We start from the raw sequence: 71,042 nt of genomic DNA on the forward strand, positions 1-71,042 counted from the left end.
GTCACATCCACCACACAGACAAGAATGTTACCTTTTTTTTGGTTTTGTTAGATTATAGTTGGATTGACACGTTAATTTCAAGATATGATTCACAGAATTTTTTATTTTTTTTGACAGTATATAACATTTTTGAATGAAACTCTTCCAATACAGATAGAGTACAGCAAGCAGAATTTTGGCCAGTTGCATGGTGACCAGATTTAGTTAAAGGGACTAAAAACTGAATTACTGTAGACTTAAAAAGTTCCAGACCCTTCAACATTACAGCTTTTAGAGGTTGAGGTTAGCAGCTAGAACACAAGTGGCAGCATCAATGAAACCTCATTAGAATTATATTCTAATGAATTTCAACATGCTCGTTTCTCAGGATAGCGTACCTGGGCCTCACTCTGAGCCTGCGGACTATCTCGTTTCTCCTGTGCGTCCCGGGCTTCATTCTCCTCAGGAGACAGCTGAGGAGGGAGGAGAGGAACGCCGTTCATGGAGCTCTGGCCAACGGAGGAACAGAACTGGAGGCGCTCAGGAAGGAAGAGTTCGTAATCTCTAATTCTGACCAATCACAGCGAACGTCGGACAACAGCACAGAGAGGGAGACACGGCTGTGACACGGCTGTGACACCAAATCTCCTTCACACACACACACACACACACACACACACTACAGATGAACAAATTCAATCACACACATGAATACATACAGACATATATATACACACAGACACAGACACACACACACACACACACACAAATGAGATGTGCAGGGAATCACATGTTGTGTCTGATCATCTCTTATAAAGCATAGATTCTATATTTGTACTACTGGACCTGTGTAGGTTTTGTGAATTTGACAGAAAAAAAAAAAAAGTTTTTTGATATGACTGAAATATTTCTTGAATGTACATGCTGTTTTTTTTTTCTTTACAAAGAAAATGTATCGATATTTTAAATTTTTGATGGTGGCACAAGAGATCAGATGGGAAATGTGACTTGTACATTTTACTGCAGAAACGAGTATAATTCTGAACACCAGCACTTATTAAACTGCCTTTTGGGATTTTTCTTTCAACTGGAGTTTTTGAACAGAAGAAGAAAAGTGGCCTTTATATACTACAGAGGCACAACGCTAAAAAAAAATAAACATGATGAGATGGTCCGATGTTCACCAGACAAAAGCAGGGCCTTCAGAAAGAAAATAAATAAATAGTGATAGAATGTTTAAGGAAAATAATCAAGCAGGTTATTGTTGCGATATGTGTGGGTGAACATGTCTTTCGATAGCTTTTAGAGGGCTTGTCAGGTGTTGATTTGAACAATTGTGCCTCAATCACTAAACAGTTACCTCTAAATCATGTGTGCTGTCTGCCATGCTGCTAGTACAGAGCAGTTTTCTCACAACTGAAACCCATGGATATTTTATTAAATACCATTTCACCTGACATTTTACACGTTTAGATTCCAGCGGGAACATGACTAGACTGAACTAACTCAGAAGCATCTCGATGAGCCTCAGCAGGCTCCGGTATTGAACGACCATTAATGTTAGAAACAAATGGTTATTGGTTGAGTTGGATTCTTGCTCTTGTGTCCGGTGGTTGTCATGTGTTGTGCCTTGTATGAGGAGGACACTTTAAATGGTTTGATTTGTTCGTTTGTACTGTTGCAACACTGATTAACGATATACTGTATGTTGTCCCACAGTCTTAGTGGGGAATTTAAGGCATACAAGCCCAAAAACCAGTGTGCATTCATGTGCTGATGTGTATAAGCTCTGCTCCCACACTAGTCATGTCTCCAGCCATTGCTATACATTTTACTGGTCAGTCTGTTTCCATGTTGTGCTTGATGTATTAGTGTATTTGTGTGTGTGTGTGTGTGTGTGTGTGTGTGTGTGTGTACTCCTGTGCCAAAATCCACGAACAAAAATATCATGGTCTATTCTCAGGTTTTCCAATCACTTTTGTTCTCATGAAGGGCTTCATTTCAAAATCACAACCCATTTCCCTGAACATTGCTGAAAGTAAAGATGGACCAAATAGGATTGACCAGTTATCTCAAGACTAGACTGATTAGCTCTATTTGTAAATATAATGCATTACTTCATCTTAAAAGGCTATTTTTCTCGAAATAGATATGCATCATTTTGGAATGAAACCCTTCTTATGTTGTGGCTGATCTGTCCTCTGGATACTGGTTCAGTTTTAGACACAGATGGCCAAATACAGATTTTTTTTTTAGCAAGCCAGTCGCACCAGGTATCAAGGAAGCATTAAGGAAGTCATTATCTCAATAATGTAAGGCATTTCTTACTTGCATAAAAAAAAAAATCAGAATGTACATAATTTTCTTGGATTATTTTTGTAAATTTTCAAAGAATACCTTAAATGTAATATAAAAATAAAACTTTTAATATCCAATCAAATGACCTGTGGGTGCCATTGTTTAATTGCAGTGCTTAAAAAATACAAATGTACATACTCAAAACCTAAATATTTTTATAATGATAGGCACAGCATAAAGAAATGTATCTTTATTACATAAACGGTGGTACAGTCATTTGAAAGGCACTTCAATCTGTGCTTTCTGTCTTTCATGGTATTGTAAGAGCACTACTAACGGAAGCTGAATGTAAGACAGTCTCTCTGAAAAGCCATGCTATAATCCAACATTTATCAGAAAGAAACTTTGAAGCCTGATGATCACAGTCACATCTCCTCTTTCACAGACAAGGCTCTGGATCACGGCAATGCGACGACAACCTAATGCCCCCCTTTCATGACAGCATACGCTTCCCAGTCTAGCTGCCAGACTGGCACTTCAACAACGCTGAAAGCTCCTAACAAACATTGCAGCAGATAAACAAGAATCGGAACCATCTCTGGCTCAGGAATTTACACAAGAACATCTGTATTGTAATCTGCCTATGTAACCCAGAGTTAATCTTTTTTTTTATTTCAGGCCAAAGACAGGAAAAAAACATCAGATCTTAAAATCACACGGGGTTCCATCTGATTTTCTGATTCTGCACAAATCCTGTCTTATTCATGTCCACAGACATCATATGGCATATTTTCCTTGACATTCATATGTTTCAACTAAGGGGAAAAAACAAACGTAAGTGCCAGATGTTGGGAACCTCACCACCACCACTACTACGGATTCATCAAAAGAAATACAATTATAATAAAGTACAGTATATAAGCTGGAATGGAACAAAAGCTCTCAAGTTGATTTGTCTAACAATGACTTTACTCTCCCCATGGAAAAACATGCTCAAGTGAAATACTATACATACATACACAGTTCATTTGCATAGCCATGCAAGCACACACAAAATTTACATTAGATCAAAGTGATTGCAACGGGTATCTTTGCTACATACAGAAATAAAGTAGCAAACCTTTTGCATCAAAATACATTCACAGCTGTTTACCACAGTACTTGAGTGCTTTAGCTTCCATTTAAAATATTCTATGGCCAATGCTGCACTCTGAAATGTGCAACTGCCTAAAAAAGTGATAACAAAACAATAATACAACATCCATCCTTGTCACATATATCTTTGACTTAGCAGGTGCTCTGTGATCAGACATGGGTCAATTACTGGCTGAAATCCTCCCAATTACTTTCAGCAATTCATCTGCACTAGAGAGATGATCCTTTTAGTCATGTTGTACCACGCAGAACCAGGAAAGGAATAAATATTTCTATTGAAAATACAAATTCCATCCAGGCCACTCCGGTGCCCTTATAAAATTCAACTCCATGCTGCTTTAAAGCGAGTATTGATTTCAGTCAAATTCTGCACTTTGGAGGAGCAAGTCCTGTTTTTGTGATATGCGCTGTGGCCCAAGGTGTCAGACAGGTTAAGCGTGTGATGCAGCGGTTCTCTCGTGTTTGTGTTGCAGAGTAAACATTTTAACCTTAATGGACTTCACAATAACTAGTCCTCCTTTTTGTCTCCACTGTCTTGAAGATTCTGGAAAGAGAGAATGAGAACAAAACGTCAGAGAGATTATGTTGACATGTGAGCCTACATACCATACCTACATACCGTGGGAGGTGCAAACACTAAAAACTTTACTATGCTTAAAAAGATGATCACAATGCACTGGTAGCCCATTCCAATCATCTAAATCCACTTGCCGTGTTTTGATAGTTGAGATTCTGGAAGCAGATGTTAATCATTTGTTGGGATTCAATGACTTTCACTAGCGTTGCCAACAGCTTCTGTTATCAGTGTCTCAACAACCAAAACACATGTCTGAGTGCTTTTTGGATAGACTCCCAGTTGATGATAAATTGGACAGGCTTCTTAAACCCTGAATTACCCCTTTAAGATTCTGATCTAACTCTTGCCAAACAAACAAGTAAGAATAATACTGCAAATTTAATGTTATCCTAATTATCTAGTACGGCTCTCAGTGACATGTGGACCACTAATCAAGCCTCCAACTTGGGGATGCCTGCCTGATCTTGACTAGTTTGATCTCGATGAAATTTGAAATGACTATATCTGGGTACAGCCTGGCATCACACAAATAGCTGTGAGCAGGGTGCCAAAGTGCTAGACAAAGTGCTAGACAATCTTTACTGAGGCTGGTAAATTGTTCTACTGTACCAGCTACTTAGGTAACCAGCCATTGATTTGAGGCTCTAAATATGTAATTTGGCTAGCATTTGTAGCTGGTCGGTTTTTGGAATGAACCGAAAAGTCATTAAGTCCTGTGTCATTATATCCCAGCATGTCTTGCTCTGCCTGTGACTAATCATCACCTGAAGCTCCTGGTGTTCTTTCAGCAGTCTGTCGTACTCCTTGGCCAGGCCATCCGTCTGCTTCTTCATTGCCTCTGCCTCTGACTGGGACTTGTTCAGGTCTGGAGAGGAAACAAACATCAACACAAACGCATTTCAAACCACCTTATCACCTTTGTCCACACCATCATTAGCTTTCAAGTCCCCAGTTATTTTATCAACATGCTAGATCAGAGCACAAAAATAACGTCTGTCACATGTGTGAGAGCCACAAAAGCACATTAGAGCACGTGCAATCTCGGAACCCATCGTCTATCGGTCTGATGACGATTAGACTCTGGGGGTGACGGTGTAGCCTGCGGACATCCGGGCCAAGACTTTCTCTTCCGTGCGCCGGTCATTGTTTACAGTCCGATTAGCAACTTGAAACGCGAGAATGAAGTTGGAGTTGAGAGGGTTTAGGGTTAGGGTTAGGGTTAGGTTACGTCTCATATGCAGATATCTGTTTATAGAGATTAGCCGAAATGTCGTCTGGACCTAAAACACCTACAAAAAGTATCGATGTTTGTGTATTGTGTGGAGAAATGTTCGACTCTCGCGTCTCAAGTTGCTAATCGGACTGTAAACAATGACCGGCGCACGGAAGAGGAAGTCTTGGCCCGGATGTCCGCTGGCTACACAACGGAAACCCCGAAATATTGGCCGTCGCCCCTAGAGTCTAATCGTCGTCAGACCGATATTGGGGCACGTGTACATGCATACTAACCGTCCTGCGAGGACTTTAGTTCTATTTTCAGCTTCTCCACCTCCTTCCTCAGCAGCTCCATGCCCTCTGCAGTGGCCTTATCGCCCTTCCCTTCCATCAGAGTCTGAAATACATCAAGTGACATGAATATGGAATACATCAATTGTTTCAAGTCCTTATGCTCTGTATCATACATCTTCATTATGTTGTAGGCTATTATTTGTTGTATTCTGATCTACATTCTAGCCTTTGCTGCTGAAAAAATGCAATGTTCACATATTATCTCCCCTTCTTTATCCTTCATCTTATCTTAAGTATACAATGTTAACATCATGATCAATAACAAGTTTACGGTTATATCACTGATGATGTCTGATGTCTAAATGCACCAAAAGATGTATCTGGAAATCATTTGGACGTGGCTAGAGCACTGACATTCAGGACTAGTCTGGATGAATAGAGTGGTGATAGAGAGAAAGTGGACAGCTTGGAGAGACAGCAACCGGTGCAGTACAGGTTACTCTTTACCATGAAACACCCAGATTAGGAAGCAACTCCGTAGTCTGTACTGTATTTAGAACACTACAGTCAAGAGTAATTGGCATGATTGTAGATAGTAAACTCTATAAAACAATAAATATTTATTGCCTGATGGTATCTTATTTGTGGCTAGGAGCACCCTTAAAGATTTGAAGAGATCTAAGCAAACGAGTACAGCATGTTTTCTCTGTCTTAAACCCTATATAAGTTGAGCTTGTTCGATCCTTATTATCTCCATCTCTTTTCTAACTTGATGGAGATTCACATGTGTCCTGACTAAATTAAACTCACTTTATACCACTGGGTTTACCTGACAAGTCTGTTGAAGTTCCACCCTTGAATGAATCTACATTTACTTTCTACAATACCCCAAGAGGAAACCACAAGGCGGGACGGATGAGCACCTCAACAGGATCAACAGGAACTAACCCATGCAAATGAGACACCAATGATGAGTACGGAATGTGTGCGGCATAACAGGTGAGGTGACTATCCTGACAGGATTGAATGGAGGAGGCTAATGAGAGGATTGGATGAAGGAGGCTAATGAGAGGATTGGATGGAGGAGGCTAATGAGAGGAACACAATGAGGGCTCACAGCCCAGTCTCTCTGGGGCCTACAGTCTACTGGGCATCCCAGGCAAACACAAGAGGGCCATTAGACAAACCACAGAGGCTGCACAGACGGCCTCAAGACCGCTGTGGATCAAGAGAAGCACTCCACGGACTGATCACCTCTGGCTCTGTCACCTTACCGAGGGTGTTTGATGTTGAAAAACCCCAAAACACCCAGTAATCCCAGGTTACATCACCAAAGTTGTGTCCAAATGCCTCAGAAAGTGCATCCGTAACCCTAGATGGAGTCTATCTCTGCTTTATAATCCATGTCACAGAGAAATAACTGGACTTTAGAGAAAGAACTGAGGCGAGCAATATTCAAATCTCCAGTTACAGTCCAAACCAAATGAGTTATTTGGAGATCCATGCAAATGATCCTTTACTGTGCTCTGTATAAATTAATAGCACAGTCTGACTCTATTAGCACATATAACATCACTTTCAAACTCCTCGTCTGATTTGGATTTTGCACTTTAGGTTTGGGAGTGGATTATCTATCAAACAGAGATATCTTTGAGTGTTCACCCAACCAGTATGAAGCCTACCTGCTTTAGCAGCTCATTGTCCTCAATGTATTTCTTGGCAGCCTGGTTAGCGCTCTCAGCCTGCGTCTGAAGGGCAGCAGTAGTGCCAGACACTGTTGCCAGCTGGTTAATCAGGGTGATAACTCGCCTCATGACCCTGCAGGAAGGGAGTGACATAAAACAGGGCTTAAAGGCAAACCTGGTTCAAGAGTTAGATCACTAGAATGACAGATCATGTTTACTTATTTAAAATGGCTCATATGAATGGGAAACCTGCGCGTGATCAGCTGTAATGACAGTCAACTCCAACAACAAGAATAGGACTACTATACAGAACTACTTTTTGAAGCTGTGGCATGTGACAAGCCTAAGACTATAGACAGTCCTCTATGTGTTAGTATAATCACAGGCGAGAGCAAAGACTCACAGCCAGAGGAAGAGAGAAAAGCCAGAGATATAGAGGTTCCTCTGCGATCTGAACAGCTTCATGTGCAGGTGGTCAAACATGTTGGGGTGCAGCTTGGCATCTTTGCTGTGTTGTGAACCCGAATATTTCCTCACCTCACGCACAGCATCTGGAGGAAAAAGGAGCAAGTGATGTGTTGCAAACAAAAAATTTGTCTTTCATGTGTTGTACAAATTTTTGCATCAGCATGTAGCCAACTACTGTAAAAATGTCTACTGAAGATGGAACCTAGCACTGCAAATTTATGATGATGGATCAGAGTTACTTGTCCATATTCATGTGGTTTCTAGTGACCAAGTTAAAATGGGGCTTCCACATCTGGCTTTGAGCAGAGCTTTAACCAGATATATTTACACACTTGTACAGCCAGACAGTATGTTGCCAAGGCCAAAGTAAGTAAGTACTGCCTGTTTACATAATAAAAGAGATTTCTCTGTGGCTAGAGCTGTCAAAGGTCAGATCTTGTTCCCATCTAAAGTGGTCCTACAGCGAATCACAACTCCCACTAGGAGTTATGATGACCTACCTGCAAGGTTGCAACAAAGACACCGCTGATGTTTCACTTACCAAGAAAGAGAATAATAAGGATTATGATCATGGTGAGAAACATTTTGTTCCAGAACCTTGCCACACTGTTCCAGATGCTCAGCTGGAAAATACGCTGCCATCTGCAACCACACACACAAACATCCACACACAGGCAGGAACACAGATATAAACCCACTGAACAATCACAATCTTAGATTCAAAATCACTCTGCTAAAGCAAAGCTGACGAGAAACATATCCACACAAAGCATGTTGAGTGTCTGTTGCCTACCTCCTAGCTGAGATGAATGGTATACAGAAGATGACAAGGATGCCAATCTCCACATAGAGAAAGAGGGCCACAGCAGTCCACTGCAATGTCATCTCCAGGAAGAGCTTCTGAAGAAAATTACACGTCAAGTTAACTTAACACTGACTGAAATAAAACTTCAGGAATTAACTGGTTAGTTATTCGATCAGATTTACCTGGTCCTGGACCGAAGATACAAAAGCTATAAAACAAAACAAGAAAGCTACAGCTGGATGTGAGGTGTAGCTCACTAGGCTAGGCATCAAGCTCAAGCATCCGGCTACCATTACATGTGGATATTACCAATATGGTTTACTTCTACTTGGTCAACAATCCAGCCTTTGTTTAGAAAAGGTGATAACTTAAGCTCCTTAGCCACTCTGTCCGAAGTTCACATAACCTAAACGTTAAGTTAGCTATCTCATAAGCTTAAGTTGCTTGTCAAACACGTTACGTTGACGTGCGTAACTGCCATCACAAGTAGCTAATATGTGACATCGAGAAGCACCAGCGTTCAAATACTCACTAAAACTGAAACTTTTTTAATTTACTTATGCAAATTCAGTGATGCAGGCCTTTCTTACTGAAGAGGTTTTCTTTACATCTTCCCAACTTGTCCAAAATCATGCCAAAAGCTAACGCTAGCTTATAACACCTGCTTAGAAATACACATTTAAAAGGGTTTATGAGGTGTATAATTCAGTTCAAACACAAAAATGTGCAACTTACCAGTAAACCACCAAATAATTAACTAAGACAATACGAATTAACTTTAGAAATGCACCGAAGTAAAAGTTACTAGGTTACTTCACTCTTCCTGTTTGGTCAGTGCGTGCCGTACAAAGCTAGCGCGGATGGATAGAGTATGGCTTCCGTTCGCAAACCTTCAAAATAAAAACTTTATCGACAAATACGAGCTCCACCGTTTTTTAAATTAGTTTCTTTGTTTTTTTTATTTTCCTGCTTAAAACTGTTTATGGTCACAGGCGGTTGGAGGTTGGTCTATCTGTGCCTGTGAATCAGGACAGAGACGATTAAATGGCTATAATGTGCTGAGGGTGCTGGAGACAAAACTTCTTGGGCAAGCACAGCAAAACATCTATTTAACATCTATTATTTCACTTGGTATTTATTGTTATGATTCCACCGACTATATTGCTACAATTGTGTTATTCCATACTTCATTATTACTGTATTCCAGGAGTTCCTAATTTTGTGGCTTTATTTTGAAGGCAAAATCGTCTTACTTCTGGTCTTATTGTAGCACGCTTTCTGCTTCGTATTTGACGCAATTTCCTGTTTAGGGTCTAAAATAACTATCTTTGCTAGGGTCCAAATAGGGTTTGGTTTAGACAATAAGAAAAAAATCTAGTTGGACTGGATTGGAGCCAAAAAAAAGTGGGCAGGGAGACTGATCCTTTGGTTGCTCAGGGATTTAAGGTCTTCTTTCCTTTAGTTTAGGCACATTGCAAACCTATATCGCCACCTGCTGTGTATGTGACGGTAAAATCAGGACATCCACCACAAAATATATCGAACAGAGTAATCTTAAAGACAGACACCAGTAATCCAACACCCTTACATTTTTATTTGGCACAAAAAATGAATAAAACAAACCCCTGCTAAAATTTAAAAAAAAAAAAAATTTCACTTTTTTTATGTTCATGTCCCCAGATCCTGTGCTGATCCATACGTGTTGTGGAGGTAATCTATTACAGCCGAGGTACTGGACAGAGAGTTGAATACTTTTCTTTCAGGCTGGGAGCTAACCCTCTCCAGCATGTAGATAAGATGGTGGTGGAAGCAGGTGAACGGAGTGCCCTGCTCTACTGCAATGTCCACCCAGTCCCATACACACTCCAAAGGGGTGTCTTCATACCCGGCAAACATGGCAGGGTTAGCAAGCATCCCCCGTGCAGCCATCACACCTTAACAGCAAACCAGGAGAAATATAGGAGAAGACAAATTAGAAAGGAATACTTTTATTCACACATCTGTCATTTGAATACTTCCCACTCTGACTGCTAGTGACATAATTTAGGGTTACTTTAAGTTTAAAAAAACACAACATAATTGAATACACTAGCATCATTCTGCTAAAAACAAACCTACCATCAACACCAGTGAGCTGGTTAATGGACTCCACATCGCGGAGGTACTTTATGTCCCCATTGGCGATGACGGGGACCGATAAGCTGTCTTTGATTGTCTTTATGGCATCGTAGTGGACCGGCTGGTGGCGTTCGTCCGCTGTGCGGCCGTGGACTGTGATCCACGACACGCCGGCTGCCTCGGCCTTCTGGCACAGATCCACTGTCCGCCTCAGGTCCTTGTGAATTCTGCGGGTGAGACAGATATATTTCAAGTGTTTGCAATTGCAAGCCATATCGACAGACAAGTGTATTCGTCCCTTGAATGTGTGTCTTTTAAGATATATTCTGATGGAGCTGACAGACTTTTATTGATGGATAATAAATTCAAATGACCAGGTATAACCTAAAACGGTTTCCCACTCTTTACCTTATTTTGATGGAAGCCGTATAGTTGGGATTGTCCACTTGGTTTCGGACCTGTCTGACCATGTCTTTCACCAGTTCAGGCTTGTTGATAAGGCACGCACCATACCCCTCTGACATGGCCCATCTGAAAACACAAACAACAAACCTGATCAAACAATCTAGCAAGAAACACACAGGCAAAGTAAACTCATACAGATTAGGACAGGTGTTGAGGGGGCTAGGGCTTGACCCATCCCAATGCCACATATTCAGGACTGGTTTTTTTTTTTCTAAACAAAAAAAGGAACTAATGGGGATAAAAATAGTTGTGTCCTAAAACTAACAAATACTGAGTGTTGGATAAAGAAATAAAATCACATCATTGATGACATCGTATTAAAATCTACTGCATGAGTAATGCAACATCAAACAATCCGTCTGTGAGTTTTTGATCCATTCTAAAAGCTAAAATGGTAAAACAACCAAGTAATAAGTAACTGGAGGCCAAAATGGATCAGGGCCTACTGTCACTAGCTGCACCTCTGGGGACAGCCACAGTTGAGGTCAACTCCATCTGAGAAAGGTGCCACCACACAGGCTGCGTCAGCCAGAGTTTGGGCATCACTGGCAGCAAACTGCACTATCAGGGGCCGGTCAGCTGATGAAGAGACAGAAAAACAAACGGCGGGGTTCAACACTTACACTCATCATTTCAAAATAAAAAAGGGTGGCAGTAAGTTGAAAGCCTCACAGTGAATAACACCCTCATTATACGACAATATCCACATTCTGGTGTGAAGGAATTAATATAATCTGCTGGTACAGCTACTTATAGGAAATGCTAGTGCACTATAGCGACTCATATTGCAGTGTTTCTACTCACATTCATTGGTAGTGAATTCACTGTCTCTGGCTTTGACAGACCGCATGAAGTCAGCAGCGACTATCATCGGGGTGAAGCAAATATCACAGTCGTATTTCCTCACCAGGGATCTGAACGCCAGCCTGAGGAGAAATAATTATTATTAATTATAATAACCGCACTTTGTGAAACTCATTTGAAAGAAGACCAACCAATATACATGGTAAAATGCTTATAGATGTTCAAAAAAGTATATTCACGCCTTGGCATTTTACATGTTTTTTAGTGCTACAAAGACAGTCAGAAATGTTTTGTTGTCTGTGTGTGTCTATTCAATCTACTCTCCTCATGTACTGTGTCATTTCCTCAAAGTGGAGCATTTTTTCCACTTTATATTTATTCACTGCATCAGGAAAGCAGTTTGCTCCCAGCAGTCAGACCCATCTCATATAGAGGAAGGGGCTGCCATCAACAACGATGAATATCCAGTGACACCTGCTACGTTACCATGTTATGATTCCGACTTCAAGAGTACTTACAGATTCGTTTGAGGTTTTTTTGGTAAGTGGCAGCCAAAATGCACCTTCCTTAGTGCAAAAGAGCTTTTATTTGCTACCAAAGCAAAAAAAACTTAATAAGAGCTGGAAACAAGACAACCTATATAATGTAAAGCCTGCTCTGTTGTCAGTAAATGGGAGAATCATTTTCACTGTCACCTGCAAGAAAACATGACTTTATTCAGTCTTTTTGTCAGCTGACAATGGGAGACGCAACCAACACAACGGCAAAAAAAAGAAGTTACATTTTCACCTGATTCTGACAATTTAAACGAAAGCAGATGACCCTTAGGTTTTTCAAATTCGTTAATTTTCACATACACACTAATGATAAAACACTTAAAATAGTTAAGAAAACGAAATACAAAAACTGTGCGAGCGAGACAAAGAGAGGATGGATGACAACTTAAACAAAGACACTAGTAGTAAATACCAGAAACCAAATGAACTCAACAATAACAAGATAACGTTATGCAAGGAGATTACAAAAACAAAACCGCCCTGATGCGGATGGTATGGTGAAATGTGTAACTCTTCTTCCTCCTTAAACTCAAGCTGTTGCTGTAAAGAAGAATTTGTAGGTTTGATAAAGTGATGCTGTGAGATTCAGCTTACTTTGAATATCGGACCATCGGGGCACATATTTTCAGGACTTTTCCTTTCTCGAACATGTCCATGATACTGGGATCGGATGTCTTCATTTCTCTCAACCAGCAACGTTAGCCAGCTAGCACGGCTAGCTAGCTCAATGTCCAAGAATGGAGAACCGTTTAGTTCATGCTGTGCAGTCTGAGTCTACCTTCTGTTTCATTACTATTGACGGGCAAGACCACTAGTCACCATCCAAAGTACATAAAACAAATTAAGACAAAACTGACTATCTAGGTAAGGACCCTGCGTTGAACCAAACATAAACCACGCGGTTGTTGTGGGCGTGTGCTTACGCCGATTTTCACATGAACTTTGAACCATATTGCGTAATACAATGTGTGGCAATTTTTAAGATTTCTTTTTTTTTCAGGGTACACACGCTATATAGGGAAATATACATCGTGAAATAAAAATATTTTAGTTTTTACAATTCGGTGTAATGTTTTGAAGGCCGTTGATTATATCGCATACGTCACAGCACCGGGCAGCAGTCCAATGCTGCATTCAAGCCCCATGGGAAAACAGTAAATACGAGCTTTACAGTCATAGATACCGTTCACATCAGCCTTCAGATGGTAATGCCAAGGAGGTTCTATACTTGAGATCTCAGGGTTTCAAATAAATGAAGAAAATTCATCTTCGTTTTTGGATGCCATTGCATTGTTTCGTTTGTGAAGTAGGGCTCCGCTGAAAAAAACCATGCATGCTCCCAAATCAAATGAATGTATAAATGAAAACCACAAAAATCTTGAGTAGCTGATATGAAATAGCCTATGCTGATTTGAATTACGATGAACAAGTGTTTTTTGTTTTCACTTCTTGTTCCCTCCCTTAGGAAATGTTCCTAAACTACAAAAAGAAAAAGAAAACCATTGAAATTTAAGGCCATTCATGGATTTAATATTTCTGAACTTCCACTCCTTATGAATAGTGTAGGCTTTAGCTCTATTGATTGTTCTGAAATTTAGGTTAAGTTAAAGGATTTTCATAGTCCCCGTCTGGCACAGTTCCCTGACTACAGACCAGGCTAAAAGGCTGGAAAGCACGCAGAAACGGGCTTGTAAAATCATACTTGGCCAGAGGTACTCAGGGTACACAGAGGCTCTCTGCACTCTTGCATTGTGCACTCTATCAGAGACGCACTCAACTGTGTCTTGGTCCAACTTCAGAGACTGGCTTCCCCCCCTCAGGGAGGAGCTCACAGGTCATCAGACAAGGAACTCAAACAAACTGCCCATCCCAAGATGTCGAACTGAGAGATACAGGAGATCACCAATCCCCTATATGTGCAGACTCCTAAATGACAGCGGATTTTAGATTTGAGATATTAGATTTTAGCTTAGATAATTGCAATATTTTGAATTTTTTAGTCTACTTAGTGTTGATGTTTTATTGTAACAGCAAAATAATTCAGTGTTTTTAATGACAATTGTCTTTATGAACCTGTAATAATGCTGAAAGGTCAATAAACAATAAACATAGTCTACTGTTTTATCATAAACCAAGACTGCTGGTCACCCAAAGAGTTTTCATACCACTGTTTTGGTTTTTGAGAAACTGGATACAACTTCCTGGGAGCAGTGCTGATGCTATCAATGCACACATTTCTCTCAAAATTGCATGTGTCCTTCTAAACAGTTACTCTAGTTACAGAACTGAGGGTGTTGGTTTCTAACAGTAGCCTAACTATTCATTGTTAACTATAACTCCATACTTTACATTATGTAGTCAGATTACAAGATCAAAAGTAAGAAGGTAAGAATTCTTTTTGAAATGTACAGACAATTATACTTGCTTTTCAGGGTTTACAGCTATGTTTGAGATGATTTTTGTGAATTATTAATATCCAGCTGTTAAATTATAAGGCATATGAAAATACTGGCTCAGCCTCCCTTGACTTTCTCTTTTCAAACTGAAGAACACATGTAACTAACAGCCCTCTCTTATACCTTTCTAGTACAAAGAAGACTACTAGGCATTACTTTATCAACTTTTTATAGATAGGGGAATGTATGAAAAGAGGAATATATTGAGTATAGTAGAGCAGTTAACCTCTTTTGGTTTCTCTGACCTTATTACTATATCATGGAGCTACCTACAGTTATCATAAATAAATGAGAATGGCGCAGCACTTCTATTTTTGCAATGTGTGCTGAAACATTCCACATTTTTACAAGCTGTCTGAAATGTTTTGCCGATCAGTTGGGGCATATGGAATCAGTAAAAAGACATTAGACAAAATAATTTTCATCCAATACAAATTGAGCAAAAATTAGACTTTATACTCTGTCAGTAATCACTGTCTCGTTATTGACATTAACAATTAGCAAAATCATCCCAGATTGTTAGTAAACAGTTGATGTACTCATCATGTATAACATGAATTTGAAGTTGGACCATAACTTCAGTTGCATCCCATGTCACCTCTCCCAGGTTTCCAGTCTATTTCCACTCAAGTCAGCAAAAAATCTCAAAAAACATCCCAATAAAGATCTGTAATGTTGAATATTCGGTTTGAAAAACAAAATCTATTTTTGCTCCTAAACAAAATCAAGCTTTATTGTAAGCATTCCCCTCTCTGACCACTAGAGAGCATCGAAGCAGCACTATCTTGAAAATATCCCTCCTCATTATGATAGACGCTTAATAAACACCACTCATTTTGAGAACTCATACATGTTATTCCTATGGTCAATATTTGCTAATGTAAAGAATTTTCCAAAACCAGACAACCAAGAACCAACCCTCTCTGCCTTCATCCTTTATAAAAAAGGACGAGGGACTACCTGCTCAAAAAAGAAAAAAAAACAAAAAACACACTTGTTCTATTGAATTAAAACACTTTTATTTCAAACGGGCACTAAACGAGTAGCTAAAATCAAAAAGAAGCATCAATAGATACATCAATAAAAGCACACAGAAATATGTCCCTCGACAAGTCTGCAGAGACCCGTTAGTCGGCTGATGAAATCCCAGATCACAGAAGTCCAGAATAAATACATAATTTTCAACAGAATCAAGCCAAAAGGAAATGATAGGAGTGGAATGCAGCCTGTTATTTCCCACCAGTAAGCCAGTGGGAGCTAGAGTGTAGACACCAAAACACCATCCACTTCTCAGTTAAAACCCACACTCTCACATTCTATCTACACTACCTACCTATTCAGTTTGTAGCAACTTGTGCACCCAAATGAGCAGAAAAGTTTCCTCAATCTGCCCACATTTACATAATACATGAATTGGAGCCATCAAAGAAGGTTTGGGAAGGGCTTCACTTGTGTTGGTGTTGTGCAGAAACACCCAATAATACCCTGTGATTTAGGAAGAGACCGATATGTGTAGCATCTTCACCACCACACCCTCTGTATGGATACAAACCTAACTCTCACTTGGTGATTCCTTAGTCTGCATCAAACATCCAACACCACATTTAACTTCATTGCCCTTCCACCCCCTACTAACATACTAGTTGCCTTGAACCATAGGTTAGCAGTTTTAAAAGTGCTCCTCTCTTCCATAACAGCTTTACAGGCAGTTTGCCTGTGTGTATGTGTGTGTGTGTGTGTGTGTGTGACTGAAGGGCAGCTCCCAATCCTCTAGAATTTGAGCCTCGCCATTCAATTTTAAAATGAATCATTCTGCCCACTTGATGAAATGTGACAAGAGTGATTTTGCAGAGGGCAGATAGGAGAGTCTCCATCCTCCCCATCCCCACCTCCTCCTCCTCCTCCTCTTCTCAATCCATATGAGTCCAATCTACAAATCAACAGCCAATTAAAACAAATCCAATATTGAGTGTACCTTTGGAAACCTTGGACTAGCTACAAACTGAAGCAAAATGACACATTCATGTCAATTTTTGAAATCTCTGCCATTTGCAACACTCACACAGCACAAAGGCTTCCTGTCCGCCTCTAGGGATGGACACTCAAAAAAGGAGAGCAGGCTACACGGCTGTAAAAAGACAACACGGCAGGTCCATGGCAGTCAGCCTGGGGACCGACAGGGGCAGTGGGAACGACCGCCCCGTCCTGTCCCCAACCACCTGCCTCCCCTCACTGAGGTAGCTTTCTGCGGTTGTCCAGCTCCACGCTGGAGAGGAAGCGTCTGGCTAGTCGGCGGCAGTCGTAGCTCAGCTCTGTGGTGTAGACGGCCCGGGTGTGCTTGGGGTAGATGATGGTGGTGCTCTGAAAGCGCTGGACCCGCTGGCGAGGCTGGAAGTCCAGCTGTGTCTTGTAGCGGCGCCAGGTGCTGTGGGGCAGGGCCACCACTGTCTGGCTGTAGTGCTCCAGGCCCTGGCCCCGCGGCTGCAGGGACACGTCCTGGATGAAGTGACGCGCTGAGTCGTAGTGCACCGACGAGGTGTATCTGTGAGGAGATTTATGTTTATTTAGTGGAGCACAACGGAGAGAGCCTAGTCCATATCCTCACTGCAACCTATTACCCCTTACCCCCAGGGCCTGTATCCCACCCCAGCCTTACTGGCCATTTCTTCACTTTTGTCACTGTCCTCTTCTTTGCTTGTGCTTGTTTCTGTGTCTTTCGTATGCTTTGATTGTGGAAGCTTTTGATTGTGTAAACTTTACTTTAGAAAAGTCTCACAAAGTTAAACTAGTTGTTGGCTGTCGTGATGCATATTAAAGCAAAAACACCATAGCCTACTTAATATCCTCATTGTGTGCCACTACAGTCATTTTTGAATGGTATGCATATTCTCACTGAAAATGCAGACCAGTAATGCAAAACGGCCATATAGCCTCCCCACCTTATTTCCTTCGGTGGTAATGGATCAAGTGCTATTCCCTCCCCGAAGGACAACGGGTGCAGCTGGGGGAAAGATCCAATAGGTAAAACTGGAACCTGCAATGTAAAGTCAGCCGACAGTCAAAACATAAGGAGCCAATACTACTAAGTGCTCATTGGCCCCATTTAGTATTGACGTGACCCACTTTCCCCAATTGGCCGGGACACGTAGCAAGCCCTGTGTAGAGATGCCGACAGTGTTATTGGCCCTCATGGACTAATTATTTGGCTCGTGATGAGTCAGCAAAACAACGGGCACTACCGTATGACTTGAAATTAATAACATTAAAATGTGCTGAGAGGCAGCAACAATTTCAACGACAACTTCCTATACGTAGGTTATCTGTTCTGATGCAATGTAACCAGGGATGTATTGGAGGTACACACCTAAACTCAGTTTACCCACCTTTTTATTTGCAGAATAGAGTTTACCCATCTTTTCAGGCAGACATTAATCTCAATTAGATAAATCCCTAGTAGATACATAATATCAAACTAATATAGGACAGTTTTACACATTATATGGGGTGAAAAAGAAAACATTAGTTGATTTTGGTTCATTTGTGGTTGTTTGCCTCATGGTGATCACATACTGGATGTCATAATTTACCATTTTTGTTTCAATGTACCTACAGTGAAAGTATCAGGGAAGCAGTACCTACCAGGCAGCCCCTTCCCTCGTCCTCGGACACCGGGCTCATGCCCCCGGCTTTCTCCGCGCACACAGGCAGCAGCCAGGCGCTGGGGCTCGGGCTGGGGGGCAGCCCGGAATCCGGGCTGTCCAGTCCTCGTTCAGCCCTGCAGCTCATGTCCAGCGGATCTCCTTCACATACATTTGGCAAGTTCAACCTGCCCACCATTTCTGGTTCAAAGTTACTCAACCCCAGCGACAATGATGCGGATTACGAAAGAGAGAGAACTTCCAGATTGCAAGTTCCTGTCGTGGGTTTTTTCTTTGTTGGTCCACGGGTTTTGTTGTTTTGTTGCGAGGTCCCCCGGGTGCGACTATCGACCTCTGCCCGGACAGCGTGCACAGCTGCCCGCTGGGAAGTTCATCAACCGGCCGGTGATTCAGTTCCCCGACCGCTGCTAATCCAGACTTCCAAACCGCATCCAAAACACCTGAACTAAACTTAATACGTGTCCTTTAGTCTCAAAGTCCAAAACATCAAAGCATAGCCCAATTTACCAGTAAAACTAAAAATGGGAGGTAGAGAAATCCTGTCCAAATTGACAAACTTGATTAATCCTAATGGTGTCACCGGAGAAGGGATTTGAGGGCGTCCCGCCCGCTGCTCGTCTTCAAATTTCTCTTCTCTCAAAGGGTCTCATTGTTTTTCCAGAAATATAGGAAAGGAAACGCCTTTTTAAAGCATTTACTCGCTGCTGATTGGGGGGAAGGATTAGCGGCAACGAAACGAGACATGGGAATTTTCCCAGCCCCTCATTCAAAATACAGCTTGGACCGTGATGAAAATGAGGTGAACGCTTTTTCCTGATATTGTGCAAAACGTGCAAATAATTGAAGCATACACTCATTTGACGGAGCACACGAAATAACTTATGGCAAAGTTTTAATAGTGTTCAACAATTGCCTCTTGTGTAGTATACAATTCAGACAATACAAACAAGTAACATTTTGTATCAACAGAAGGCAGGAATGTGTACACTAAATGCAATTATAACATTAGGCGTTATATTTAGACTATTTGATCTAAAAGGACTTTCCAAACTGAGAGGCACTGCAAGCATCAAAATCAGTTACCAGACAGTCCTTCAAACTACAGAATAGACCTCAAAACGCTTTTCATTATCTCTCCGAAGACTGAGAAGCATTTAACATTGATGAGATGATATGAGGGAGCAGCTTTAGACTGACAAGGAGAGCTTGGCAAAGTGTCAAGACAAGCCTCTCTCTGTGCTGTCTCAGCACATCTTTTCATGATCAAATGAAATTTTATTCATCAAATTATAGAGAACTTCTCAAGGGGCCTGACAAGGGAATTCAGACAGCACACAATGTGCTGCTGGATGGATACATGGACAACATGTCTGTCTCTTGCACTAAAACAAACATCCCTTGTGTGCATGTCAATGCAAAAGAGACATTAGCACAAACCATGAAGATGAAACTATTTAAAATGATTTTGAACTATTTTATAGGTGAAGAGCAAATCGCAGACACACATGCACATACGTTCGCACATATACTCACTCATTCCCTCCCTCCCTAGGCAAAGGCCCAAGTTAAAAGACTTGAGTTAGCTGGTTCTAATTTCCAAGTCAACCTAGGGGGAGTTTCAAAAGCCAAGACAAAGCCGTCCTCATGTCTAACCGAGGATGCACGAAAGCCAAAGATCCTCTTTGTTCCAGACTTGGGAACTCTGAACCTGGAGTCAGCGTTGCATTGTGGGACACCGCTCACACAAACATGGCAGACCCCTATGACGTACGCCCACTTTAATGGATCACAGAGATCCATGCAAACTGCAAACCGGTATCCCCCACTTGAAATAAAAATAGCTGTCACAGACCATGGCTATCCCAGAGATAAATGGGGATATTCAGAGAACATTCACTTTAATTAAGGTCAGCCTGCCTGTAATCATTCTAGATTGGATATGTGCCAGAGTGGCAGCCAGTGGCGCTCTGAGCAGTTCTTAGTTAATAGCTCTGCATTCAGTCTATTGAGTGCAAATACACTGCAGCAATGTATTGAGTGTGTGATGTACAGCAGATTTTACAGTGTTACAAAGCGCAGACATTAGTGTCATGAGAAGAAAGGTGGGAAATTACACAAGTAAATGACGTTTACCAACAGCATGTAGCAGCTGAAGAAGTTTCTTCATAATCCAACTTCAGCTTGGGCTCATAATAATGTCAGTCAGAATAATCAGACAACTTTTTGCTCTTCCCGCAATTCTCCACTGTAACTGAATGGAGCACGATAAAAGTCTTTGTGATGAATAACTGAGGGTAAGACGGGAAAGGACCATTTCGGCCTGCAGCCTTTCTGAGTTTCGAGGTTGGTATCGAGCATGTAATCTGTTCACAGTCTTTTCTTGATGAGTTTCTCCAGTTTGCGGATGCGGGAGGACTCCTGCTCAGGGGTCGGGGCACAGAAGGAGAGAGAGGGGCCGCCGTCGGCCCCGGAGGGAGGAGTGGGGAGCCTCTGCCTGAAGAGCTCCAGCATGCTGCTCTGCTCACTGCGCTTCAGACCCTATGTGAGGAAGTTGCAACAGTGTTAATGTTAAAATTCACAAAACATCACAGAGAATGCATGAAATAGCCTGTTAGAGGGGAAATGATCAAACCAGCATACAATGAGGAGGAACCACAAAAGCTCTAAATGAGGTAGTGCTTTGGTTCCCATCACAGTTAAACAACATAACATATGCAAAACAGGAGGAAGTGGAAAACATGAAAACAGGTGGCATCACAGAAACAAAGTGTGTGTGTGTGTGTGTGTGTGTGTGTGTGTGTGTGAGTGAGTGAGTGAGTGTGTGTGTGTGTGAGAGAGAGAGAGAGAGAGAGAGAGAGAGAGAGAGAGAGAGAGAGAGAGAGAGAATTAAAAGACTTGTATGTCTAGACCAACTGACCTTCATGTCCAGAATCTTCTGGAAGGTCTCGGGGTTGCCGTCGGCCAGGAGCTTGATGTAGTTGTCAACAAACACCACTGGTGGTTCATGTGGGGCCATCACCACCTGTGGAGGAGTGGAGTTTAATGTTGGCTTCCAAACCCCCCCCACCCCTTTCCTGTGAACCATCATGGGACGACCCAAGAGATCTTTAAATGATCCCACATGGGGCAGCTACGGACCAAACAAGGAAGAGGGGGAGGACTACAACAGACAGTGTGCAAGTGGTTCAAGCTGCAAACAAAAAGCTATGGGGCTATATTTAGGAGCCCCCTCCTCTTGCTTCTTTTTTTCTTTTTTTTTTTTTTACAGACCAATTACTCCATGCATGAGTGGGCAAGAATTAGCCTCACCGGTAATTATTTTGGAGCTATAATGAGTCTGGGCAAAAATCAGCATTACAGTTAAATCGGCAAAACAGTTAAATGGGGCACAAGCCTTGTGGATTGGATTATTTTTTTCCAACAATAGAGAGAGGGTGGAAAACGTGGATCGGATAGCATTGCTTGCAGCCGCTACAAAGCAGGCAGACCAACACATGGCTGACAGACCCCCCCCCCCCTCCTCTCCAATCTCATGCATATGCGTGCACACACACACACACACACAAACAATCTCTTAAAACATTTCTCCCTCGCTTCACATCCTTTCTTGCTTTACTACTCTCATTTTGCACACGGGACAGAAGGGCATGAGCAGGTGAGAATAGGGAGGGAAAGAAGAGTGTGGAAAAATCAGAAAGAAAGGGAAAGAGAGAGAAAGAGGCAGGAGGAGAGAAAGAGAGAGAGAGAGAGAGAGAGAGAGAGGACATGGAAGGCTCAGGATTGTGTGGAATTCTTTGGTTCCTTCCTACTCCTGCCGACTGCGTGATTTACTTAGCAACTGTCCTGGAGCCTGGCCAAGGGAAAGGCCTGGAGGGACCTTGTAAAAAAAGGGAAAGAAAAGGGGAGAGAGAGCTTAAGAATGAAATGGGCAGAGAGAGAGAGAGAGAGAGAGAGAGAGAGACAGAGAGAAAGAGAGCAACAGAGTGAGGGAAAAAAAACATCCAGGCTGAACAAGGGTGGGGAAGCAGGCTGCCTTTCCAACACTCCCCAGAAGAGAACTTCAGAGGTGGGAGAGAGCTGGAGCTCTGGTGGGCCGGGCTGGAAGAGCGTGGAAAACAGCCACGTCTCACAGGCCTCGTATTGGCCAAGAGAGGCCGTCTTAGACAGAGAGAAAGAATCCTATGTACTTTGAACATAACTGTGCACTGGTTCACATGGTAGACAACCCGGCTCAATTGATCTAATCTGACAACAACTGCATGAACATGGAGATTTGGGGTACGGGATCTCACGTACTTGGGGAAACTCAAAGAAACCATCTGTAACTATTCTCTTCTGAGAACTTAAGAACAACCAAACGCTGAATAATCTTTAACACACTGGCCTCACACTGGAAGGTCTATAGCATTGTCTTGACTTGTGTAAAATGACACAGGCATACAGGATAAAAGATTTCAATAACGGCTATATGTGTGGCAAATAAGTTGTAAAGGAGGACTTACAATTCAACTTCAATTCAAACACACCCCAACTTAATTCTGCTGAATAACAACTACTGTGTTGCTCAACTCCACACCACTTAAAAGCAATTAGACTGAGTGAATAGTATAGCCTTCACATATATCAGATAATACTAAGAAAAGCCTATTTAAAGATTTAAGATTAACAGTGTAGAAATACAAGGTTTTGTCAAGCTCCAATTTAACCCTCTAGAAGATTTGTATGGATATATACATTTCTCTTGGGTAGAAGATATAAAAAAAAAAAAGAATACTGATTCACAATGTTATTCTCAGTGCCTCACGATTATGTGGAAAAATTTTTTTTAGTTCACAGACCTTCTCCTGTGCTTAATTAATCGAATCTGCAAGAAATAACGCAGTGGGTTATTTGGCTAAATCTCAATAAGTGAGCTTTGAAAACTGAAAGTGATCCTTCAATCGTCCCAACTGAATCGCACAATTTCTTAGTGGGGGTAAGACAGATTTGATTTCAAGTCTCACTGCATCATAGAGTGTAATTGAAAACTATTGTTGAGGCTATGTAGAGGAATTTGTGTATTGACCTGATTTTCTAGGGGTTTGTCTTTCAGCAGCTTTAGGCCCAACTCAAGGTGGAAGCAATTACCTGTGAGGCACCTTGATGTTGCACAAAGTCGATGGCCAAACTGCTGGCCAGACTACAAGAGCCTCTCTTTACTCATATGGCTTTTCTCTTCCCAAGGCCAACAAACTCTCCAAATCTTTGTAAGTCTCTTTCAAAAGTGTTTCGGATGGATGGGATCCCCAGAGATTCACCTTCAGAGAACTCATCCCTTTGTGCCTTCTTGCTACCATTAAGTGAATTGCAATGCATGGAATATACACATAATGTATCTATCTGGCGACAATACATCCACTTCTCTAATGACATTTATCAGATAAAAATACAGTATTTAATTTCCAGATTCAACAACAACCGATTTGACGCTTGATTCAAAGTCACTATACTCTTCTCTTCCCTCTTCTTGTCACCTTTCCTTTCTCAAAAGCGGCAAGAAAACTGGTGTCACCAGAAGAAACATGGAATATTCTCTGGGCAAGCACCTACAGTGTATCCTCAAACATCTTTTCTCTTCAAAAGGCATTTCGACAGGAGATTCATCCTCTCTGATCTATTCACAAGTTCCTCACTCTTGTTTTACACCCTCTATGATATCAATGCCCAGCAAATCTGCCAATTTGTCCTTGAATCTCAAAACAAAGCAGTCAAAGCCCCCACACCTGCTCACTCGCCAAAGCCCAGGCCCTCATAGATTAATGTCATGGATTAATTTTGTCCTATCTTGAATGGCTGCAAAGACATACTGAGACACATACAAAAATACATCTCCACATGTGCCGAATGCAAAAATCAATAAAAAAAAAACCCCCAAAAAACTCAATGATCATATTCATAGCTGTGCCTCTAGGACTTTTATCCTTCGCAATCAATGTCAATTCTCTGCAACTTATTGACTACATTTCCTTTGGAACAGCCCATCTGACCAGTAACTAAATGTGTAATGCTCTATTCTTTTAAAGAAATAAATCAAAAATCTGCTACAACAGCAGTGTATTGGATTATATATTATTCATATTATAATTTGCAGTGTTATTATTCCCTTTTCATTTTGTTAGGTCTGTCTCATTTGTCTATATATAAAAATTATTCTCCAATATGGGATGTAATAAGGATGTTCCCTCAGGGTTTTCTTTTCAGATTTCTTCTAGTATCAGATTTGCCCGCCTCAACAATGATTCTGCCATGGGATTCTGTTTTTCTCTATCCTCCGCTATCAAAGCAATTCATGTTAATGGCTCTAAGGCCTTCATGCAGCACCAACCACGTCTTTGAGAGTTCTGCAGGACCAGATCACATCCCAGCTGAAGTGGCCTGTTGGTGTTCAAATTCGTAGAGAGCTGACAGCAGTGGGCTGATCTGAAAGCATTCTATACTTCTATAGTATGAAAGCCCCTTTAATGTGTGGCAGACAAGAGCAAATGCATATAAATATATTCAAGGCATTTTTCCAGGGAATACCTACACAAGCCATATGGAACAATGTGTTCACATCCCAGTAGACAACAGTCAAAATGTGTTAATAAAATTTCAAAAACAAAGACAGTTTCAAAAACAAATTTTGTGTGGCAGAACTCCCGAGTGTAAGACAATGTAGCGTAGAGTGTAATAGAGCATTGTATATATTAACATAAATCACTAATATTATCTTGTGGCTTATTGCTTCACTTAGCATTAGATCTTGTTAAAGTATCCTACAATTGCACACATTCTTTCAGTTACTTGACTTAACAGAAATACAGATGAGAAGACACAGGCTGAAGACTCAAATGTGGGTTTAGAAATCTCAACTGGAATATATTTCTCTGTTTGGCCCAGACTTGAAACTGACATTGACCTGGCTCTGGGATATTTTACAAGCAAGCAAGCAACCGAATGCCCAAAGCATGAATGTGTATCTTACCGATTTCAATTATGCGTCTCGGATCAATAAAGGCGCCAAAAGGCTCAGCAGCCATGATTTTAACATTGCTTAACCAATTCTTCACCTCCAAGCCTGTATTTGTCTTTGCTGAAGTCCAGCCATAGAGACAGAGAGAGGAAAGAGTCTTGTACATTTTGCTGTTTGCTGATGGTCCGCTGTTCTACACAGTGGAGGAAGAGCTGATGTTGCATGATATCAGAGCAGGTCATCCACTGACTGCTATAAACATCAAGGATAACAACAGGAAGGAAGGAAGGCCTCCAGGGAGCCTAACAAAAATCAAGGGACAGGCGGGTGTGTACTGTGTGTGTGTGTGTGTGAGTGTGTGTGTGCATGTGTAAGCATCTCTTGGCTCCAAGGACAAGTAATTAGGGTGGGGTTAAACTACGGCAGCCACATACCACTGTCCTCTAGGGTCCCATAAGGTAATGCTCGGGCAAGGTTGACTGGCTAAATCCTGTGTTTTCTCTCCTCAATGAAAAAAACAAAAACATCAATATATGCATGAGTGACGCATGTAAACATTTCCTACTAGGTGTGTGGGTTTGTGATTGTGTTTGCGTGACTGGACGCATGGATGCACGCATTTACTTAGCCACTCACACCTTTTCACTGGCCCAAGGTCAACCACATGCTGTGTGTGTGTGTGTGTGTCCTGCCTGGGTCTGTCTCACTCATTAAACCAAAGAGGTGCACAAGCTCCACTCCTATTCCCTCCTCTACCTAATGTGAGGTGGAATAGTTTATGGAAACATGCTCATAAAATGCTATCCTGAGTGGGGTTAAAGACACAATTAAAGGGTTATTCTGCCCAAAATAAACTCTAAATTGATAATCTGCTCAAACGACTCAGACAAACATTTTAACAGCGGCTCGCCAGTCAAACCACAAACACTCGGAACAGTGTTGATTTAGCCTATTGTTTCTTCTTACGATGGCGTCTGAATCAGTGGAAAAAGTGGTTAGCTGCAAGTTATGCCAGACTATTCTTGGCCAGGGGTTAAGATAGCAAAGTTCATGTTTAGAGGGATGTGTCAGAGTTTTAACATTACACTTGTTAAATGGCAAACAAGAGATAAAAGGAGCATATTTACAGCAAAGGCTCTAAAAAAGGTTCCGAGCAATTAAAGGACAGCAACTCAAGTTTTGGTTGTAAAAATGGCTGGCATGACTTGAGCCACCCAAGTTAAATGTCATAAAATGTGAAGTCCCTTAAAGAATGAGCAGCCCTGACAATGAGTTTAAGTTGAGTCAGTCATTTCTATTTAGGGTCGAACTTGGGTCCTCATTAAAATCCATCAGTTCCATCAGCGAGCTCATTCTGAGTTTATATATGTAAAGTAAACTGTTTAAATTATGGTAAATGGATCTCTTTAACAGTATTTCCATTGGCTCTAGGAGCAAGGCTGAGTTTGAGGTAAATTTTGTTTTCCAACCTTCATCCAAAGAAGGCAGGCTGAGCACACTTTACTACATTCTACTATTGGCCATGGAGCAGCTGCACTGGAGCGGGTTTGTGTTAAGTAAGTGCCTCGCTCTCACCTTGAGGATCATCTCTGCCCGGGTCATGCCTTTCACCACTATCTTGGTGTAGCTGGCGGGTGCCTTGCGGAGCACTTGGGAGCCTATGGAGGGCAGGTCCAGCAGCACAGTCTTCAGGGAGTGGGTGTCCAGCAGGAGCTGGTGGGGTAGAATACACAAGACAGAAACTCAGGTAACGCTTCAATTGAACTTTTGTCATGAGGCATTATAAGGCATCATGAGCATTGTTGTGTGCATTATAATCACTATGACCAGAACCTGATACTACAATCCACATTGGTGAAAATCTGACGTGATGAATACTATCTCGGGAAAGTTAACAGCTTGTAACAATCTCATAACAGTCATAGCAGATTTAAAACATATTTCAATGCGCATAATAATGTAGGTAATGTGTGTATTTTCTGATGCAATTACAACGTAATAGCATATATACATTTAAAGTACACTCAAAATGTGCTTATGATGATTCACAATGCATCTCAAATGAAGCAAAGCAGAAATTGAGCTTACCTGTTCAGCTCCCACCATGCTGATAGGCTTACACCTAAACAGGTGGTTGATGAATTTGGGGATGAAAGAGCTAGTCAAAGAGAGAGAGAAATGACAAAATGGGGTTAGGTTTAGGGTTTGGGTATAGGTCGAGGTTAGGTATGAAGTAGGGCAGGGTTAAAGAGCCTTGAGAGTCAATGTAGTCAATGCAAGGTCTTAACTATGGATGCAGAAAAAGTATGTGTGCATGTGAAGGCATAAGTGTGTGTATGTATTGTACTTTGTGAACTTGATGCAGAATTGAGTGAAGTATTTGCGTGTGGAGGCCAGGTTGTCTCTGATGATCGGCACGTTCTGCTTAATGTGCATGATGACTGATGTCACATAAGGACTCTGGTCGCCCACATGCTCCACACTCTGCCACGGCATCTGCAAGGAGAGAGGGAGAGAGGGAGAGAAGGAGAGAGGGAGAGAGGGAGAGAGGGAGAGAGTTAGGCATCAGAGGCTAGACACAACTAGGGTGCGAAGAATATTTATGTCAGGCTTGTGTATTGTCAGGATGTGTTTGTCACAATCATTTAAAAAAAAATTACGTCACATTTACACTAGACCTTTGAGATGATTTGTGTGTGTGTGTGTGAGAGTGTGTGTGTGTGTGTGTGCGTAAGTGTGGTCTACTTTGCTCATAGCTGTGAGAGCAGGGTCACAGGCAGCGTCAAGATCTTGAACGAGTAGCTGGATACTGTTGGAAATCACACTGAGAAACACAGAGGACACATTTAAATAATTACCTTGTACAGACATTCTTTGAATTGTGCAGGTTGTCATATGGATGTGGGGAAACCTTTGCCAACTTGGCAATGCTCATGCAAAAATGGGTTACTTGAAAAAAAGTAATAAGGTGCACTGCACTGAGGAAAAGCAAAAAAGCTGAATAGGTGACAGCATTAAAAAGTGCTCTTTAGAAAACAACAGAATTGTTTGTATTTATGTGTGTTTGTCACTTACGTGCTGAATGTATCCATTTCCCCAGTCAGATTAATTCTCTCCACCAAGACCTTATCCACCTTCTCCTTGAGCTTCTCTTCCAGCTGGAATACACAAACACAAATAAGCATGCACGCATGTGCACACACACATACACATACTTACTTTATTTTTTAAGGAATATGTATTACATAGAATGTAAGGTTACTTGAAATTACATTTATTCAAATTTGTGTTGATCCTTTTTTCCATGCTGGCATGACTAAGCACTGTGTATTTGTGTGTGTGTGTGTGTGTGTATGAGTATGTATATTGCAAAACGACAGCACTGATGAAACCATTCAGGTTGTGTTGTAACAGTTACTGTGAGTTCCTCAAAACTCTGATGAAACCTCAGACCAAACACTGTAACCTCTACCATGACAAGCAACTATTTACTCACAGCTGTGTACCACACTATCTGCCAATTCATGCTCCTCAGCTATTGTCACTGATGATAAATCTTTAGTTCTGCATGCTCAGTGACTGGGATATCGATTTATCAGCTTGTAAAGTAGAACCTGTCTCTGAGTGCACAGGGTGCAACTGAGTGAGTCTCACTAAAGTGATACCTTGAAATATTGAACCTTAGCCTGCTATTTTTCCTCAACAGGCACCTGTCACAAAACAGGAAAGAGGTTTTTGGTGGCACTTCAGTTTTGTTAGCATTCTTCATTCAAACTAAATTATACAGCTAGCCACAAGACAGTTTGTTATTTTAGTCTGCAGGTAGTGGTACCCATTCAAGTAAAAACACTAACAATGCTAACAGGAGTTCTGGTGGTAGCTCAATGAGAAATGTCTTCGTCCCCAATAATGTGACAAGTGCCTGGTAAAAGTTCAAATCAAAATACAAAGGTATACATTTAAGAGATACTGAAAGGTCTGTCGGGGTGTGTGTGTGTGTGTATGTGTGTGTGTGTGCGTGTGTGCGTGTGTGCATGCCTGTTGTGTGGTAGCCAGGCAGTACTCAGCGGTGCTGAGGATGCTACAGATGAGGCAGAGCTCGTCCATGGTGAACTTGGCTGCTTCCGAGCCTTCCTTCTCCTTCAGCAGACTGCTGATGGTGAGACCCCCGCTGTTACTACTGGTCCTGGAGAGAGAGAGGGAAGCACAGAGGAGGGGAGAGAAAAGCAGCAAGACAGAGTAAGAGATTGAGACAGAAAGAGACAGAGGCAGACAAATAAAGAACTACAGGTGAACTACAAGAATTGACAGAGGCGCCAGGATGTTTTCACACTTGCCCTACATTGCTGTTGCTAAGGTGCTGTGGACCCCTGCTGTTGCTGAGCCAAAAGAGAAAACCCCTAGTGGAATGTATCTTTTTACACCACAGGTAAAGGAAGACATTTATTTTATAACTGAGACACAACAGGCACAGCTAGAAGCAGACATAAGGAAAAGGATGCTGCGCCAACGTGGCTTCAGCGGCCATACCACCCCCTCATTAATAAACGTTACAGCAGAGACATGTGTTTAAAACCACAACATAGCTCCGGCTCCTTGAGAGGGCCCCTTTCAAAACCTCCCAAAAACAATACATAGCACACCACACAAGATGAGTGTGGTCTGCATGCGTCTATATGTGTACATACTCGCAAAGTGTGAGAGAGCATCTCTCTGCCTGAGTGTGTTTGTATACGGCTACATATACGGTATTCATTAGTGTGTCAGTGACTGCAAGTGTGTAGTTAGCATGCATTTATATCTGAGACAGAAACAGAGCGTGCCTGTGTGTGTGTGTGTGTGTGTGTGTGTACACCACAGCCAGCGAGGGGTTCTAATGTGGCCAGTGAGCCAGAGATGTTTTTGCTGGTAGTGTATTTGGCATTGCCGCAACATAACCATCTCCAGATCCCACATAGCATGCAACCCCAGCCCATCAAACACAGCAAGGACTAAAGACATTAACTATCAAACTCAACTCCTAAAAAGCCCCATCGCCATGCAGGAAGAATTAACCATTCTGGGCGTGGCACGCTTGTTTGTCAAAAGTCAATCGAGAAAAAAAAATCGGTATGTGTTATTGCCCAGAAAATTAAATGGTTTTGATGGATGGAAATGGTTGGAATATTAGACAATGAACACTATAAACTGGTTTGTGCTTCCAACGTTGTTTTTGGTATACAGTTATTGCTGTTATGAAGTGACTATTTATCAAATGTTATTTTGGAAAAAGCCCAGAGGCTGAGCTTGACTGAAGGGAATAAGGAAAGTGGAGCTCGCTAAGCCCGTCCAGATTTATTTTCCTTTCCTTTCCATCATCCTTCCTTTAATAAATTCCAACTTCAAAGCTGGAGTTAGATTTGACCATGTCAGTAAAAGTGTCGGCAAACATTCTAAGATGGAAATTTAGTGAGTGTGGGATCTCATCCTCATCGCATCCTTTTACCAAGTCATGCCATGCTTGCCTTTTATTTCTTCATGGAATGACCCTGACACTTTGAACTCCAGTCTACTATTCGTCATCATACAGGTACGTTATGAGATTATGGGACAAAGTTTCTGTCCACATTCCTCACTGAAAACAATGGGTACCACTAGCTGCAAGTTAAAAAGCTAGATTTAGCTGGAAGCTGGTTTTAAGTTAACACACTAAGACTGAACCACCGGAGATGACAGTCTTACTTGGGCAGGTTGCCAGAGAGGATCTTCCAGGCGTACTCTCTCAGGTATTTCTGGAAGATGGTTGTGAGGGCAATCATGGGCTCTCCGGTGCTCAGCTGGGAGCACTGCACCATGCACTTCTTGTAGTAGACAAAGAGGTCAGCGCAGCTCGGCAGCACCGCACCGCCTTCCTCTGTCCCCGCCTTGGGGGGGCCCTGTGCTCGGAAGTCAGCCACAAACCGGTCAATCAGTTCGCCCAGGTTCCTGACGATGACACACACACACACACACACACACACACACACACACACAAACCCCCTCTTAATTAAACATAATAGTCTCCATGAAAACATTAGATCTGCTGATTCAGTTGATTTGTTTAAGAATAGTCTTAAACCCCATTTTTACTCGCTAGCTTTTTGTCTTGATAAATCAGTTGTCTGTGGATGTATGTATACTCATGACTGTGTGCATGTGTGTGTGGGTGTGTCCGTGTGTATGTCTACTTATTACATTTTTCCGCTCTTTTGTCAGTTCTTGCATTTTTATTCATGTCTTGTTTTATTCTTTGCATTTTTATTCTTGTCTTTCATAACCAATTTCTGTAAAGCACTCTTTAAAGCGCTATATAAATAAACTTGAAAATTACCAATGGCCCCGAACTGCAATGAATAATTTAATAGATAAAGAAACAGGCAGAGGCAGACAGACAGACAGATGGGTAGATATCATATTCCAAGCATACTGTAATCATCAGTACTACAGTCAACAGGTCCACACTCATGTGGCCCACTCCTACTGGATCTAGCTACAGCCAAGGACAAAACAAGCAGGCCACTGTTCTCTCCTGCCGTGCCCCACTGGGGACAAGCTGATCTGGCCATGGCTTGTTTAAGGTCTTTAGTCTGAATTGAAATGAGGTTGCGGCTGCAGAATAGGTCAGTCTACTGTTCCCTTGGTCAGACAAACATCATTCAATGCTCCAGAGAGCCAAGAACCAGGGAAGCACAGCAGTCCCAGAACTGTGCTCAGTTTCTGGAGAGACCACCATGACTGGGGGGAGGGAGGGAGGGACTGATGGAAGAGGGCTGAAGGAGGGGGTGCGAATAAAGAGGGTGGTAGAAGAAAGAGGAAGAGGAGGTGAAAAGCAGGGAGGAAGAGGGGAAAAAAGAGAGAGTGATAAAAAGTAGAAGGAAAGAAAGAAAAAAAACAGAACTAGAGATTGAAAGAGAGGAAGAGAGGAGGAATTAAACAAAAATTACAGAAAAAGAAAGGGACTGGAGAGGGGGTGAGAAAAAAAAGAGTAAAGAGGTGGGAGTGAAAAAAGGAGAGATCTGCTGTGGCAGCACTTTTTTGATCTCTTTCTCAGCGTCTGTGGTCATGCAGCTAATGGGAAACATTTTTGCCACAGGAGAGAGAGAGAGAGAGAGAGAGAGAGAGAGAGAGAGAGAGAGAGAGAGAGAGAGAGAGAGAGAGAGAGAGAGAGAGAGAGAGAGAGAGAGAGAGAGAGAGAGGCCACATGGATTGTAAGGCATATACAGGAATGAGATGGAAAGACAGCAGAGGCAGCGAAGGAGAATAGGGGGTGATGGGGATCTGCTTGGTGAAGGGGCAATGGAAAAAGGATGCATGTGCCAGCTTTACACACACACAACCTGCGCCTGATTCTGGGTCTGTATACCACTACCCAATCCAGTCTGTGTGTATGTGCACGTCCCCTTGTATGAGTGTGTGTTGCTCACTTGTCCTGGGATTCTATGTAGACATATAGATGAGGTTCAAAACACTTGGACACAATGCCGTGGAAAGGGTTGTCCGGAGCTTTGGGCTTCCTGGGCTGAGAGAGTGGAGGAAAAAGGGGAATTAGTGAAATAACGGGTATTAGCTGTAACGCAACTGAGTTCCAATTAGTGGGTCAAGGGTTTGTCTCTTATGCAGTGAGCAAAGGTTAACAGCAAAACACAGAAGACAGAAAAGGTCATATGGTACATCCAACATTAGGAGACATCTAGATGATGCAAATTCGATACCAAGTGCCACGTGTAACATGTCAGAAACTGAAGCAACTGTCGGAAACTGAATTTTGCCCTTTCCACACATGCAATTTTTGTCCAGTAACCCAAAACTGATTATCTGATCTGTTGTTCAAGCAATAGATTGTATCAGTACTTGGTCAGTTCTCAGCCAATACTCAAAGTTTAGTTAATCCTTCAGCCAAGAGAGATGTGACACAAGATCCTCATATTCTGACTCCACTCTGCCACATAGATGCATACTATAGCTCTGAATTTAGGTGGTGCAGGGGAGAACGTTTAAATTGCTCTCTCAGCAGGCCAGTTACATTCTCTTCAATTGAAGCACTTGCCTTTAATTTCGAGAAATTGAAAATTCTATAGGCCTAAGGGGAAAGATAGCCGCATGCCATGTGAGGGGAAGCAATATCTGAGTGCCACCTTTTTGCTCAAGAGGTCAAAAGGTCAGATGGGGTCAAACAAGGTCAATTTACCCTGTCAAGATCCTCTTCCTTCTCAGCGCCCACATCCTCGCCTGGCTCATCCTCCAGGAAGGGGTTGGTGGAGTCAAGAGGGCTCTCTGGCTTCTTCTGCTGTACAACACCACACACAGATACAACTTGAGTATTGTTTTCTTCTGCCAAACTGGTCAAGCATGGCAGAGGTAGCTAAGCATAGGGGTTTGACTGCCATTAAGGTGATCTATGCCAACACAATAATCTTGACTCACAGAACCATAAATTGATCAACATATATGCCAATTGACTTGGCGGTATTTATGAAGGTATATGACAGACTGTACTCAAAAGAAAAGTCCTTGTTTTATCACTTTCTTCCTCTGTTAATGTAGACCATTTCTTGGGAGGCTTTGATGGACCTGTACTTCCAATTATAGCATTCCACTCTCTCAAATCCCTGATTGAATTATGGAACCTAAGATTCAGTGGTGTAAACTGAAAAGAAGACAAGAGTGCCTCTGTGTAGCTTAGATATTATTAATACTGAACAAGTTTGGCCTGATTATCCCCCAGCAAAACTCGTCGTAATCTGGCCTGTCCTGGTTCACATACACATACACACAACATGACTGTGACACCAACAATACTGTGTGCGTGTGTGCGTGCGTGTGTGTACCTGCCATGTCAAACCATAAAACAAGCTATGAATCAGCAGTTTCATGTAAGTGCTACTGTGTTACAAACTCCAGCGAGTAACATCAAAGAAATATTTGCCTTACTATGGGGAACAAACCGCTTTGATGACACTTCATTTGGATTGAAAAGAACTAGAATTGAAAGCATTTCATCAAGTGATAACATCTGATTGCAGAACAGTGCTACACACATCTGTAAAACGTATACTAACAAATTTGTTGGGAAAAAATACTGTGTACTTGGATCACCTTTGATTGTGCAAGTAGGGTGTGAGGCTTGTCAGTGAGGGGGGGGCAATGGAATTACAATATCTGATCCAATTTTCCATCATTAAACTTCAATTCTGTTTGGACATTTTTAGCTTGAAAAATGTGAAGCAACTTTGAGTATGTGATCCTTGATGCCTTATTATGGAGTCAATATACATGTATTGTTATATATGTATGTATGTATGTATGTATGTGTATGTGCTTTTCTCACTCCAGGTCCGTCGGTCAAGGTGCACCCTGTGAAGCGCTTGGCCAGCAGACCCTCGAAGTTCGTGGTCCTCTGAATGGCAAACAGAAGCAGCTTCACCTCAATCTCCTTAGCCCGTGTTCGCATCACTTTGGCTAGCTCCACCCTTAGGGACACACATGTACACACATATGCACACACACACACACACACAAGGACATAGGGGTATCAGTATGATAGTGGATTATTTGTATCTACAATTTCTACTCCCAAAATGCCTCCATATATCCTTGTTAACACACTGGTCATAGTTTAATATCTGTCCTCCTACCAAAAGAAGTCTTGCCTGTGAATAAAAACCACTAACGCAGGCTTTCCTACTATGACAGATTTTTGTCCAGTTTGCTTTTATTTACAGCTGTAGTAGCAACACAAACACAGATCCCTCTCCTCTCGTCTCTCACCAAGATGAGAGAAGGAAACTGAGAGGCGTGGACACTAGGTCACTGCTCATGCAGGCCAACTGAACTGAAAGTTGCAACAGTTTACTAAACACTCTCATGCCAGGGACGCCATGCCAGTGTGGTTCACTTCCAAATTCAGAAAATTTCCACAACCCATTTCTGCCTGTTGCATGTGTGTGTGTGTGTGTGTGTACCTGGTGATGTGGCAGAATTCCACAGCAATGCGCTCCGTCATGCACCACTCTTCAGGAAACATGCGTCCGTATTTCTCCTCATAGTCTACCAGCTGCCGCTTGATCCAGGCATAGCGGCGGTCGATCTTATCCAGCCATGCAACCTGAACAACAGGGCAGGGTAATGGGAAGTGAAGCTTAGAGCTCACACAAGATACAAGATACAACAGAGCACAACAGAGATACAATGCTTGTCAATCATCAACAATCATCGCTGATGGTGTAGTGATTGGCAGGCTTGTATCACCGGCCTAAGGCAAGAGCAGACTGCAACATCCTAAGCCCTTGTAGCTCATAATGGCCTTTCAGTAACAACAGCCAGTACAGAGTGTGCTAGCTGTGGATTTATTTTTGTCCCATTTCCTAAAAGGGCTTTACTCCATGGCTCTATATTGGTTGTATTCAATACATTGAAATACAAACAGCTACAACCTGCTCAACATTTTTGAATACACAGGATATAACAAGTTTGGTTTTTGCATGCTAAACTCAACCTTTGTGTCTTGGTACCCAGTCACTGTCAAGAGTGGTGTCCATACTCCACTGTATGTATTTCCAAAAAAGGAACTCCAGCTACATTAATTAATGTTCTTCATTACGGATCTAGACAATCAACTCAAAATTGCAGACATTTCTCTTCTAATCCCTACTCACATCCTGGTTTTCCTGGAAGAGCACCAGGTACTCTGACAGGTGCTGCCTGATGAACTTTTTGATGATCTCCTGTTTGATGCGTGGGTCCAGCACATTGGCCACCAGACAGGCATCTCTCAGCACGTTGCTGGGACCACCCGGTCTCTGAGGGAACAGGTTGTGGCATACAACAGGATCAATATATTATAGCTGGGGGTGTAGGAAATATTTCATTCTAAATTAAGGGAATTTGTTTGTCCAAAAAACCTGAGCAATCCTGACAAAACAGATTCCTGTGTGACATATTTACCTTGGAGCCCTGAGAGGGGAAGGCCTCCTCAAAATCTGCCAGGATCTGAGTCCCCAACTCGCTCTGCGCCGCCTTCACTCTGGACAGGAGACAAAGAATGGGGCTTTCATGTGGCAGCAACAAATATTTGTAAGATTACCCCTTCAACTTTTTGGCTCATTGGCCAATGTGGCAAATGAGTTATCAGCCACAGTGAAAAAAAATGTTTTCTTTAAATATGGTCAAAGGCTTTCAGAGAAAGTAACTGCATGCATTTCATCATATTTATTAATGATGATGAGATGTCACAATGCATGTTATTTGTTTCAATGTATTACCTGTACTCCACTCAACCATTTTAGATTGAGCCTCTTCCTCTCACCCCTTCCTCACTTTCTATAGCCTTGCTGCGCCACAATCTAGCTTGTTTTCTTTATGCAAATATTAGTTATGATATTTCTATCTAGCTTCGCCATCACTTCATTTAACTCAATGAACGTTTGCAAGTTGCTTGCTGGCAAGACAGGACCAGTGACACTGCAGTGTCATAGCACCCACCAATTACAATTACAGCCCCAGTACTGTAGAAACTATGGAAAACTCCAAAGATATTTTTCACACAGAAGCTAGATCAGACAACCTCACCTCCCACACTGACTGGTAGAATTGACAGTTACCCGCCACTGCCAATTTTTACCCACATTTGTTCGGTGCTAATTTTAATCCCTGTTCATATCAGTGAAGGAGTACATGAGTTTGTATGTTATATATGTTTGTCTGTATGTACACACGTCTGTTTTCATGAATGTGAATACACTGGCTCCTGGAGAGTAAAGGCAGCAAAAAGACACGTGCCAGAGAATCCTTTACATGAGGTCTACTTTAGACTATCTGTCTGCCCAGTCCCAGGAGAGCCTGTGTGGGCTGAAGGCGACCAGGACAGGGTTAACTCAGGCCTGCGCCTGAAGTGATGAAAATGCTCCAGAATAAACAGCAGAGGGTGGAGAGATAGCATTGAAGATGGATGCCAACTGCCTGGCAGTGTCCATTGCCAGTATTTGTTCTTCTCCCTCTAATGAGGTTCTTCTGATCCTTCGTCCTCTCTTTATGTCTGTTGGTACCTCAGTTCGTCTGACATATTTTCTGTCTGTCTGCCTGTCTGTGTATCTGTCTCTATCTGCCTCTGCTATCTTTGGTATTCTGCTGGCTGATGTGTCAGCCTTCCCATGTTTCTCACTGAGTAGCCTTGATACTTTCTATTAACTGCTTATGTCCAGCTGTCTGCCCTGCCTTCATATCTTTCGCTTCCCATCCTCCCTAAGTCTCTCCTATCATCTGTTTCTCCAACGGAGTCACTTCTTCCATGCAGCTGTTGTTTGGTATGAACACTGTCTGCCACACCTCAGTCAAAACAGAACATAACTGTATCCTCACTTGTGTTAGGGGGTCAACACCGCTTTGAACCTGAACAAGTTGGCCAATGTGTCCTCAGTTGATTCCGGTGTTATTGGGAAAATATGAGTAGAAAGGGAAATTGAATCAGTTAAAGCTGTGGGAAAGCCCAGTGCAACAATGCACTTTGTTCTGTGTGTCTGTGTGTGTGTGTGTGTGTGTGTGTGTGTGTGTGTGTGTGTGTGTGTGTGTGTGTGTGTGTGTGTGTGTGTGTGTGTGTGTGTGTCTGCGTGCATGTGTGCATGGGTAAACGGTTACAGGATTTGTATGAGACTCTCTAATGCAAACACAAATGTTCTTAACCTTCACTTAGGACACATTAGCATATTTATTGGTGATCACAATGTGTTGTGGTAGATAGATGGACAGAGTTGCAAGCACAAGCAAACTGTAATACATGCATACATTCTATGAAAGAAAGCACAGACATGGAGACACACAAACACACCCTAAGAAAAGTAGAGTCCTAAGCTGTCTCAATGGACAAATGCAGGCATAATAGGACCCTATTCAGTGTGTTTCCTTCCCGTGTTGTGTGTGTGTGTGTGTGTGTGTGTGTGTGTGTGTGTGTGTGTGTGTGTGCGTGTGTGTGTATAAACAGGATGTAATGCACAAAATACCTCCTCCATCCTTGCCTGCCCTATAATAAGCGTAGGAGTACACCAATAAATACTGTAACCACTTTTCAGCAGTTCAGTTGACAGGTTGTAGAATATTTCCTCTGTGTAGAGGAGTGATCCAGCTCTTAACTGGCCACTGGAAAGGAGCTGTTGTTACATCACCACTGCCCACCAAACAGTCCAAGTGACCTTGAGCAAGGCACCAAACCCCTAACTGCTCCACCGCAGCTTACTCTGCACTCTAAGGATGTATGAGGTACATCTGGAAAGAAAATACCTTATGTAAAAGGCCTAATGAAGCTCTGTTCTACATTTGTCCCATTGAGCTTATTTGCATGACTGGAGCAACGGCTGTGTTGTGTAAGCACAGGCGTACAAGATTTTCAGCGCACTGGTGGGTGTGTGCATGTGTGTGTGTGTTAGTTACCTCTCAGAAAGCTGTCTGATCTGGGGTATGCCCATGTACTTGTGGAAATGTTCAAGCACGTTGACCACTCCCTGCAGCAGGTTGGCCACCTCGCCATACTGCCTCTTTCTGGTCATGGCTCTGAAAAACACATTGGAATTGTTTAAATTATTTCCATCCACTATTAAAAAGGAGCTCAGAGACAGTCAAGTGGTTAAATCCCCACTTCTGTTACCACAGAGCTTTCTCTCCTGTGTCTCCCTACTCTGTCTCCCCCAGTTTACCACTGTCTAAATAAACTTCAAAAATTACACTAAAGGTGAGTGGACTAAAAAATAAACATACACAAGGATATAGATAGCACAGATTTAAATGATTCAGCAGCTTGCGAGGACCGCATAGTATGTCAGTTTTTGTTTTCATCCCTTTGCGCAACAAGGTTAAGGTGAATGAGAGCATACTGAGGAATTCTTTGCTGGTTTTACTTTTAAATCAGAATGCTACATCAATAAAGCAGCTTTTACCCCCAGGCAGCATATTTTGTTGACATTATAACTGTCTGTAATGCAATAAAACTATCATCCAACTGCTGATTTGTGGGTTACATTATGGTTTGATGTAGGACCTGCCTTGCATTGGCAGCAGCTAATGCTCTGCCTGTATCCTAGATCATCGATGAATCATAGATCATAGATGAATAAAAAACTTGTGTTTATCTCTGAGCTATAGGGGTTTTTGCATACATTTAAAATACTTAAAATACTGTTTTGTTGAAAGTCAGTTTTGGGGTTAAAGCAACAGTCTTTTTGTGCGATATGCAAGTATACCCACTCTAAGGAGTCTACGCCCCCTGCCAGCATGTGCAGGTGGTTGAGCGTGGTGATGGATGTAGTGAGGTGGCGTTTGGCGTGGTCCAGCTGCTTTATGTCCCTCGTAATCTCCTTGACCTGTCCAAGAAGAGGAACAAGACACGTTGGGTGAATGAGAAGGCGGAGATGAAGGCAGATGAGAAAATGTGTGGAGAAAGTGAGCGGAGAAAGATGGAGAAAGAAGGAGAAAGGGGCATGGAGGAGCAGAGGGGATAGAAATACAGCGATGGGGAGGGACATATAGAAGGGACAAGAGAGGTGAACAAACAAGAGTTAAATGGATAGATGGATGGATGGACGAATGGATGGATGGATGGATGGAGCAATACAGAGAAAGATACAGAGCGAGATGAAAAGTGAGAGGAGGAAAAAGACACAAAGACACACCCTTTGGTTGGAGAAATAATTGTTTAAACATGCCTCTTGAGGGAGGGGACTGCTTGCTACTGTTCCCCTCATTCTCTTTACCCACCCAGCCCACTGGCCTTCCTGTGAACCCCCCCGACACACACACACACACACACACACACACACGCACACACACACACGGCTGCTGAGAACAAACACACATGTGGAAGGTACATTACCTCTACTTAAAATAACATTATCCCCACTGTCCTCTATAGCAATAAAAGGGATATGTGGATTGTGTCTGCCTTGTGCTAGGATCAAATCCCCGGTATGCTTCAAACTTGCTAGCTTTGAATGCGCGTGTGTGTGTGTGTGTGTGTGTGTGTGTGTGTGTACACATACACAAGTGTGAGTGTGCATGCATACCATTTGTTCAGACTTCTCGGCCTTGTCCTTGATGTCTTTGATTTTGCCGAAGAGCTGCTGGATGGCTATCTGGGCCTCCTCCAATGCCTGTCCAAAACAAACAGAGCAATTAGGAGAGATAAAGTGAATAAATAAAGTGAGAGAATATGGAAACCACTGAGAATTTGTGCGTGGTGATCTGTGTATTTGGGCCTGACTAAATAGTGTGTTAAGACCCAAGCCCAGCTCAGCCCAGCCCAGCCCAAATCAGCACAGAAATATTGTAGGACTAGCCTGAGAATAACAGCACAAACAGCAGCACTGATATGCAGGTCATGAGCTCATGTTGTACCATTTAATTCAGACAATTGTTTGATTCCATGCTATTATCTAATTACTGTTGTTGGAACACCCTGATGTGCATTTGTCATTGTTCACTCCATATGCTTTGATGTGCCTTCCCTCCTGAGAAATCTACTCAAGTAGTTGTAGTTACTTTATACCTCTCCACTTTATCTATGAATGCAGAAACGAGAGAGAAAGAGAGGAAAGGAAGAGGCGGAGGAGAAATGGAAAACCAAACAGAATGCTACTCTCACATTCTGTTCAGAGCGAGTTTTCATCGTTGGCATGGGTCGATGTAAAAAATTATCCTGCAGATGCTCATGCCCAACTCCAGAATAGGAGCCATGTCAAATTCAAACTAATTGGCTGCCTAATTGACAAGCTAGCAAGATATCTGATATCAGTAGGTCTTAAGCAGACACATGGGCCATAAGGTTAAGCTCTACATAAAGGCTGTCACTATAATGGATAAAGGAGATCATTAGCAGTTTTAACAGCCTATAAAGGCCAGGCCAGATTAAATAACATTAGACAGTTTAATTATCAGATAGTTGAAGTGCTATTCTAATATTTCCCTATCATCTGACATGGCAGCTGTTCTTTGATGGTCCCGAACAGAGCTTTTGCTCTGCCATCTGATGCCAAGGTAATTGGCTTCACTTGGCCCAATGCTGTGGCAGCAGTGCAGACACAAGTTTGTCTCTCCTCAGACTCACACATACACACACACATACACACACAAGGAATGCTAACAGCCGGCACCAGCTGCGCAAGGAATTTACCACTTTTACAAGCACCTCTGAGACACACAAGTAGAGACCGGGAGAGCAAACACACAGAAAAAAATGTTTGCACGTGCATACACACTCACTCAAACATTAATTCAGCTTGCATTGACAGCAGAGGATTCCTTTTCCTTCCTAAAAGGCGTCAAAGAGCTATGCATGGTGAAAGTGTTGAGGAGCCACAGTCAAGGTCAAGGGTAGACCATATAACCAGGTCATAGGATCACAGCAAAAACACATTTGGCCTGTTGCGCCCTCCTAAATGATTTCCATGCTGCACATTCTTAAGATAAGCTAAAACTAATTTTCATAGTAGGCAATTTTAGATTCTGGACAGCAAGGTCTTTCCTGAATAGCTAATTAAGTAGCTATTCAGGAACTCTTTGGGTAAAGGTGAAATTGGTGAAAAGTCTTAACAGAACAGTCAATTCTTGTATCTTCCTTCCTTTTTTTCCTTCATGCAATCACTTGGTTGTTGGGCGATTGGATAAATTAATTGGATAACTGAAGGCAGGTTATGTGAGTACTCTTTGATGTGAGAGTCGTTAGGAGGAAGGGAGTGCCACTGAATCTTTAAAGAGGTGCCCTGGAGGCGATCTGAGGCACACACACCGCATGCAGCAGAGCCTGGACCCTCCAAGGTTGCAATTGTCGCTCACACAGGCTAAGCTGAGTCCGTCTGGCTTTCTTCCTAGTGCTCATTTCCTGCATTTAGCCTTGAGGAGAGCAGAGAGAGAACACTGCCCAGCAGGCGCCTCCATGCCTGAGATGCTATCTGTTCTCACGCGAACACACACACACACACACAAGTGTCGCCCCAACAGAAATAGGACACGTTCCACAGCACATATAGACTCTATTAGGGAGGTTTGGAAAGAGGAGTGGGGAGCGTCCTTTAAAAGACAGAGTGGGCATGGGATGCCCTCATAATCGTACACTTAACCCCTCCTCTCTACAGCGCTCACAGACCGTGGTCCAGCTCTCTGAAGTCCAGGGCTTATTTAATGGTATGTTAAGGACTTTTGGCTTTAGGCCCAAACACAATAAATCAGATCAAACTATCAAGATTATTTTAAAACTTGGAAGCTTGCCCATGTACGTTGTTGCATGTAAACATCAACAGAATATGTCACCATGTGTTTTTCTAAAGGCAGACAGTTTCTTAGAGAGAAAGGTGTTCTACTAGACAGAGAAAATAACCTCCAAGTAAATGGTGGGTACTGCATCACTCCTTGTGTCCAAAATCTGTTCTGTACATAGACAAGCCTGACAAAGTAGTATCCAAAGTAGCAGCACTGTCTTATGAAGTATGCAAAAAAATAACAACATGCTACTTGCCAATTCCCTCCTACTGCATTCAAACTATACTGAAGCCCAAATGCTGTCACATTTTTGTTTTCCTTGATTGGCTAATTTTTGCCTTCATATTCAATCCTGGAAAACACAATTTTTTGGCACAGTAAGTGTTTGCTGATTACAACAATTTCAGCTTCACTGCACTGAAAAAGCCTAATGATCAACTGGTACTACACATAATTCACACACAGACTGACAGAATCTGCAGAAATTGACCCAGATTTTTTTAAGAAAGCAGAAAAAGTTGTAACACTGATTGAAAAACAAAAGAGGATTAGAAGGAAACTGTGAGAGAGAAAGAGACAGAACAATAGAGACCCACAGACAGAGCACTGAGAAGATGAAAGCACTGAAACTAAAACAAGCTGTGAACAACCCTTCCTGAGTTAGTTAAATATTTACACTAGATTGTTTCTTTAGGAAGACCCCCACCTCTCCACATGGACACACACACCCACACACACTTATGTCCCTCTCAAAACCAAAACCAAGTGGACATCCATCAATGTACCAAAAAGGATATACACATCTACAAAAACACACATAAATAAATGCTGGTCATGGGAGGAGTAAGCACAGTCTCAGTATTTGGGTGGATATGTGTGAGTGTGAGTGTGAGAATGTGTTTGTGTGTGTGTGTGTGTCTGGGCACAGCAGCTCACTATGGCAATAAGCTTAACAGCAATCAAATTAACGGGAATGTGAATGGCTGGCAGTAATTGATAACAAATGTTTGGTCTCCTTAATGAGTTTCTCCAACCCAGGCTTCTGTACACGGAATCCAACCAAAAGGCCTTTACCTCTTTCATTTTCATAAAAAAAAAAAAAAGAAAGTTGATAGATTGTTTGCTGCCCTAAATTATGCCAAAATAAAGTCTTCCCTGGCACCGTGATATTGAGCTCAGCTGACTGAAGAGCGGGCTGTGGAGCAGGTGTGTACCATGTCTGACGTGGTTATCCACGTAGCCATGGCAACGGGCCGGCCAGAACAGAATACACTGGCAGCTGCTTGGTAGGAAACACAGTCAGCTGGCAGACCACAACCAGATACAGATATTTTTTTTGTGTGTGTGTGTGTGCGTGTGTGTTTATGTGTGTGCATCTGCCAACACACTCAGAATGGCCAGGAGACTCCCCAAATCAGCCTTCCTCTCCCAAGCAGGAAGAAATTAAATCTATGATAAATTTGACCAAATAAAATGATGAGTGTTAGAAGTATTAGTTTGAACATAGTACATTGTACATAGTTTGCCCAAAAACTAGCACCGTCAGAAAGCCTGGTTAATGATAAATGTTATTATAGGGTCACCAATTTGGCTTGTGGGTTGTGTGTGGGCATGCATGTGTATGCATATTTGCCTCAATGGGCTGCAATATGCATTTCAGTGTTTCCTCTATATTCATGCAAAAAATGTATGTACTCATGGCAACGTAAGGCGGTTTGGATAAATTCATCTAGCAAATGTTATGTCATGTCATGTTATATTGATCATCTCAGCTTATTGCTCACCCAACACAAATATAAGGGATTTACAGTGCAATCTTTAATGACAACAGGTAGTGAAACTGGTACTGGGTATGGGACCTGGAGCAAACCCGGGTCCTACAACAGAGCTTTAACCCCACTACCAGCTGCTACTTAGAGAAACACTGCATGTTCAACTAATACATCACAGATACAAAACACAACAGCATGTTACCAGTAACACTACACCCCTGACATACACCAAATATCAGCTGCATTAGCCCCCTGTGGTCTGGCCACTGAGCCAGCCACATCTCCACCCACCCAGCAGCCCTGCAGTATATTACTGACTGGCTGTCTGACTCTCTACAGAACAAACACCAGAGAAATCACTCCCCAGACCTCCTCCACTCTCTCTCTCCTCCTATCATCCCCTCTCCATCCCTCTCCATAAACTTTACCATCTTGAGTTTCAACCTGTGGATGGCATTTAGCTCAGAAAGTGAGTTGAGTCAATAGAGAAATGTCTACAGTGCTGATCTAGTTTTGCTTTATTCTTTTGCTCTCTCTATCCTGTGTCTCAATCACCGTCTTGAAATGAACACCTCTCCATCTTTCCGTCTGCAGAAAGGATTTTCCCTCTGGAAAAGTTGGAATGGCTTTGTGGTGTTGGAAACACAAACTAAAATTATTGTGTGTGACTGTGTAATGTTATTGGTCTGGAGGGGATTTAGAGCGTTTCCGCTACCAAACGGTAGCTAACTGGGAAAGACAGGACCACCAGACCAGACACTCCAACGACAACACACACCTAATCAACTCAACTGGTTAGAACATACGCAGCGGCCCCGTCAGGTGTCATGTTCCCTTTAAACCACGATTCCCTGACAGAGCGAGGACCTGGATTAAATCAGGACGGGCTTCTCTTCTCTGATGCGCACCCACAAAAAATGCCAAGACTCAAAAGCCTGGGTTTAAAAGGAATCTTAGTATTTACGTACGGGAATCTATTTCCCAGCCGTGTTTTCCGTAAAAAGGGGCAGTTTGAGCAGTGGGGATGAATCTGAGTCATCTTGTCCTTTTCCATGGCAGTTGTGTGGAGAGAGGAAAGAGCAGAAGAGGGGGAGGAACATATTTTTCTAGGTCGGGAGCAACCAATGGCACTATTCTAACTTTAGGAGAAGGATGCTGCTTTGAACACTAATAGGCCTGATGGTGTGTATGTATAGTGTGTGTGGGTGTCCAACTTGCCCTATGAGGGCATGTGAGCTCTAGATGCTGTGTATCTACCATTATGTGTGACGGAGTGAGAAAGAGCATGGGATAGCAAACACTGCATTTTCCATCTTACACCTCCACAATCATCATATCTGTGAGGCTTTGAGGGCAACCCCACTGTTCAGCATCCTTACTCTGACTGACTAGCTGGCTCCTTGTTCTTCAAAGGCCCTCAGGCTGCCTCACAGCTACCGATGTCCCGAGAGAATCAGACCCGATCAAAGCGTATTTTGATTGATCGGCAACGCGATGCCCGATCAAATCCCTATCCGTGTATTTATTTAATTTCTCTCCCTCCGCTCCATTTACGCCAATTGTCGTAATTGCCGCCAATTGCCATTCTGAATATAGTAACAATGACAAAGACTATTGAAGATAAAAGAAATGCAGGCATGCTATAGGCTATATATTCTTCATGCTTGGTTTGATTTTTACTGATTTTAGATCGATCAGAGTGATGCTTGTAATACACAGCTGTTTAATTGTTTAAAAAAATTTATGACAAAAATATTGGATCGGGACATGGTGTCAGAAGATACACAATAGTAAATGAATCAGATTGGAGACCAAAAAAAAACACTTGATCCGGACATCCTTACTCACAGCCCAATGCCACCAAGGCTGCACCAATGTCAACATTAGGCTAACAGTAGGCTATCATGCCAACACCAGAATAGAATAAAGTGCCAGTACTAGAGGACTTCCTCAATATTTAAATTTGACACCAGGAGCCATATATAACATAGCAGAAATCAAAGCAAAATGGCTATTTAGGCTACTGCCTTCTTGCACACATAGAAAAATGTAAGATTTCTCTAATATACAGAAACAAATTGTAGGTGAATCATCTCAGCAGGTCTCTTCATGACCTGCAGCTCAACTCACCTGTCTGCCATCCTGGCCCACATTGGTCTGGCCTCTGACCACCGTCCTGATGTTGTCATCTAGACGCCTGCCAACATGACACAGAATGGCACTCAGTCACATTGTGGGTAAAAAAAAAAACGCTGTCAAGCTTCTCTGGCAATAATCTGGTTACATCTACTCACCGAATCTTCAGCCGGATCTTGTTCACCACATCATCAATATTAGCCAAAGACTGAGGAGAAATACAAGGACAGGAAATCAAGAAAGCATGAGGCAAATTAAATACCTGACTTATCAAAACTTTATCTTGCTCATACAGTAGAAATATCACAATCATTTGATGTAAATATTCAAAATGTTGTACTGTCTGTTGCCACTGTGTGGGAGGCTGGATTACTAAATTCTGGCCACTTTTGAGGTCACCACGACAGACCCCCGCTCAACCACACACACTTCCTACTTTGCATAGGTATTGTAGTTGTAGTTGCTGTCTACCCTGATTTTGCATACACAATGTATGATTTAATACCATGCTTAGAAAACCCAAGTGGACTTTGCTTAACAGCTTGAATATGGATAAATTACACAAATGAGTTCAATTATATCTACACCCCATGTGCAGGGCTGCCATAATCACTCACCTATTTGATTATCACACACACAAACCCAAATTAGGTGCAAATCCATGCACACTATGAAGCCTTACAGCACAGTTACTGACAAGCACAACCTAAAGGGTTACAGTGACCCCTCATGGAGATAAGAGTACATCAACATTTTCTTGCGATAAGCAGCAACGCCTCAGGTCAGTACACTCATTTTTCACCCATACACAGACAAATCGCTGTTGCCTTGTAATCTATATTCAGCCTATGAAAAAAACATTTAATTCTGAGTGATATTCACATTTGCAGTCCAGATTACAGTCCTTTTAGGAAAAGGAGAACAGTTCTAAACTGAAGAAACACAAACTGGCAGGTCATCATGACAAATACTTACATGTAGCTGGATAGGCATCCACCTATGGCAGTATTGCTATCAGATAATGGGCTGATACTAGACTAAAATAGATATCAGTGTTTTCCACACACTAAACCCAATTCCACTAATGCGGAATTAAAACCCCAATATTAGCTCAACAAACTGGGAAATCTGAAAGCAGTGCAAGAAAACTGTTATTGTGCGTCTATACCTGTCCTATCATTAACCATCCTGGTGGTGTTAGGAGATGACGATGACAGATGCATCAGGTGACAGGTGTGACCAAAGGCTTCAGGAGCATTTGAGTTGCTCAGTCGGTCTTACCTGCTCGGTGGGGAACAGCGTGTTGATGTACTCCACAGCATTGAAATCTGCTCTGTCCAGTGGGTCCTGGCTGGGGAAAACCTGGGACACAAACAAAACAACGCACATTTCATCGGTAAATTATGTCTGACTGACATATACTGTCTTGATGTGATGGGCGGCAGTTTGTATGGCTTGAAAACATGCAGACTGACAATGCCTTGCAATCATGTATGACCTGAGACAACCATTCCACACACAACTAACATTAGTACATACTGTATAAGGTATGAGTCGTGTGCCATTAATTCCTAAAGGAACCTCAAATCACTCACGACCATCGACGAAGGGCAAACGGTAAAGACAGCTTCGCAAGCTAGTCATGCATTCAAACTGACGCTACTTCCCAAGCTTGAAACTGTCTGACAAGCTTTTACATTTTTCTATAAGCTCAACACTTGTCGATGTAAAGGGTAATTCCGTAAACTTTATAGTGATCGTCGTCCAGCTGTGTCACATCCAGTAAGCTTGCAAGCTGATTTGGCTAGCTAACAGCTATCTGTCTAGCTGTGGTTAGCGATATCAGCAGCATGTCTCATAAACTGCAATGGAAACCAAATAACTACCTGTTCAATGGCTAATTGCACCTCTGGGGTAAGGTGCAAAATAGCCTCCAAATCCTCAGCAAATTCCAATTCTTCCTCCTCCATCATTGTCAAAACAAAACCAAAGAGCTCTCGAACATACCACTTCCTGGTGAGGAGGCTTCTGGGATAGAGAACGACGTAGCCGCAAAGAGAAGCGATGCTTTCAGGTGCAGTCGGAAATCGCATGCACAGGTTGGGCGTACATGAGTGACATCCATGGAGTGACCCAATAAAGTGGTAAATATGACAGAAAAAGTCGGGAATATTATATTGAATCTATAATCAATGCCGAGATTTGACGGTTATTGCGTGGAGGACATGGAGGCCGTGTCAACAACTGATGTAAAAGTGATATATATTTATATATGTGATTGTTTGGTATTCTATGTAAATATTTATCCTAACATTGTTGTATGTTCATATTTCCACTATTTGTTTAAGTTGAGTTGTCACACGTTTGTTTTAATCAACCCTAATACATAATTTACAGTGCAGCAGAAAGTTATGTGCCACTTGATTTCTAAAATAAAACAGCTACCAAAAAACTACTTTTGTTACAGGGTCCATTTTCCATTTTTTATTTCTGGTCAAAATAACTTATTTTTAACTGACAGAATGTGCGAAAAGTCACGACTTACAAACTAGGAAGTATCCCATGGGAGGTGCTGTGGGACTATGGGGTGCCAGGGCTGCTGCTGCTGCAAGCCATTTGGTCCCTATATACACTTGGAGCGGGAGCTGTGTTCACATTCTTGGCATGAAGTCAAGCTCCTTCAAGGTGGGCATGCGCCTTGTCCCCTTTCCTGTTTGTGGTGTTCATAGACAGCATATCAAGGCGTAGCCAAGGTCAGGAGAGTGTCCAGTTAGACATTAGAGTGGCAGCTGTTTGGGGATAACAACGTCCTTCTGGCTTCTTCAGACCATGATCTCCGATGTGCAATGGAGCGGTTTGCAGCTGAATGTGACACGGTCAGGATGAGGATCAACACCTCCGAGTGTGAGGCCACGGTTCTCTCCTGGAAAAAGGTGACCTGGTCCCTCCAGGTGTGGGGTGAATAAGTGACCCAAGTGGAGGAGTTCAGGTATATCCAGGTCTTATTCATGAGGGTAAAAAGGATTGTCAGATCGACTGGCGGTTATGTGCATTGGCTGCAGTAATGCAGGTGTTGTATCTCACCGTGGTGGGAGAGAGAGAGCTGAGCCACAAAGCAAAGCTTGTGATTTAGTGGTTGATCATTGTTCTGACCCTCACCTATGGTCGCAAGCTCTTGGGTAGTGACCGAAAGGATGAGATCGCAGATACACAAGCAGCTGGAATGTGGTTCCTTCACAGGGTGGCTGGCTTCACTCTTTGTGATGGAGGGACTACCAGCTGGCCTGGGAGTGCCTTGGGATCTCCAGGAGGAGGTGGAAGAAGGGCAAAGGGCCTCTCACCTTAATCCTTCATGACCTTTGCCCTACCTCTGTATCGTGATGCCCTTGACAGTGTGCCTACACCTTTTTCCAATGACACGTCATGTCTATATTAAAATTGTCTCTACCACATGTTCCACGTAAAGAAACTGGCCTCCTGCAATGGCATTATGTTCATATTCCTGACACCCACAGCACCCAATTGCAGATGTCCACATAAGGAGCAGCAGTGCCCCCTAATGTTAGAAAAGGGAACAACACACACACACACACACACACACACACACACACTTTCATAAACCTCTAAGCTTCTAAGCGTTACACTGTTCTGTTTTATTCCGAACAAGAACAGAGTGAAACAGATAAAACCATAAGAGAGCTTGAAGTCCGGTATTTAAAAGACTACACAGGACAGAAGAGGGAAGAGGGAAAGAGAGAAGAGGAAAGGAAAGCAGTGGAGAGGAGAATAAGCAGGGGAGAGGAGATGAGAGAGGAGCAGAAGAAACAAAAGCCATAGAGAAGAAGGAGGAGGGGTTGGAAGGAGAGAGAGGAGAGAAGTAAAACGGGATGGGAGAGGAGAGAAGAGGTGAGGTGAGGAGGATTGAATGGAAAGAAGGGAGGGAAGAAGAGGATGGGAGAACAGGAGAGGCGAGGAAAGCAGAGTAGAACTGAGGGCAGAAAAGAGAGAAGACAGGAGAGGCAGTATCAGGTTTTAGTGGATATTATTTATAGGGTTAGAAATCAATGGGGTGGAGAGAAAAATGAGAGGGAGAAAAAGAGATGAGGTGATCAGGTGTAGCAAGTCCTTATCGCACCTCTAGGATTTTACAGTTTTTGTGGTGGCTCGTTTTTAACATTGAAAGCAATTTGCAGTGTGTTCTATGGAAAGATATATAACTGAGGGAAAATTAAAATGACAGAAATTATAAGTCATAAGACAAAGACAAGTGCTTTGTATTAAATTGTGTTATATGCCATTTGCAAATAATTGTTCAAATAATATTCTTTTTTGAAAGATGTGTTTGTTTAAAATGATATGGTCTTGCAATATGTATACTGTATATTCGCTTCTTGGGGGGGTGCTGAAGAGAGACCAGGAGTAAGGGGAAGGACAGTAGCAGGGAAATGGAGAGAGGAGAAAAGGGAGGATGAGAGAGGAGGAGATGAAAAGGAAGAATGGAGAGGTGATGGGAGACAGGCGAGGTGGAGGAAGCAATCAGAGAAGAGGAGCAGGAAGAGCGAAGAGGTGGAGGTGGAGGAGGAGGAGGGGGGGGGGGGGGGGCATTATGTTAGTGTGGGACAAAGCAGCTGTCAGCAGGCCGATAAGAATCTCTCCCACAGAGGAAACACAGCATATTGTACGACTCACTAGGGATCACAGCCAACACTGCAGACAAGCTGTGTGTGTGTGTGTGTGTGTGTGTGTGTGTGTGTGTGTGTGTGTGCACTTGTGTTTTTTTGTGTGCCTGGGGCTCTTAATAGAGGTTGGGAAAGGTGAGAAAAAAACTGAACTGAAATCTAACAAAACTGTGTGTGTACGTGCTTGTGTGTGTGTGTGTGTGTGTGTGTATGTTTAACAATATGATAATTGTGATATTTAAAAAATGAGATAGCAATATCATGCAGTAATCTGACTATGATAATATCAATACGATAATATAATGGGCCTAGCGGTTGCTGCAAACGAAAAATCTTAAGCTTTCAGCGACTATTTTGATCAAAGTTCTTTCACATTCTCCCTGTCTCTGTTCCACCTCTCCTGTCTCACACACCAACACACACACACAGGCCCCGCACAAGCTGAGCAGGACATCACGCAACACCACATGTGCCTTTGTTTTTAGCCACAGCAGGTCTAAAAAAAGATGGCGTCATTGTCAACACCCCAATTTCATATGGGAATGTGGAGCTACAGTGGTGGCCAAAGGACAACACAATCTCTTTAGTCATCTCCACCATCACCATCCAACATAGCAATGTAGAGAGTTCTAGAGTAATGTTAGCTAATGTTAGCTAAGTTCTACAAGTATAACGTTAGTAATGTAAGCTTGTTTTGTGAATACCCAGAGCCATGGTCGTAGCCAGCTATGGGGTCACCGAGGTCCGGACCTCGGTAATTATTTCCTAAAACAAGACTAGGTCAAAACCTAGTATATGGCTTGACCGTGTATGAAATGCTTTTAATTTGAAATGACAGATGCAGGAAGTGGCGACATGTTGCGACACCCGGCCGAGGTGAGTGTCTCTCCCCTATCTGTGCATGGACCATGGAAGTATTAGGCATGGACCAGGCAGCCTACTGTGTGCAGTAAGCAGGGCTGCCAACTCTCACGCATTGACCGTGAGACTCACGTCCAATAATAGGTTTTTACCACCACCTCCAATTACGAATCTTACTTTTGACAACAGGTCCCTCTGTATGTATTTAATTATAGATAATGTGTGTGTGTAGTGTATAGCTTGGGTTGTGTTTGTAGGTGTCATTTTGGTATGACTTTTGCTCATCCAGAAATGCAATAAATAACCTCCATTAAAAGAAAAAATTCTGGACCTCACTAATTTCTAAACCCTGGCTACGGCCCTGCCCAGAGCTAGTCAGCCCACTGTAACGTTAGCCAGCTAACAGGGTTTGAATGATGCTTGCAAACGTTAGCATTCGTTGTTGTTGAATTATTAAGTACCCATGGGCCTGTCTCATGAAGCAGGATTTGTGGGTTAGAGTTTAACCTCAGGTTTTTCATGACAGTGGCTCCCTTTTAACCAGTGTAGGCTACATCACCATTAAAAGTGACGCACACATGCTGCTCCGGAGCAGGTTAAATTCAGGCTAGCGAGCCAAACATATGAACACGCTCATAGCCAGAATTGCAAAGCAGGGTAGACAGAGTGAGATTACCACCGTTGTGATACCACTTAGCCATGATGACTGCCTTTGTTAGGTTTGATGAAACCAGCAACTGCCAAGATAACCTGACTGGGTTGAACTGTTGACACTGACAGCTGTTTTTCATTCCTGGTGGCGAGGCAGCATCCATGAAATGACATCAGGTCAAACTAAAGCGAGGGGGACAGGTCAGCTAAATGTGCCTGAGTCTCTGGACAAGAAGAGAAAGGAAGATGTGGCTAGTGCATGTGTAACAGAGTTTTCTTGTTGATTCCACTGGCCAGGATATTAACCGGTCACATTTAGGTTGTATATGTATTGTGGATTCTCATTGGTCGGGCCTCTCCTCGGCATATAAATTCCGGTTGTGATGTCAGCTCTGTGCCAGTATGAGAGGATTGTGCCCATGGTAGGTTGGAGCACAGCACTATATTAAATCTGTCAAAACACGTAATTTAATGACACAGCTATCATGGTATTATTGGATTGGATGACAGAATGTGGCGATCGCATTGCACTTACTTGAATGTGCTAAAGTGGTCATATTTTGTCAAAGTATTTATAGTTAGCCTCATTTGCTTGTAGGCTAAGCTAACATTTGCTAATTTTTCTGTAGAGCTGTGCCTAGAGATTGCTGTGCCCACGTGAATGACCAATGGGTTTCCATGTGTGTTGAACAGGCAATAAAAGTCCACACAGAAATTGAAGAGAGTGTCTGTCCTTGTCTCACACAACACAATGCAGACTGAAGAAGAGTTACAATGGTTACACATGTAAGGATGAAGCCATCACACGATCTTTGGCTTACTTTAAATCTCCCAAGAAGACAACACCTTGCTGAAAAGGAGATCCCAAACACATACCTACAAGTCAAGGCTGAGGTTGAAAACGTATTGGCTGTTCACTGAACGCTTCGCTTTTACAACTGATCTCTGAATAAGTATGTTTACCTGAGGATCATCCTTGTGAGCACATGTGTCACTACTGACAATGCCTCCAATATGAAGGCAGCATTTAAAACCCTCTTCCCAACAACTTGGACCAGCTGCTTCAGGCATAATCTGAATCTTGTTTTATTGCATAATGTTATTTGACAAGTAATATAATGGTTATCCCACCATGCAACACACTTGCTTGAACACACACACACACACATACACACACACACACACCATATTTCCTGCATGCTCTAGTCGCCAAGCTTATTGCGATAGATTCTGAGTATTTTTCTAACTTAATATTCTGTGTATATATGCTATTTGTTGTATGCTTGCAGGTTTGTTGAACAGCATACTGCAGTTGCAGCCACTCTCATGGCAGACAGAGGCTCAAGACACCTTGTACTGAAGGGGACATACATCTCCACCTATCTATCCTGACTGAAGAGGACTACAACCTGTTCCTAATATAAAGCGATGTAAGTGAGCGAAGAGTGAATTGCATGCATTCATTTCAATCATCCTGTCCTAACCAAAGCCATGCATCACTTAGTGAAAAGCCCAACTTCCAAACTGGAAGTCGGGCACATGCTCCTCATGTGTTGCTGCTCCATTCCTAAATCAACATGGACAAGGAATGTTTTATCACAGAAATGCAGAGCCTAGTGAGGAACATGAAACATATGGCATCCACACAGACTTGCAAGAGCGATATCATGGTGCGGACATGGACACAGTGATGAACATGGCTTCTGGACACTCATTTCAAATTGAGCTTGCAGAGGAGAACAGTGCTTCCAACTCTCAGGATCCAAAAGGCTTGCCTGGCATTTTCAAAATGATCACAGTTTGCAGACAGAAGGAGAGAGAGCAAGCAGCAAACAAAGTTGAACAAACAGCAATCCAAGAAGTCTCTAGGTACACATCCATACCCATACCCGTCACTACTGGTGAAGATCCACTGCTATGGTGGAAAACTCGGGAGCCAGAGTTTCCTAGAACGGCAAAACTGGCACGCAAGGTCTTTGCATTACAGCTACATCCAAAAGAGTTTTTAGCTCTTCAGGGAACACCGATCTGAACATGCTTGTCTTCCTTCATAATAACTTGCCCTAGATGAGCCCCCCCCCCCCCCCTCTCTCTCTCTCTCACACACACACACATTTACAAATGCATACACACACACTCTCTCCCTCTCTCACACCGATCTGAACATGCTTGTCTTCCTTCATAAGAACTTGCCATAGATGAACTCTCTCTCTCTCTCTCTCTCTCTCTCACACACACACACACTCTTACAAATGCATGCATACACACACACACTCTCTCCCTCTCTCTCTCCACCTCCCTCTCTCCCTCCCTAATTACCTCCGCCAAGGAGGTTATGTTTTCGGTGCCGTTTGTTTGTTTGTCTGTTAGCAGGATTACGGAAAAACTACTGGCCCGATTTTCATGAAACTTCGTGGAAGGGTGTAGCATGGGCCAAGGAAGGACCCATTAAATTTCACGAACAAGCAATAATAGCACAAACCTTGGCGAAGGTCTGCACTCTCTGTGCCCTTCTAGTTTATTCATTATTTTTATTAATTTACAGAGATACCGTATGTGATGTTTTTGAATTTATGTGAATCAGTTACATTTTTTTTTCAGAATGAGAAATCAGAAATATTATAAATGTGGTATGTTCCGTGCTATCGTTAAAAAAAAAAGATGTTCTATATTTCTACAAAAGTAGATGTTCTTGGATGTAGCCAAAGTACAAAAGTTTGAGTGATAGTATTATTTTTTAATGATTGCTGCTATAGATATCGTGATATTATTATCCTTATACCTTTTGCCACGATAACTGAACAGTGAAAATAGTGTTGTGACAGCCCTAGTGTGCAGCATACATGCTAAACTAAGATAAATTTAAGCCATGTAATCTAGAAAAGAACATCCAGCCATTAGTCCTCTGTGGTAGCTATATCCTCTCTGTAACACCTAGCATGAACATATGGTTTTAACCCACACATTAGCAGTTAAAATTAACATGCGGATTTAAATGTCAAGGTTAAATTTAATATGGGGCTTTAAAGAGCACTGGGATCACCTTATTTTGCCAAGATTAATTGTCATGGTGGATTTAGTGCTATATTTGTCTTGAAGCTGAAGAAAAAAAAAAGAATGAGAATCAGACTATAGTTCATTTTAACTGTCAACATAATTGTGAATATCTGTACTCACACAAAAATGGGACTGTTCAAACTCTTTTACTCTTTTTTAAGTATTTATTTATGTATTCATTTATTTATAGATTTACTGTATGGGATGTAGGAGGATGGCTCTTTCTTCGTTAGTACAAATTATTGCATAAGGCAGCGGCCAGACAGAAACAGATGAAATGTATGAATTTTGTATATGGATCCGTCACTCTCCATTTTTTGTCTGACTTGAATCCGAAAGGTGGATCGATAATTTGTAAACACAGAAATGTGGATCTTGACAATTGCCATTCTCATATAGCGATGTGCTTAGCCAAATGAAATATCAATATCAGGATTCATAATTTGAACACTGCGTTTCTACAGTATACAAACAACCTGGAAGACCAATCGCTGCACTAATATAATGCCAGGCCATACTATTCTGTTTCTGTCTTTGTAATTTGGTAGGCTGGTGCTCATTTACATCTCTGGGAAGCTGTGTATAAGTGAAATTAGTTGCTATGGCCATGATGAAAATCGAGAGGAAAGGCAGGCTCTACCTTTGCCGACTCTGATAGGCCAGTGAACAGTTAATGGATAATTTAAGAGGAAATGAGAGGGACAACAACAATTTCACTGCTTTTACTCTCAACCTAGCAGTTAAAACTTAACATGGGGATTTAAATTTACTTAACATGCGGATTTAAATTTAAAAAGGATGTGAATGTTTGAATTTAAAAGGGATTTTTTATTGTTTAACTGCCTTAGCAACAGTTAAGTTTAACTGTTTGAATTTAGCCTCTTATGCTAACAACAGCATGCTAATAGAGCCAACAAGTAGTAAACACAGCCATCTGTTTAGCTGGGGGGAAGGTTAGCATGCTAACGTTGAATGCTACAGCTCATTGGCAGACAACATGAATCCCCCTATCCTGCATCTGTCCATCATTTGTACTACAGTGGTAACCCTGGCAGATCCTGTACATATCACACATTACTAAAACAGCAGTCAATGCACCATGTTATTTTTCAAATGCTGAAAAGTAGCCTACAACTGAATTGGCACATTGTACTACAACACAATGGCTCCCAAACAAACAGGGCTGTCTGTAGGACTGTGTGTATAGGATATTTATCTTTCCATGCAAAGTTTAGGCTTTAGAAAAATCTGGACTTGAGAACTGCTGTGCATTCTCTACAGTTTACACCTTGCGTACATATACTTTGAAGCGGTTTTGGGAATGGTGTGTAAAGTTATGGTAAAGTTAGACTGATACAAAAATGTATCCCGTGTTCTCACTCAACACTATAATTGATCAGGCCATTATAACATTTTCAAAGACTTTTATTTTTTACTTTACACATCGACATGCGTCTTATGATGTTTGATTTTTTGCAATGGGTTCTAACGTGCGTGTGTGTGTGTGTGTGTGTGTGTGTGTGTGTGTGTGCATGTGAGGCTGTTGAGGATGGGGCCATATCATTATGACCTAAGTGTATGACCTAAACAAACACTTTGTGACCCAAACACCCTTTGTGAATTCACGTGCATTTGCTTCTGTGTATTTGCTTATGTTTGTGCTTATGTACAGGCATATGTGTGTGTGTCTATGCATGCATGTTCATGTCTGTTTTTGTAAGGCAAGAGAAAAAAAAATCATTGAACCCTAAAGACCCAAATTAACACCTTGCACCTGTGTGTGTGTGTGTGTGTGAGAGAGAGAGAGAGAGAGAGAGAGAGAGAGTACAAATGTGCTTGAGTGTGCTTATTTGTGTGTGCATGTACTGTATGTGCATTTGTGTTTATGCATGTGCATGTGTGTCCGTGCACGTGCTTTTGTATGCTCATGTGAGTGTGCTTGGGTGTGTGTGAGTGTGTGTGTAGTGACAGATGGCCAGTTTAATAACCTTGCTAGCATGGTCGCCTGTGGGGTTGGCAGGCCCATGATGAGGGGAGTGACCTTGTTTTTTAGGACCTCACAGAGAGCAACCTGTTACAGTTGGAAGAGTGTATGTGTACCTACCCGCACGCTTGCATGTGTGTGCGTGTGTGTGTGTGTGTGTGTGTGTGTGTGTTTGTGTGTATGAGAATATATGTGCGTTTGTGTGACAGCATCATTCCAAATCAAATCAAGGTCATGGGCAAGGTTCAACCCGCTCTCCTCTCCTTTCTCTCTCGAACCTCTTTCAGGGGAAACACATCGAGACCTGTGTCTCTTTTTTTTTTACAAAGATGCCCTGGACAAAAGCACAGAAAGAAATAAAAAACATCGGCTGCAAAGAGAAAGCTGAAACTTACAAAACAAAAACATGCATATAAATAATAAACAAGCACAGTATGTCATATTATAACAAGGCACAGCACAAAAAAACATACAATTTCCTCCACCAACAGTGCTTGGATGAAGATTTTGAATCCTCCCAGAGAGATAAGTGAAACTAATTTCAAGCTGTTTTGAGCAACCCTCCATGTCCTTGAGGCAGATACTGAAAGCTGTTTTACCAAGTTCAGTATTTGCATATGGGACATTAAGGACTAGCCAGACAACATGCTTAGGAGAAACCTGGTGTAAGTTACACTGGTGGGATTGAAATCCCTCACCCTGAGTGCATCAAAGAGTTTAAGTGCAAAAGGTGAAGCATGCACATACAGTATATATCACATTTCCATAACCCAGGATTGACAGTTAAGTTTTACAATCCTCCTTCTGCTATCAAAAGAAAAACAATTTCTATTTCATCAAATCCCATTTCTCACATTCTCCTTCTTCCATCTCTCTGTATTTCTGTTTACAAATGAATCTTTCTCCCTTTTTTTGTTTCATTGTCTTTCCGTGTACCTTCCTGTTTGTTACTGTTTCTCTCCTGTTATCTGTTCTACATTAGCGCTTCACCTCTGAATTACCTTTCTCTCTTTCATATGACTGGGCTGAAAACTGCCATGACAGACCAGAACATTACTGTGTGTGGAAGTGTTTGCGTGCATGCATTCAGGTGTGTGTGCAAATGAGCGTGAAGGGGGGTGTGTGTATGACTGAGTATGGGGGTGCATGCTTGCATGCAAGGTGTGTTTATGGCTTAGTGCCTGTGTGCCAGGATGTGTAATCAGAGCCCAGAAGATCCTGTAGTGGTAATAATAGCAGAATAGAGGATGGTAGAGTACAGTAATAACTCTCTCCATCTCAGTCTCTCTTTGTCTCTTTCTTTCTCCATCCCTCTTGATCACAATATCTCTGCCGCAGAAGCAGCAGAGTAATAACATGCACGACTGTTGCTCTCTATGTTGCATCTTTCTCCTCCATCTCTTTATAATATATGTTCTTGTTCTCTGTGTTTAAACAATTCTTTCTCTCCTCTCTGCCTCCTTTGGGGTATTTTTTAGTTAGGATGAGGCTTTGGTTTGATGTCTGATGTTCCTCTCTCATGGTATCGAGGGGGGAGGTGGTGGAAGTGAGAGAAGGTGGAGGATGAGGAGATGAAGAGAAGATGTGGAGGAGAGGAGAGCATGAGACAATGAATCACTGTGTGGAGGAAGAGAGACCAGAAAAAGAGGAAACAAGAGAAAGAACATAAAGAGAGAAAAGAGAAAGGATGGTTAAAATACACAAGCAGTCCTGTACATGATGGGGATGTGCAGAATCGGCCAAAACAAAAATTCTTTCAAAAGCATAGGGAGTGATGGACTCCTCTTACCTGGATTTGTCTTATTTTCTGCCCATGTCTGATTAATCCTGTCACAGCCCTGCTACACATAAACTCCCATGAAAGCTCTAAGTGAATAACGTCCCGATGGGTGTTTGAGGAGTCGCCTTTTCTATCTTTCCAAATACATCATGTAGCACTTCCAGATTTTACATTTTGACCATATTATGGGTTCAGATTCTAGTTCTGATATGATTTCTGGCTTTTGGAGGGGTTTCTTCATGTTCACAAATATTAGTGAGACCGTCCTAGGCTTATAGGAGATTGATAGAGACCGTAGGTGTTTGATATCTTCATGTTTTCCCAGTCCCAGACCATTTTTTGGCACATCAATAATAGGGATGCATAATTTCTGCAAAGATAGGACATATAGAAAATAATCCCTGTGCAACTTTCAGACACAAGGAAAGTCAAAATTAATTTATAGCTCAAGTTTAAGTGTCACATCTTGGTAGTCCTTGTGTCAAAAGCACAGTCATTCAATGAAGGTGTGAAGGAATGACTCAAATCCAATAGCGGGGCAACTGTGGCACTATAGCAAGTGCTGAACTATGATTAGATTGGGGCTCCAGGCTGTCAGTGCTGTGGGAGACACATCTGTAAACCTTTCCTCTCCTGTCTCTCCTCTTCTTCAGTTCCTTAGTCCTCAGCTGTAATCAGTACCTGTTAACATTGTGATTAGCTCTAAATATTGATGAGGACATCACAGCTGTGTAATTAGTTCATTGGACTCATCAGTTTCCTCTGCCCTCTAGCTGTCGTGTTTACACACACACACACACACACACAGGATTTCTAGGATCTTGAAGAAAATCCACTTCTGTTAATTGATCGAAAGTGGCAAGTCCAATCCACTTTCAATAAATTACAGAAGTAGATTTTCTTCAAAATTGGAATAGACAGATAATATTATCTGTAAGATAATTCACATTGAATCGGTTTGTTGTTATGATTCTGGGCAAGCTACCCTGATTTGCAATATGGATTATGGTTTTGAATAGCAAGGATGTTGGTCAGCTGCATATTTTATGAAGTCTTACTACTAAACTGTACTCCATTCAACCCCATGCTATTCTACTCTATTTGACAGTTTCTGGAGTGCTGTACTGTATAAAAACATAAATTTTCATACTGTTGAACTGAACACCACTCTAATCCATTTTCTTCTCTATTCTACACTACCATACTCTGTTTTATTCTATTCTGCTCTGTTCTGTTCTATTCTACTCTACTGTGCTCTTTGATGTTCTTCTCTATTCTATGCTTCTCCACTCTGCTCAATTCTATTTTTCCCATATTCCTCTATGTTCTTCAGTGCTCGACTCCACTCTGTTCTGCTCTTCCGTTTTAAATCATTCAGCAGCCGATAATTCTTGGCATCACCCAGCAGGCTGTGTGCCATTTTAATCCTCCTGCAACCGACCTTTGTGTCTTGACTCCCTGCCCGGTTGTGCGCCGCGCTATGGAACACCGTGTGAATTTGGTTTCCTCATGACCCACCTGTAGATCCTGACCTGCATTCAGCAGGCTGACTTGTATGCCGACGTCGTCAATTCAAATCCCTTGACCTGTGCCACCCCTTTCTACAGCTCTTTCTCTCCCGCCTGTCTCCTGTTTCCTCCTCCTACTCTGGCTCCGTTCACTATCAAATGAAGTAGAAATACCTTAAAAATGATCCTAAGCAAACAATGAAAAACACTAGTGTTTTGTTGTGTAGCGTTCCGTGTTATTGCGGCTTTTGAGTGCCTGCATGTCATGCTGTTTGGTGTTAATCGTGTCTTCATAGAGCATGTTTATGCCCAATGTTAATCAGGGCTTCTGCTGAAGGTCTCTGCGAACAACAGGCTGCTAAATGTCAACTGTTACCGGATTATCTGCTGCCTGGGACCCCGTGATAATGATATGTGGAGTGTGTGTTTCTGTGTGGGTGCTTTTGAAACTGCGCATGCGTGTGTGTATTTATTTGTGTGTGTGTGTGTGCATGTGTTCATACAGTGATTAAGACAGGCTATTTCTATTTTCCTCGCTCTCTGAACGATTGCCTTTTGAGTGTAAACCCTTTATTCCCTTTATGCCGCTTTTATTCAATCAGAGAGAGAGAGACGGAGAGAAAGAGCAACAGAGCAAGAAAGGGAGCGTGTGAAAGGAAGAAAGAGACAGAGCCACAGAAAAGGAAAGAGAGGAAGCGAGATGTAGAGGGAGAGAAATAAAGGCAAAGAGGGAGTTATAGCGGGTTTATAATCCCTGTAGTGCTTGTTGTTGTGCCTGTCTGCAGGGTAGAATTTGAACACTTCCTAAAAGCCTGGCTTGGGCTCTGCTATCCCAACTCACACAGCAGGCTGCAGCAAAGAAGCATAAGTGCTTCTTTCATTCAACTAGTAACAAAAATATGGAGAAAGAAAAATGCATGAAATGAGAAACACCGACATGAAATGATTAAACACTGAACAACTGGATAAGCATAACAACTGCCTCAATCAAACGCTTGGTCACATAACAGTGGTTCTCAACGTGGGGTCCGGGGACCACCAGGGGTCCTTCATTTACAAGAAGTTAACTCATTTAGAGAATGTAGAAGAATGACTGTTGTAGTCATAGTTTCTCTGTTATCTCTCTACCTACAATACAGATAGTCTTGGAGTTCTGGACAAAATCATAAAAATATTCTCAGATCTGGGTCAGAGAGACAAAATCTCATCAAATGTGGGTCCGTGGCTCTAATCGATAATAAATTAGGGGTCCTTGGTATGAAAAAGGTTGAGAATCACTGACACAACACACACCAGAGTGTACACACATACACTAGTAATGAGTGTGTCTCATTAAAAGTAGATTACTCAGAGCTAATTGCATGTTTAGAGTCATTCTGCTAGATAACAAGGTCACCTTTATTTCCTCTTCCTTTTGAACTCACTTTTCCCTTTTTCCTGTCCACTTTTCCCCTCTCCTCCTCCCCCTCCTTCTCACTTTCTTCTTGCTTCTCGTCTTACGCCTCCCCATTCTTCACCTCTGCTCCTCCTTTCTCCCTCTGTCCCTCTCCTCCTTGCTGCTCTTCATCTACCGCATTGTCACCCCCTCCTCGCCATTCTTTTCCTTCTCCTCTTTCTTCTTTACTTCCCGCTATTTCTCTGCCTTTACCAACCCCTCCCCTTCCCTATTTTCTACCTTCTCTTCTTCCTCCTTCACGCCTCTTCTCCACTTCCCTTTCTTGCACTGTGTCTCTGCCTTTCTACCCCTCTTCCGTCCCCTCCCTTCCCTTCTCCCTCATCTTAAATTGATCTTTTTCTCCACCCCTCCTCCTTTTTCTTTCTCTCCTACTATTCCTACTCATCTATAGTGCCTCCCTCTCTTTCTCCTCTTCCCCCTCTAGTTCCTTCCCTCTCTGAGTGCGGATCTTTGTGAAAAGAAAGAGTTGCGAGTCACAATTAATGTTGTACAATTTAGGTTAATAGTTAAAATTCTGCCATATTTATTGGACTAGGAACAGCATATATACACTAGATCAGGGCGTTGAGTGAGTGGTATTCTACTGGTCAAGGTCCTCATGCATCTCATGCACAGTGGCCCAAGCTGGCCTAACGTGCACACCCTCACTACAAACAATGACTGTGAAACCATCCGTCGTATTCTTGCGGCAGTCATACTGTAAAATTAATTAAGTAAAGCCCTGCTTGCTCCTGTCACCCGTCTGTTGTTGTCGTATGGCTTGCCCTCTCCCCTCACCCCCCCCCGGCCCGCTACTATCTGTGTCATGGTCGTTAGTAGCAGCCAGGTGCAGGAGGGTGTGTGTGGGCTGCTCTCTCTCTTTCACACACACCCCGTTCTGTCTACTCGTACATGTCGAGGCACGTCACCTCTTTCTGTCTAGGTGGGCCATATACTCTCCCCAGATCTATTGCATTTTCAAGTGTGATCCTTCTTGAAATGTCTTTCAGAATTCTTCACCATTTGGTCCTTTCCGGTGATACAGTCATATTCTCCAACACAACCTCTCTCTCACCTATACTGTCAGAAGAAACACCTATTCTGTCCGGGACAGATCAGAGAATCCCATGAGAGGAAGGTGGTGGTGGGAAGGTGAGAAGGTGATGGAGAGGAACGAAAGGAACAGTATATGGCCAGTCTAATACACATTTTTCCCACCTAGATAATAGTAATAGAGAAGGAGGTGACATACATCGACATGTATGAGTAGACCAGAAAGAAAGTATGAACAGAGAGAGAGAGAGACAATACAGGTTTATTGGGATGTTCATAAATTAGGCGGAAGGGGGCCAAAAAAGGTGTCTATTATATACTAATAATAATAATGAAAAACAAAGCTGTATGATTTTTTTTCATTTTTTTATTCTGTATAGTCCAGGAATGGAAACAGGGAAATATTTAATAATGCAGTGAGTATTAATAATATATATGAAATGTATACCTACTTTTGAAACACCCAGTACCATTGGAAATATATCACAGCTTTTAGGCCTATTTTATCTCTGGTATGTTTCTCTTTAGGCCTATAGAATTTTCAATTTCTCCAAAATCAAAGCAAGTGCTTTTACTGTATTAAAACGAATGAGACTGTCCCGCTGAGAGCGCCAGTCTCAGCGGGCCAGTCTCTTCTTACATTAAGAAAAATAACAGACTAAACTTCAAAATGTCATGCTTCTCCTATAGGCACAAACTGGCGCTAAACATTCAAGTATAGGCCCAGCAATAAATGATAAGACCTCGCTGCAGACACACCCCATAATCATCTGGGTTGTTTGTTATAGATGTTTACATTGACCAACAATGTTGTTTATCTGGACCATAAAAAATGGCAGGAAAGACTGATGATGGGAATGTGTACTACCTAAGCAGTCTGTGTGTATGTGTATGCATGTGTGTGTTTATGTGTGTGTGTGTGTGTGTGTGTGTGTGTGTGTGTGTGTGTGTCCGTGTTTGTGTGTGCGCCTGTGTGTGTAATGCAGTGCCAGCCTCATATTTCTCCTGCTGAGTGTGCTGAGACAGTAGTTCTCTGGCGGTTTCTAGGCCAAAGATGCTACAGCAAGTGATCTCAGTGTGGTCCATTTAGAGTGCCAAGTCTAACACACAAACACACACACACACACACACACACACACACACACACAAAGCTCAAACACAAATCAAAAAGCACGCAGGTACACACAGGCGCACACATATGCATACAGTTTTTGTTCCAAAGATGATTTGATTCTATATCAAGGGCATGGCAGTATGTGATCCTCAGGTAGTCTCACACACACACACACACACACACACACACACACACACACACACACACACACACATATACATCTAAAGCTGATGAGAGTTCCCTGCTGTGACAGACTTACCATTCAGTTCTGCACCAGATAATCTTCAGTTACACAAGTTCTTCTTGTTCAGTTCAGTTCTTGTTCTGTTCTGTCCTGTTTTATTCTGGTCTGGTGCGGTCTGCTATTCTCTGTTCTTTTCTGTTCCGGTCACTTCTGTTTTAGTCAGTTCTGATCTGCTCCGCTCTGTTCTTGTTGAATCTGTTCTGTTTTGATCTGGTCTTTTTTGTTTTGTTCTGTTGTGCTCTGCTCTGCTGGTACTGGCTGTTCGGCTTTCATGTGCTCTGTTCTGTTCTTCAAACAATGGAACAAATTACTATTTTAATTTGAGGAATAACATTGCAGTGAAAGAGTTACGTACTCTAAATATCAGAACTTGAATGTTCAAAAACTTGTGAGACTTACATTCTCCTGCTCCATCCCCTAAATCATTTTTTGCCATAATTGGTAGGCCTATTATTCTCATCACAAAGCAGCAGATAAGGTCTTGTGTTAATTTGTGTGTAAGGGAAAGGCTAAGAGCATATAATAGGAATGGGGCTCTTTATTTTTCATCGTCCTCTGAAGGACAAAGAATCAGTATTTTGCCTCTTATTGCTTATTTTCTGCTTGTGTGACATCTTTATGTTTAGCAATCTTAAGAAACAGTAGAGGCACGGCTCCTCCCCAAATACACCACCAAAATTAAACAGACTGTATGAAGCTTCTTCTCAAATAGGAAGCATACTGTATTATGATCCTCAGGACATTTGAACTATTTGACCTGAAGATTGAAACTCGTAACTTGTAAATCAGGAAATGGACAGATGGAAATACTTCATTATTAGCCATAAGTCAGTATTCAAATCACATTCAGAACTATGTGCTGAGGTCAATTACTCTGAATTTGACAGTAATGTATGTATTACGTTGCAGTTAATGCCTTTCCCTTCTTCCACTGTACTAAGCACTGTCTTTTGGATGTGAGCCCACACCTGACACCAATCACGTCACTGTCAGAAAGAAGAGTAAAAGAGGGCACCCACGAAGACAGTTCAAGTTTCTGACAAAGACTCCTGTCAAACTGCGTCAAGCATGTCCATTTTCAAATAAAAGAGCTCTTCACACTATATAAAGAACAATCAATGGTTGCAGTCTGTTCTTGGGAGTCGCTGTCATGACACAGCTGGGATTTTTAATATGAATAAAGTTCGTTCATCATTCCTGGCATGACAAACGCTCATTCACTCTTCATTCACACTGCTCAAACCTTCACCAAGTGTTCAGAGCTCATTTGCTCTTTCTTCTTCTTGCAGCCTTCTCCACCAATCAAGATTTTTGGGCTGCATTCACATTACAGGCCTTAATGCTCAATTCTGATTTCTTACTCAGATCCAATTTTTTTGTCTTAACTGTTCTTATTTGAAAAGTAACCCATATCTGACATCAGTGTGGACAGACCATAACAACAACAAATTATGTCTATTTGCAAGACATTAAATTGTGGAAACTGGTGAAACTGCGGTCCAAGCGTTAATTTTAAGGAATATTTGCAGTGGAGGTTCGAACAAGACTTTTTCTGCTGATGAAGATGAGTTCCATCATTGTTGCTGTCATCCATCTTTTCCTGAAGTGTAGAGTGATGACGACACTGATCTGCGCTGTGGAATGTGAGGTAAAAACCACATGAATTCTGATCTGACTGGACAGACTCGGTGAAGGTCGTATTGCAGCGTATCAGATATGTATCGGATCAGATTCCATGTGTTTTTTAGAAGCTCACAAATCAGATCATGTAGGCAAAAAAAATTGATTTGGGCCACTTACACCTGTAGTGTGAGCGTAGAGTTTGAGAGATAGTTAACTCTTTGTGGAATGGCTATATAAGGAAGTCAGAAATCATTCAGACTTGATTAAGATCAATCCAAATTATTGGTAGGTATATTTAAATGTTTCATAAAAGTTGGTTGGGATTTGTCCCTACATTTCATACCTAAATCTACACCTGTGGTAATCAGTACCAGTGGAATCAAGGAAACCTTCCTAACCTGTGTAGTCAGAATCAACAGAAATTATAGCGTGTAGTCAGAGATGGGCAAAGATAGATCAAAATGTATCTCGTTACAAAATACAAAATACCCCTCAAATAAATGTATCAAAATAAAATACAAAATACTAGAGCCAGAAAATGTATCAAGATAAAATACATGTATTTTGTATTTTCAAAATACAGGAAAATACATTTGTAACATTGGGCATTCAGAATTTGTACAAAATGGTAGAACATTCAGATTTTTATAATGTACACAAGGCTCTGGTGAGAGTTTGAACCATACAGGAAGGAAGGATATGCCTGTACTGTGTATGTACATATTTTACCCAGGCATAAACACACTTATCACATATCCACGCGTGCATACGAGAACACTCACACCATTTTCACACAGTATATCCCCAAAATGCCAGATTTCACTATACTGTTCAACCTTTCTTCTTGGACTTGAAATGAAGAAATCATTAGAAATACCAAGAAACTGTGTTCGAATACTTGGATTAAATGCTTCAACAGAGCTTCTTTGCCAACTGCCTGCTTAATTTTTTAATTAATCTTCTGTCATTTAACAATCAAACATGCACAGTATAAAACCTGTGGGTAAAAAGGATACACACAAATCAAACTGTAGAGAGAATACTCAGAAACCACAGCACATCTGTGCACTCTGTATAACAAGGTACTGTGTCTAAGAAAAACTGGAAAAAAAAACAACAAAAAAATACTGAATATACAGTCTTGTACAGTATGTAGAAACTTGCTCTCTGTCCAATTCAAAGACATGGCAGTTGAGACCCAACCACTTCAATTAGTAGCCTAATTAGGTGCCTTTAAGAACAACTAACTTTTCAAATATTTCTGGTGTTAACTGCCTCCTGTGCGGATGGAAATACTGTGAGTAGTGTGGGCTTACAAAATCACTGTGTGTGAGTGTGTCTAAGTGTATTGTTCTTAATTTTAAGATGTATTTACATGAATTTTTTTTATGTTTTATGAATCATGGAGAAAGTATTTTGAAAATACAAAATTACTCCACTCAAGTGGATACTAAAGTATCTTGTTACAAATTACATTTGATTTTTTTCAGCCCCGTCAAATACAAATGACAAAATACTCGAAAGTAATTGAAATGCGTATTTCAAATACAAGTAACAGAAATACTGCCCATCTCTGCATGTAGTATGATGTCTGCTTTAGGACGGCATGTGAAAAAGGTAACGGGAAAGTAGAAACCATTTGGGACAGTTAATTCGCTACTCCACCATTGAAAATGGACGTTTGCTATTGATGAAGTTTCCCATAATAACTGACCCAAACCCACAATATGACTCATGGCCTATCAAAGTTTTTATGCACAACCAGCACAAATTTACACCCATTAGCCTGAAGCTGCTGACTGACATTAGTGGCGTTACAAGTTAGAAAACAGCCCTGACTGTAACAGTGACTGTAAGCTATGTTAACTGTTTTGCTCACATTTAATTCCCCAGTCATGTTTTTTCAAGTTTTGTCAATGATGTCACATTCTGGGCGTGCTCCCAGTGAGGTCAGACCTCCTGGAGAGGAAACACCTGTGCATCCTCCTCTGAAGGAGACTTCAGAGGTGTCTTCTCTCGTCTCCTCCACTATTGGGACGGAGGAGTGGTTTTTGGAGCTTTGGGATCCACACTGTCTCACTGCTCCCTTCATTTCCTCCTTTCTTCCACCTCCCCATCCTCTTTCTTTTTATTTTTCTGTCACTCCTCTTTTTGTTCCTTCAATCTACTCCTACCCTCTGCTTTCATTTCACCACCTCTTCTTGTTACCATTCTTCCCTTCATTCCCTCTCTCTTCTCCACATCCTCCTTTTCTGTCACTGGTGATTTCTCCATCTTCTCCTCCTGTCAATCCTCCTCTTCACCTCTCCCCCGCCCTCTCCTGTCTTCCTCCCTGGCTGTCAGTCTGTCCTTTCCCCTGGAGACAGAGTTGGTTTCAAAACAAACAGTTTCAGACAACAGATAATAAAGCCATGGAATGAAGGCAAAGGCAGAGAGAGAGAGAGAGAGAGAGAGAGAGAGAGAGAGAGAGAGAGAGAGAGAGAGAGCAACTCACTGTTTTACCCAGAAGTGGGAAACAGAGAAAGAAATATAAAGAACAAGAGATGGACAGAGAGAAAGAAGGGTAAATGGGGCGAGAGAAGAACAGAAGGGTAAGGGAAGAAAGGAGAAAAGGGGAATGAGGGAGAGATGAAAAGACAAAAAACAGCAGTGAAGAGATAAGTGAGTGCTACACCAATAGTGAAAGCACTGCATTCAATCCAACTGCTAACCAATAGCAAAAAAGATGCTATTGACTCTGACTGTTGAACCAATACTGAAAGGCGTGTATTGAATCTGTCTCCTACACGAATTGAGCAAAGACTCCATTGAAATGTTTTTTTGTGGTTTGTTACATGTAACCTAGAAAGCAATTTTAGGAGTTAAAAAAAGCAGACTAGCAGATGAGCAAGAGGCTGATCTCTTCTTTTTTTTTATTAAATAGTGTTCCACATAGGAAAACACACAACCAAAGTAAAGGCATAGGCACTTCATGACAGAGGATGGGGGGTGCTTATGAGCCACCAAAGCTTAAAAAAAAAAAAAGTAAAATGCCAATTTTTTTTAAAGGGCACTAGTGCTGTGAGGTGATTTACTGGCCTGACAGGTGTGATTGAAATGGTCCAAATCATCGTGTCATGCATGAACAATCCCCATAGTTATGTGACAAAAGTCCTGGGAATATTTTCAGCAGCTCTGTGCCTTTCAACAATAAGCTTATGAAGACTTATCAGAAAAAAAAATTGCATTAGTGCCATCTGAAATACAAACACTGCACAGAAAGTGAGACCTTCAGCCAGAGAACATTTGCTACAACTGGTAATAAGGTTATATTTGGTGTTAAAGGCACTGTTGTTTTTATCATGCTCCCCGCAAAAATCCACGCAAGCATGTGCAAGATTTGTCAAGGAGCATAAGCTACCCGGCGGGTACACAAAGCACAGAGCAAACAGACGCACATCCTACTGATACGATCAATATAGCTGTCACAAAACATGATAAGATAACATGACATACACACAATAAAGAGCATCTCTAAATAATGGAACAAAACCAATGCAGGTGAAGCCTGGAGTTGTGGAGGGAAATGTCACGAGCACCAAGCTATAAACAGCCGCAGCAGCAGCATGAATGTGCAGCAAGGATGAGTGTGCTGTTCGTCAATCTGCCGATAGCAACTATGAGGCATGTGACTGAGTGTCCTTCCTGGACCACCGCAAACTCCATATATATATATATGTGTATATATGTATAACCTTCAACCTACAATTTCTTTTGATTTGTTCTACTTGCATTAAACAAGATCATCACATGTATCTCTCTGGGCTGTTGACACACCAGAGGATTATCAGGTCGATTTGCACCATACATGGAAAAACCCACATCTGAGGCTTGGTTGGGACCGACGGTCACGACAGATTATCTGGTGGCGTGAAGGGTTTGCAGATTCAATCTTAACCACGCAGATCGTCTCAAAGACTGATCTGAGCCGCCCGATTGTATCAAACATGTTTGATATTTACAACATGATGTCTGGACGGGTCCTGCGGTGTGCGTGGACCTTTTTTTTCTGAAGACGCCTACTCACCTCAGGCTCTCAGTGAAAAGTGAGATCCAGGCGAGAGCTGCTGCCTCTGGCCTCCCAAACCAACTCAGAGCTCCTCATTGGTCTCTGGATGAAAGGAAAAAAAAGGTACACCATTATTGTTGTAAGGCATTAATGTTATGTAATGAGCTATATTTATTTGGACATATTTGTTTACAACCTCAACGCTAATTGCTAGTGTGAGCTAACTACTTTAAGTACCAAAATCAAAGCAAGCTTGCTAGTCGTATAACCTCAGTGGTAAATTACCACAAGCAGGCTAATAAGCAGGCAGGCCCA

The 71,042-nt window shown here is 42.0% G+C and overlaps 4 protein-coding genes across 10 annotated transcripts in view; 1 reads left to right on the top strand and 3 right to left on the bottom strand.

Moving 5' to 3' along the window:
• The window catches only part of LOC139663045 (solute carrier organic anion transporter family member 1C1-like), a 24,280-nt gene extending 23,650 nt beyond the window's left edge, over positions 1–630 (top strand). The window contains exon 13 of the mRNA XM_071541570.1: positions 368–630. Within this exon, the coding sequence (XP_071397671.1) occupies positions 368–605 (238 nt within the window). The 3' untranslated portion in view covers positions 606–630. The remainder of the gene's footprint in view (positions 1–367) is intronic.
• Positions 631–2,430: 1,800 nt separating this feature from the next.
• Positions 2,431–13,322, bottom strand: LOC139663044 (tRNA-dihydrouridine(20a/20b) synthase [NAD(P)+]-like). Of its 4 annotated transcripts, XM_071541565.1 has the most exons (13): positions 13,015–13,322; positions 11,864–11,985; positions 11,521–11,638; positions 11,003–11,125; positions 10,591–10,821; positions 9,290–9,299; positions 8,465–8,556; positions 8,213–8,313; positions 7,607–7,754; positions 7,201–7,336; positions 5,519–5,621; positions 4,774–4,874; positions 2,431–3,976 (listed from the first exon to the last, which is right to left on the bottom strand). In XM_071541565.1, the coding sequence occupies exons 1-13, from the start codon at positions 13,098–13,100 to the stop codon at positions 3,941–3,943; spliced, it is 1,407 nt and encodes a 468-aa protein (XP_071397666.1). In that variant the 5' UTR covers positions 13,101–13,322; the 3' UTR covers positions 2,431–3,940. The 4 variants fall into 4 exon arrangements, with proteins under 4 accessions (XP_071397666.1, XP_071397668.1, XP_071397670.1 ...); XM_071541567.1 differs by lacking the exons at positions 10,591–10,821; positions 11,003–11,125; positions 11,521–11,638; positions 11,864–11,985; positions 13,015–13,322 and having other exon boundaries at positions 8,465–8,571; positions 9,212–9,332; XM_071541569.1 differs by lacking the exons at positions 10,591–10,821; positions 11,003–11,125; positions 11,521–11,638; positions 11,864–11,985; positions 13,015–13,322 and having other exon boundaries at positions 8,465–8,568; positions 9,212–9,326.
• A 2,173-nt stretch (positions 13,323–15,495) lies between these two features.
• On the bottom strand, positions 15,496–19,175 carry rflnb (refilin B). Of its 2 annotated transcripts, none has more exons than XM_071541575.1 (3): positions 18,521–19,175; positions 17,816–17,903; positions 15,496–17,418 (listed from the first exon to the last, which is right to left on the bottom strand). In XM_071541575.1, exons 1-3 carry the CDS (start codon positions 18,711–18,713, stop codon positions 17,106–17,108), a joined length of 594 nt encoding a protein of 197 aa, XP_071397676.1. In that variant the 5' UTR covers positions 18,714–19,175; the 3' UTR covers positions 15,496–17,105. The 2 variants fall into 2 exon arrangements, with proteins under 2 accessions (XP_071397676.1, XP_071397675.1); XM_071541574.1 differs by having other exon boundaries at positions 17,816–17,910; positions 18,516–19,175.
• Positions 19,176–19,358: 183 nt separating this feature from the next.
• On the bottom strand, positions 19,359–48,694 carry vps53 (VPS53 subunit of GARP complex). Of its 3 annotated transcripts, none has more exons than XM_071541572.1 (22): positions 48,577–48,694; positions 47,972–48,052; positions 46,849–46,898; positions 46,685–46,751; positions 40,592–40,678; positions 39,777–39,892; positions 38,967–39,086; positions 36,489–36,567; positions 36,200–36,343; positions 35,507–35,649; positions 34,873–35,014; positions 33,733–33,828; positions 32,969–33,063; positions 31,248–31,490; positions 29,565–29,712; positions 28,602–28,684; positions 28,272–28,350; positions 27,874–28,022; positions 27,615–27,684; positions 27,102–27,239; positions 21,453–21,557; positions 19,360–21,073 (listed from the first exon to the last, which is right to left on the bottom strand). In XM_071541572.1, the coding sequence occupies exons 1-22, from the start codon at positions 48,661–48,663 to the stop codon at positions 20,903–20,905; spliced, it is 2,493 nt and encodes an 830-aa protein (XP_071397673.1). In that variant the 5' UTR covers positions 48,664–48,694; the 3' UTR covers positions 19,360–20,902. The 3 variants fall into 3 exon arrangements, with proteins under 3 accessions (XP_071397674.1, XP_071397673.1, XP_071397672.1); XM_071541571.1 differs by having other exon boundaries at positions 19,361–21,073; positions 33,733–33,831; XM_071541573.1 differs by lacking the exon at positions 40,592–40,678 and having other exon boundaries at positions 19,359–21,073.
• Between the last annotated feature and the right edge of the window lie 22,348 nt (positions 48,695–71,042).

Source organism: Centroberyx affinis, unplaced genomic scaffold (assembly GCF_046629955.1).
Source record: "Centroberyx affinis isolate AG114_WGS23_722 - 3 ecotype Tasmania unplaced genomic scaffold, CSIRO-AGI_Caff_v1 ptg003901l_1, whole genome shotgun sequence".
NCBI lineage: Eukaryota > Metazoa > Chordata > Actinopteri > Beryciformes > Berycidae > Centroberyx > Centroberyx affinis.

What these genes read in the sequence shown, in the direction of transcription:
- vps53 (XM_071541571.1), bottom strand. Translation starts at nt 48,663, where the DNA reads ATGATGGAGGAGGAAGAATTGGAATTTGCTGAGGATTTGGAGGCTATT. An exon ending in ATCAGACAGCTTTCTGAGAG is followed by an intron (nt 36,568 to 38,966) that starts GTAACTAACACA and finishes TCTCCTGTCCAG; the next exon opens with AGTGAAGGCGGCGCAGAGCG. An exon ending in CTCTCACAGCTATGAGCAAA is followed by an intron (nt 28,023 to 28,271) that starts GTAGACCACACT and finishes CTCTCCTTGCAG; the next exon opens with ATGCCGTGGCAGAGTGTGGA.
- LOC139663044 (XM_071541565.1), bottom strand. Translation starts at nt 13,100, where the DNA reads ATGAAGACATCCGATCCCAGTATCATGGACATGTTCGAGAAAGGAAAA. An exon ending in CCGATGGTCCGATATTCAAA is followed by an intron (nt 11,986 to 13,014) that starts GTAAGCTGAATC and finishes ATTTCTCCTCAG; the next exon opens with GCTGGCGTTCAGATCCCTGG. An exon ending in CCTTATTATTCTCTTTCTTG is followed by an intron (nt 7,755 to 8,212) that starts GTAAGTGAAACA and finishes TTTTTCCTCCAG; the next exon opens with ATGCTGTGCGTGAGGTGAGG.
- rflnb (XM_071541574.1), bottom strand. Translation starts at nt 18,713, where the DNA reads ATGGTGGGCAGGTTGAACTTGCCAAATGTATGTGAAGGAGATCCGCTG. An exon ending in ACGAGGGAAGGGGCTGCCTG is followed by an intron (nt 17,911 to 18,515) that starts GTAGGTACTGCT and finishes TTTACATTGCAG; the next exon opens with GTTCCAGTTTTACCTATTGG. An exon ending in TTACCACCGAAGGAAATAAG is followed by an intron (nt 17,419 to 17,815) that starts GTGGGGAGGCTA and finishes ATCTCCTCACAG; the next exon opens with ATACACCTCGTCGGTGCACT.